We start from the raw sequence: 65,389 nt of genomic DNA, 5'->3' as shown, positions 1-65,389 counted from the left end.
ATAATTATTAAAATAATCATTTCTCCACTTATAATTTTTTTTTTAATTTCTCAACCTAATTATATACTTATAACATTATATAAAAAAAAATCCAGTTGCTTGTTCGAATTAAAAAATTAAATTTCACCAAGTTTGAATCAAATTGAATTGAATCCAAATCAGAGAGTATAATAAAATTTTAAATTTTAATTTAGTTTAGATTAGTCATTAGATATTCGATTATTTGCCTATCCCTACTCATCGGTACTATTTTCGGTGCGTCTTACATATTTCTTAGATAAGTACAATTGCACAAAATATGCAAGACCTTAATGCAACCTAGCATTATATGAGGATATAGTAGTTCTTTTACTTTAATTAAGGAAATTTCATTATGTTTCTGGAATGTAACATTTTTGGTAAATAATTTAAGGATTTTCTATTAAAACTAAATAATATTAGTCTACAGTCTATGAAAAATAATCTTTTTTTTATAATCATAATTTGTCCAATAAAATCAGAATTATTTCAATTTTCTTTTCTTCAGAAGGAGCAGTAGAATATAGTTTAAGAATTTATTTAGCACAACCATATGATGTCGTACGCAGACAGTCACATGAGAACAAAATTAAAATTGTTGATGGAATTAAATATTTTTCCTCCCAAATCCACCTACAAAAAGGGCCTGAACTATGGTCCATGGCCTGATTTCATAGCAGGAAAAGCATTGATGCAAGGAATCTGGTCAAAGACTGATGAATTAGAAAAAAGAAATAATTGAATATACTTTCTGAGAAGAAGAAGATGGTAGTAGTAGTAATTGAGTAGTACAGTTGCAACTTGTGCTTCTTCGATAATGACATCTTGGTACTTAGGTGCACCCAACTGTACTCCATTGGGTTTCTGAGTCTGAAAACTTACACCAGCCCCATTGATTTTTTTTTTTTTTTTGAAAAATCTTTTCTTGAATTGTAGTCAAGGAGTCATAGTACCTTTAATTCAAAAGCTCTAATTTTTCTATTCATGATCACTTTTGTCTTTACCCTCCCTCCTCTTTCTCAAAACTTCTTTGCCCCTCTCTCCTTTCTCTCTCTCTCTCTCTTGGGCATTCTAAATCTAGGGTTTCATTTATTGTCTCCTCTTCATTTATGTTGGTGAGTGCAGTGGGGAATTCTGAGCTGAGTGTTTGAGGAGCTGGTGGGTATGGAATCTCCTCTACATTTTTCACAATGAGCTTCGGCGTGTGTTCATTTGTGTAAAAATTCAGTCTTTTGAGTTCCCTTTTCTTTGTATTGAAGCAATTTTGCAGCTTGGGACTGTAAAGTAGTGTAATTTCTGTTGGTTTGGTTGCTTAGCTTCCGTGATTCATGGAAAACCCATGTTAAAGGCTCGGCCTTTTTTAGGTTTGTGTTACAATTATGAGCTCTACTGTATGTTCTTCATTTTCTGTTAGGATTTTGTGTGATCTCTCTGGCTGCGTTAGTTTCAGATTTGTTGAGTTAGTGTATTAGAAGTAGTGTCTTCACTGCGGAGTTCTTGATATTTTGGATCATTTTAGTTTGAATTTGGCCTATTAAATTAATGGATGGGAGAGATGGGATGGCATTACAAGGGTCAGCATCATACTACCTCCATAGAGGGGGAATTGGTGGATCTGGTGGTTCAGGGCCTGGCCATACTGTTCATGGTGGTGGAGGTGGCGGTGGTGGCTCTGCTTCTGCTCAGCCCAGCTTAATGCATTCTTCCCCTGCTTTCAAGAATCTTGCAAACTCTGGCATTCAGGTGCAGCCTAATGCAGGGGGTGGTGGTGGTGGTCCTGCTGTTGCTGTGAGTGGTTCATCATTCCATGTTGAGAACCCATCGCAGCATTTTTCTCCCGGCAGAGGCATGACGGTTGCATTACCGGGTGGCGAGCTGGTGCAGAAGAAGAAGAGGGGTAGGCCGAGGAAGTATGCCCCCGATGGAGCTAACATGGGCTTAGGATTATCCCCCATGTCTGCACCTAAGCCTTCTTCCGCTTTGGTGGTCAGCTCTGGGGAAAAGGCGAGACGAGGCCGACCTCCCGGGACTGGATGGAAGCAGAAGCTTGCTCCCCTTGGTAATGTTTTGTTCATGTTGATTACTTTATTATTTTATTCTATGGAATGTAGTTCTTTTTCATTACCTTTTTTTGATTGCAACCTGTACAGATATTAATGTTGTGATATAATTAAAAGAGTAAATAGAAGAAGATATTGTGGATTCAAGTTTGTTTGTTCTCCAACTCTTATGTTTTTGTTTTTTGCATTCCACAATATTGTATTGTATGTCTGTTAAATTCAATTTAATGTAGATGTTCGGTCTGCTTCAAATGTAAATATCCAAAGGTTGTATTCCATGATTTGTGTTTTGATGTTACTTTCACTACCCAATATAGATTATTTTCTGTGATTTATAGAAAGTTGCCTTAATAGATGTACCAATCACATGATTATGGTGCCTCATTTTCACTATTTTTGCATTTCCAGAAATGCTATATATTATTGATGATGCATTTATTACCCCCTTCATTTCGACCCTGACCCTAAAATAGCGCTGTTCCATGTGTTACCTGGATATCAATATGAATTCTTGGCTGTACACTTGTACTCAATAGTATTATATCCAGAATTTTACTTATGTTTTATCTTGTATGGTATCTTGCTGAGCTTAAGGTTTCTTCCTTGATTAGGCGAATGGATGAACAGCTCAGCTGGATTAGCCTTTACACCTCATGTGTTGCATGTTGGTGTTGGTGAGGTATGTTTTTATCTCGAGTTTGTCTTGTATTTTCTGTCTGGCCATTGCAAAATACGCTTTGGACTCTGATTAAATAGTTTGGTTCGATACATAGTGATCCACTGTTCACCTTGACTGTGAAATCTCTTTGATATACTTTCCACCTTGGAGCTGTACCCTTCCTTATTTAAAAATGTGGGGTGTTTTGTTTCTGCACCCTGGTCGTACTCGTACAAAAGTACATTTTATGTTTACCATATTACATGCCATGATAAGTATTGGTTGCTCTTCCTAACAGGATGTTGCAGAAAAAATTCTGGCATTTGCTCAACAGAGGCCAAGAGCTCTATGCATTATGTCTGCTAACGGATCAGTTTCTGCAGTTACACTGCGCCAACCTACAGCTTCTAATAGCACCGTTACCTATGAGGTTTGAAGCACCTGTGATCAGTTCATTAGTTACATTCAGTAATCCTGGCTCTGCATCTTAATTGCTTGACTTGTAGTGTTATTGGCTTATTGCTGTTGATGATGAATTACAGATATTATACTAAATTCTTTTTCCTACTAATGCTCTTAAAGTATCATATTTGATAGTAATAGTTAAAAATTTACAGCATTGATATTTCTTTAAGAGCTAACCTTATTCTGAATGTCATTTGACCAAATTGAGTCCAATGGTAGCTGAGAATTTTTCCTTCCGCTCTGCCTGTGAATTTGGATTTTGTAAGTAGACCCATTCTGCTAGTGTATGTGGTAGTCCAAGTTCTCGTTGTTTATTTTGTCAAATCTTGTATATGATTCATAAAAGCTGGTTTTGTATGAGCAATGGATCAATAAACGTGTTCCATGGATCTTGCACTTAAACAAGTTAGGCGTTGAACTCCATACATCCTGCAAAAAATTGTGATAATCTAAGCTATTCTGACAATCAACTCACTGTCTGGCCTGATAGATATGTACCTGAGCACTTTCCGAAATATCTGTGCTTGTCTTTCCCCCAATCATCTTCATGAGCTTTTCTCGAAATCACTGTTATTCCAGCTCATACGATATCTTTGCTTTATGTCTAGAAGGAGCTAATTTAGCTTGTCATTTATTTCAGGGCCGTTTCGAGATACTTTGCTTATCAGGGTCTTACTTGGTTGCTGAAAGCGGTGGCCCTCGCAATCGTACTGGTGGAATAAGCATTTCAGTTTGCAGTCCCGACGGACATATCATTGGGGGTGCGATAGGTGGTAGACTCGTAGCAGCAAACCCAGTACAGGTATAGTCCATACTTCCACCGGCAAATTCCTAACTCTTTTCTGTAATAACCCCTAACTTAAACTTATCACACGCAGGTAGTCGCATGCAGTTTCGTTTATGGTGGAACTAAGCCAAAAGGCAAGGTCGAGTCGGCTGCTGAAGATGACAAACATCTGGTAGAGAAATCTGCAGAGAAGTCCTTGACCCCAATAACTGCTGCTTCTAGTCAAAGCTATACACCTAACACCGGAGCAAGTGCTTGGCCGCCAGTTGCTCGGTCAGAAGTAAAAAATTCCCAGATGGATATTGACCTGATGCGCGGATGAGAGGGATAACAATAAGCACATGTAAGTTTTTTCTGTATATATGTGTTGTTGTAAATGAAGTGCGCGAGGGACGGGCCAGCCAGCTAGTTTCGTGCTAACTAGTGTTTATCTTTAGGGTTTAGTAGGAATATGGATGGAGAAATTGGAAGTAAAAAAAGAAGAAGGATGGATTGACATCTTTATAGGTTGTGTTGTTTTATCTAGTAAAATTGGTGGGATTTGTTTCTTGTTGTGGCCATTGTTGTAGCTATAAACCTAATTGTAGACAGTGATTTAACTTGATTTGTTCAACCTAGGAGTTCATTGCATATCCCAACACTTTACCACTTCTTGTTTAAATTATATTCCCTTAAGTTCCTATTAATTGTATCATACTTTTACTTAATTGGACAGGTTCCAATAAATGTCCCTTTTCATTTTTACTAATCTTACATTCCCCAACTCATCTACTCACAATTATTATACTAAAATTTATATAAAAGTAATACTACATCATTCTATTAACTTTTTCAATCCATTTTCTTTCAAAAAATTAGACAATTTCTTAATACTCATATCAGTTAAATATGAGACATCTATTGGACATCGGAGAGAGTATTTTGTTATGAAGTTATGAATTGAAAAAACATACCATATGGAGGACATTGTTTCTGTAGATGTAACTATTCAAAAAGAAATTGAATTTTAATAAAACATGATTTTTTATAATTTGACAAAAAGTATATCCTAAATGTTTTTCTAGAATGCCCATATGCACAATTTTCATAAGATCATCCTCACATTCAGAAAATCATCCTATAATAAAAAGAAGTAGAGCAAGTCAAAGTACCTTGAGCTTATTCATATAGAACGAGATACATACATAAAATTTGGAAAGCTTACAGACAGAACATCACAGACGAAAATTCAAAGGGTAGAGGTATTCTTAGTCAGTCACATCATTTATTACTAGCTCGTCGAAAAACACATGCGCTGCAACACTATGCTTTCTCCAGGAGCTTCTTGATATCCTTCTGCAAGAAGAACAAGAACAAGTGACTCTTAGCTATCTATCATCATAGCAGAATAGGTTCAACTCACGAACAATTTCTCTTTTAATCGAGGCGTTACTATGTTTACCTCTATGCTTAGAGGACTTGTGGTGGGAGCATAGCGATCAACAACCTGACCATCTTTGTCAACAAGGAACTTGGCGAAATTCCACTTGATACCGTCCCCAAACATGCTGCCTTTGGCTGACTTCAAGAACTTGTATATCGGGGCAGCATTGGAACCGTTCACGTCAACCTTCATCAATAAAAAAAAAGAATGATTTTGTTCCAATGAAAGAACTAGTTGTGTCGACAAAAACAAATACGGAGTATTATCAATAATCACCAGCAAAGAGGCACATAATTTGTATGCTTTTGCAGAAATACAGATAGTATAAAATCATTAATTGATGCTGATACAAAATCGATAGTCATTAGCATTTTCTATAGGAGAAAAAAGCAAGTACCACAACCAATATTCATGTTGCAGGCTAGTCTGAGCAAATGGTTCACTTGAGTTTGTTGTTAAATTTTACCTTGTCAAATACAGGATACTCGGCCTTGAAACGAGTGCAGACGAATTCCTGAATTTCTTCATTAGTACCAGGCTCTTGTGAACCAAACTGGTTGCATGGAAATGCTAGTATCTCCAATCCTGAGCAAGAAATGACTCAATTTTTTAGCTCATAACTATAAACTTTCTGGCTTCAAAAAGAGGAATCATAAACACTTCTACAGTTACCTTATAATGATATGCCTCATTAAAACAAAAAACAAGTGCACTAAACAGGACAGAAATATGTAACCGAATCACACCTTGATCCTTGTATTTCTGATACAACTGTGTCAGCTCAGTGTAATTGGAATTGGTAAGACCACTGCAGCAGGCAAGAAAATAAAATTAGCCACATTTTCCTTCAAAAGAAGGATACAGAACAAAGGTATACAAAACAAAGTTTCCTCCAAAGACTTTTGACATACACTAAAACTTTGTATATTTGGAGTTATACTTTTACACATCCAAAAGACTTACTACATGCACAGCCCCGGACGCGACAAGAAGTCCAATCTTATGAGCTCTTCCCCTTATCCCGAAATGAGTTTTTAAAAATACAGACAACATACAATTTTCAAACTGGAGCTATTCAGTGTCAAATTGGTGTGCTTTATAACCTCAAATCAACAAAAGCAAATCACACTTCATCAATACTAAACAGTAAACAGATAGTATATACCATTGTGATGCAACATTGACAATCAGCAGCACTTTGCCCTTGTATGCACTCAGATTGATATCATCACCCTTAGCATCCTGAAACCAGCAATTTTTTATGAAGATTGTTTAGAATAAGAAATTAAGAGAGGGCTTTGAGAATAAAACCCAAACATGACAATCTCCACCCATTTCCCAAACCAATCCACAACAGTATAACTTAAAAAAAGCAGACGCCGCCGGAAAATGCTTACAACAAAAATTAGGATGATTATAAATCGCGTAAAGGGAACGACACCGATAAACTATGAGAAGAAGTTGAGATAGTACATTAATACCTTAACAGTGAAATCATGGATGGACTGAGGTTGGTTTGATTGAGTAGCCATTGGTGTTGCTTTGAAAACCGAAATTGAAAATTAAGCGAACGAAGCTTGAGGATTAAGCGGTGTAGAGAAACAAGGGTTTGGAATATGGGTATATATAGATATTTTTGGATGGAAAGGAAAAGGACAAAATGAATTTGAGTGAAAGTGAAAGAGAAGTCGCAATACAGGTAATTCTCGCTCAGTCCAACATTACCTCCGATTTCTTCTTCTCAAATAAATTTGAGCTTTCTCCTTCGTTGTCTCTTCACTCAATTTTCACGATGCCCATAACTGTATGTCTTTCTATATATCTCCTATGATTTCATCATATATTTTAATATATTAGTTGATTAGACATTTTGAAAGAATGGAAAATTGAAATTGGGATGGATTATTAAAATAATGATCTACTCAATTAGGGTGTGTTTAATTTTTTGGTTGAGAATAAATAGTAAATTAAGGATAGTAAAATCATAGCAGGTCGGAGTATTTCTTTTGAGTACTATCGCGTGAAGTTGTTTCTGGATAAGAGGGAATAATTGAAAGTGTTTTTCTAAAAAAAAACAAAAGTATGGGAATTGTATCGATTATCATGAGTGTTGAATTGGAATCAATAACACAAACTTCACTCAGTGTTATAGCACATTGCATGGGCATAATCTTGTATGGTATTGGTATAGGTTCTTACGTATTGGGGCATGTAAAGGCTTTTTTGTTGCACCATGGACAATATTAGATCGAATTATGTAGCAATCAGACACATGAAGTCCACCTTCAATGCGAGAAACATGTTTGTTGTCAATGGAAAATACTTTCATAAGTGGTGTGTTGTACACATAATTAACTTAAGATAAGCTAAATCCAAATATGAAGCATGTGCAACATTGTTGGATCCCAGGTAAAAGATGAAGCATGTGCAACATTGTTTGAAAATAGTGTATGGTAATGCACGGAGCTAAAAAAATATTTTTTTATTATTTTTTTGAGTTGTACAAAAGAGAACTGACTCCAATGGCAGATCAGACACAACCGTGAACAGTTGTTAATGAAGATGAAGATGGTGCAGATAATAACTCTGAGTTAACTACTCCTATATAGTATACGAAGAAGCAATACATGATGAATCCCACTGAACTTGAGCAATTTGACATTCTTATGTGATGGAAGAAATACAATGCTCCCTTTCCTATTCTATCAGATATTGCTAGAGATATCCTTGCTATTCATATATCCAGCATTGTTTCTGGGACGACATTTAACATGTGGGGCGTGTGCTTTCAATATTTAGAAATTCTTTGGCACCAAAATGGTAGAAGCTTTGATAGCTGGGGATTCCTTGAGGTCTAGTTCTAGTAGTATCAATCTCGTAGAAGAAGAAGAAAAAGAAACATCCATACTAATTTTGAGAAAACAATACTGTGATGGTGAATAATTCATTGCTAATTAATCATATAGGGTACTTATTTATTTTTCATCTTTACCTCAATTTCTTTGTTTCTTTATTTGTGACAGCGATGGAGGAATATAAGGTTAGCAAAGTGACATGGCCATTAAGCGATGCCAATGCCGATACAAGTATAAAATTGGAAACGAATTCGAGTATTCAAAGTCAAATAAATCGTGCATTTGTTTTGAACTTTGAAAGTTTTATTGATTTCTGGATTACAAGAATAACCGGATGTAATACAACCCAAAAGAAGGAATACAGAATGTAAAACTGAAACTAGATTACAATGGAAATATCGACACAATTAACCGCAAAGTGTAGTTAGCTGAGTCGAGGAGTCCTCTTTCCGCAAGACGAGATACGCCCCGGTAGTGCTCTCGGATTGACGTTTCGTCCCCAAAGATAAAAACGGCTATGTCTCTGGTGAGGTGAAGCTGCACTGCTATCAGCAGAGCTTCGGCGAACTGGATGGAGGAGAGAACAGAGCTTCAACAAAAAGACAATGCAGAGAGGAAGAGAGCTTATGATGCAAATGCTTGTGAATGGTGTGTAGAATGCATAGAATGACTAGCCTATTTATAGGCTCAGTCCGATGCAGGGGTCAATAGCCATGATGGCTGTCATCATTGCGAGGCTGTAACCGCCGACCATTACAAGGCGTTACGAGAGCTGAGAGGTCGACCCTGGATGGACATATCGGGACACGCTGCGCGTCTAGGTTTGTTCACGACGTGGACTTCATCACGTGTTAGCCACGTTCGATTTACCGCGTCATATTGACGAGGTGTCATCCCGCTTGGCTCGTTGACATGGAAAAGGTGGTGGTCTAAAAAGAACTAGACCAGTCTCGGGTCGAACCCAAGCACCGAGCCATACGACTAGGCCCAAAGAACAGTCCAAAGACCAATTGACAAGGACAAGGACACGAGCTCGAGGCGGCAGCGCGCGTATGGGCTCTACAGCCCATTTTTGTCCACTATAATAATTGTTACACGCAATAATTATTCTTATTAAATACTAGTTTAATAAGGTTGTTACTTTCAATGTGGGATAATTAACTCTCTTAATTAATCATATGACTTTTCTCTTAGCTCATTTAATTAGTTTGCTTTTTGCACAACTTTAATCCATTATTTCTCACTTATCGGGAATCGGATTTGAGAAAATGAATATACAACGATCATCTACTTCGAACGTAGATCGACGCTATATCATTTAATTTTACAAAATTAAATATCTCGTTGAAATTATCCTTGGTCAAAATCCGTTGATCGGGCATAAGATTCCAACAAGTTCCTCTACCAAAATAGTACTCCTATTAGAATTGTAACTTTAGTTCAACTTTTGGTATTATTAGTATTGTATATGTTTATTATAAATTTTTTGAGCGATTTGCAACATGTTTTGTGATAAGTACAATATATTCTTAAGTTAAAATAAGATTTTCTATTTTCAGAAGGACGGAGATTATAAAATAACAGCAAGATACTCAGTATTTTATGATGTCGTAACAATGAGTTCAGCCATAATACACCCAACAAAAGAAAGACATGAAAATCAAGCACAGCACAAAAAATCGAGGACAATAAAAAACACATGCAAAATGAACATTGCAACTTTGTTTTGAAATTTGAACAAAACCGATACAACCACTTCATCGAAACCTTATCACACTACCAATTTGAGTAGATCCAATATGAATCAAATCAATTCGATCAAAGCCAGAAGGGATGGTGTGCTCAGAAGAAGATGACAGGGGGCAGAGAGAGATAAGGCAACAATTCAAATCCAAATTTCGATGGTTTATGGAGTATATTTAATAATTTTAATTGAACTTTTGGACAAATTCATTTCACATTCATCTTCATCGAGACACCAAATGATATTAGGATTGAAAAAATTGATTGACCTTAGATTTCATTGAATAATTAAAGCTTTTGATTTATTTTGCAAGGAATATATCTCAATAACTGAATAATTGAGGGTGTCTATTAAATTTAGCTTTAATTGAATAATTATGAATTTCAGTTAATCATAGTATATCCTATTTATTGAATTTTAAAAATATCAATTTATTTAATGGATTTCAAGTATAATTGTCAATTTTATAGTATTTCACTTAAGAATAATATATTTTGCATTGTGTATTTTTAATGCTGAAAAACAATTACATCCAAAAAATTGAATTACTTTTTTATGCACGCATAGTAGGCTATAAGTATTTGCATGTATTATGTTAATAAATAATTTAAATACTACCATTAAATATCGTATAGTTAAAATAAGTGAAACTCAAATTCTCAATACAGTTAATTAGTAATAATAGAATTTTAATACCATATAGATATTTATATTTTAACTTGAAAATTAGTTATATATATTAAACAATTCAAATAACAATATATAAAATAATAAATAAAAGAGAAGAACAAACGAATGGAAATCAATTAGCACTACTTACTACTCTCTCCGTCTACAAAGTTTGTCTCATTTTACCATTATTGTCTGTTCCATAAAATTTGTTCCACTTGGAATCTTACCAAAAATAGATATTAAATACACCCCTTAATATTCTCAATGAGGGACTCTTATTCCACTACAAACTTCTATTTAATATAAAGTTAAACAATTTCTTAAAACATACGTCGAGCCAAACTGAAACACACCTTTAGGGAACGGAGAGAGTATAAAAGAAAGAAAAAAGGTACTTACGTAGAATGATACTACTTTATTACTCCATTTCGTAGTAAAAGAGCGAGAGAGAAAATAAAAAGGGTTATGCATAGATGTCACTTTAATACTAGTATTATAAAAGAACAAAAAGGGTGTTACATTACATACATGCATGGATGTGACTTTAATACTAGTTTTATAGTAAAAGAACAAAAAGGGCGTTACATATTCTATTAAACAATCCTTCTAATATATGCTATTTATGCTTGAGATGCAGTAATTTAAAGTGAATCAGCCCCAAATTCACTATTTTTTTTTATCAATTTCTTATTTGTATAAGTAATCACATTATGACCATTTAATTAATTTAATTAATACTACGTGTATAAAAATACCACTCATGTAGTCATGCTTGGTTTCCAGCATAAAATGCGGAAACTTTATTTTATTTCTTTTTCGGTTTTAATTGTGGTAATAAAAAATTACTACTACGAAATTACGTTTTTATCACTCTTCAACTACGAGCTGTAAACCATACCAAATTATTATTGGTGATGTGAATAAAGATTCAATTATTCAGAAAAAAAGAGAAAATTAACAATTGTGATAATACGTGGGGACAACTGAATTTTAATTCGGTGACATATTAGCCATTCACTTAAGTGAACCAACTGATAATTTATGAGGATTAAATGATATTGAATACTGCATATTACTTATAAATCATTGCGTTAAAATCAAATAGAAAACCACTATAAATTATGTCGGTTTGTCCCACTAATTAAGTTGATGAAAAAGGTGTGAGGTCAGAGGTGTGAAACCGGTTTTGAAAGTTTCATTCTATATACTTCTAACATCAATTTAATTATATACACATAAAATATTTATTTAATAGTATAATATTTTATTCATAACAGTAGTAGTATATTTAAATATTTTATATAAGTGATACATCAATTCACGAATAATAATTTTATTTTTCTCAATCAAAATAAATCATTATTTATTTATACTAAAATTTCGTATTAAATGTGGAGAGTTCCATTTTACTATATCAACATCTAAAATCTTCAATTACCTTTTTTCTTATCTCCTAGATATATAGATGTAAAATTAAATTTTTATATATTTAAACTTTTTACAATGATCTATATCTAAGATGTAAAAATTTGACTTTTATATGGTAGGATATAAATATCTTACAATGATCTTAAAGGCATATTGTTGAGTGGTTAGATTTCGTATTCAAATCACCTAAATTGTAAAACTTTATAATTTTTTATAAAAAATAAGAAATGATTGAGAGAACTGGTTGAAATGCCTGCCACTTCATGACCGAACCAATTTCTCATATTCAAAATAGCTTGATATTCAACTGATTTTACGGTGAAAACTGAATCAGACCTAATATTGATTTGAAGCCAAACCGATTGAACCGTGATAGTTTTGAAAAGGTAGGTGTGAACGAATTAATTCGACTCTAGTATAGTAGGAGTAGATACATAAATTAAACATTATTTGTAGTCAACAATTGAATAGGATAGATATTAATCATTATTTGCAGTGAATAACAATATAGGGCCCCACACCTTCACCACTAAAAACAGCGGCAACTTGCTTACTGACGATGATAAGGTTCAAATTTAAAGATTCTCGATACTCTCAAAGTCAATCAACTCCTCTATATATTCCTCAATCCGCCTGCGTTTGTGTAAAAAAAAAAAGGCGAAGCAAAATGGAGCTCAAAGTATACTGTGATCGGATGTCCCAGCCATCGCGAGCAATTCTCATCTTCTGCAAGTAAGATTTCCCTTATTCTTCACTGTCACACACATTCTCTCTTTATTGTGCTTATGTTGCTTTTCTAGGGCTAATAATGCAGAATTTGAGGAGGTTACTGTTGAGATCGGCAAGGGCCAACACCGCACCCCTGAATTTGCAGGTTGATTCATTACTCCTATTTGTCTCTTATTTTTATAAATAAATATGTCATGATTTTCAGCTGATTTGGTGTTTTTTTGGGGGTTTTGGTATTTTGTTTCACAAATTACAGAAGTGAATCCTATGAAACAAGTTCCAGCTGTCATCCATGGTGATTTCAAGCTTTTTGAGAGGTACCACTTGATCATTAAATGTTCTTCCTGGTTCCATTTTAGTTTAGCTCAGTTAGATGCTAATCTTGTTAATTTGTCTTTGAGGATTTTTTAGTTCATGTTCAAAACTAGAATTGGGTGAAAGTTTTATGCATTTATCTCTCTTTTGTTTACTGCAGTCATGCCATACTTATTTATCTGGCTTCAACAATTCCTGGTGTTGCTGATCACTGGTATCTTCTGCTTCTCTGCTTGTATCCTTTCCCTTTCTCAGAAATTCCCTTTCAGATTCAGCTTATGTTATCTACACTTCATTATCGTTTGTATCGTTGCTTATGTTATATCTACAAAACAATGTATGACATAACTCGCGGTGCAGGTATCCAGCTGATGTGCGTGAGAGAGCAAAGGTTCACTCGGTGCTGGATTGGCACCACACGAATTTGCGCCGTGGCTCAGGTGATGTGTACATCTACATCTAGAGATATTTTTAATCTCATTGGAAGTAGTTTCGTTGGTCAGTGAACACTATGAGGAGTTGCGTAAAAGCAGGAAATGCTTGGTTGTGGTAGTCCTAATATCATTTGTATCACTGTTCAACTGTGTTCCGATCCACCTTATCCTCTTAAATATTTTTACTATAAAGCCATGGATGGTCCTATAGTAGTCCATAAAGCTTAACTTTTGCGTTAATCCTTTCAGTTGGATATCTCTTGAATACCGTCTTCGCGGTAGCGTTTGGCATGCCTGGAGACCCAAAAGCAGCAGCTGAAGGTGAAAAGCTTCTCTCGGCATCTCTTGCAAGAATTGAGTCATTCTGGCTTCAAGGAGGACCATTTTTGCTTGGGAATTCAAAGCCAACAATTGCTGATCTAGCTTTAGCTTGTGAAGTCACACAACTTGAGGTAACTCTATGCCCTGCTTTCAGTTTGATAAGATGATATACTAGTACATTTTATCTGACTTACTTTCCCTAATGCTGATTCAGGTTGCAGATCAGAATGACCATGACCGTATTATGGAACCCCACTCGAAAATCGTGAAGTGGCTCAAGGATGTGAAGAGCGCAACCACCCCTCATTTTGAGGAAATTCATGCAGCAATCCGTGCAGCCAGAGAGCCCCTAAAGAAACTGAAGGCCCAAGCAGCTCAGAAATCGGAGTGAAGCTGAAAGTGGTTGCATTTCCATATGTGTGAGGTAACAATGAATAAGGGCAAGTGTTGAAGAACTCATTAGGTTCAAGTGCCATCACTTGATCTATTTTACATGTGTGATATCAACTTTTATCTTATCTGCTTGCTTATCGTAGCAGAAAAATCTCCTTGAGATTTATGGATGTGATGAACATGTTTCGTTTAATAAATCTTTATTCAAAACATCTCTCTGTGATGTTTATCTATTTGATGCATTGAAACATGATTATATAAAAAACTCTCAGATCTTGTACTTTATTTAACACTTATCTCACAGAGTTCAAGTCAATATTATACTAAATCAGTCATCAATTAGCTAAGATAAACAATAACTTTGGACTGATAAGAGGACAGTTTTTTACGATGGATTATCCAAACTATTTAGGATTTGATTTTTTTTTATGAAAATTGAATGAAAGATTTTCTCTGACTATTGATCCATACAGATCTTACACATTTTAGGGGTTAGTTTTAGCTTGATTTGATTGAATATTGCATTATTTTAGTACTCCATGTTTTTTGTCCATCAATTGGTTGGTATCGTTTTAAATCAATATGAGTCCATCATCTAGCCTTCAGTATAGGAGGAGTGGTTCACACAATTATTAGTATTTACTAAAATAAACCAGAGTAATAATAAAGGCAAACCATGTGTCAAAATAACTTAATTCTTATGAAATTTGAAAGTAAGATTTTATATAATACTACAATTTACAAACATCTCAAAGCATGCTTTTTAAGTTGCTCTATTATTATTGATGATACTGATGTAGAGACTATTCCTTTTCTATTTTTCTTTTGCTTATTTATTCTATTTTTGATAATTTTCATCTTAAAAGTTTAGGAAATAGATTTTATTTAAAATATTGTGAACGTATATTTTGAGTTTTAATATCCTTTAAAATTTATTATTACTCTCTTTTTACTTTGTCATTTTTCAATTTGATGTCATGAGAATTAGTGTATCACAAATTAAGTCATCAAAAATATACTAAATGCTATAGTATTGAAAATATCATTTTGATACATATTGTTAGGAGCAGTACTCAGTATCTATAATCTATAAATATATAGAGCCACAATTTTTTACCATCTCATTTTGGCGCCGACTTTAATGAATTTTTTTCTAATCATATTACAAACCGTTCTGAAACATAGTGCATACATTATGGAGCATATATGTAATGTAGAGTATTCATTGAAAATGAGCTATGGGTCTAATAGGTAAGGATCACCTACGGCAACAACTAATTCATCTCCTAATACATATACATATACATGAGTGATGGATCCTATTATGTACTCCGTGTGTATGTATTAGGAGATAGATTAGGGTTTGCTATAGGTGATCCTCTACAGAGCCTAATAACTAGCTATCTGACACAAGATAATTAACTTTCTGCCACATGAGCCTAATAACTAGCTATCTGACACAAGATAATTAAACATGGAATCAATATGTTTACCATGGGGGCAATGTTGTAATAAATAAACTTCAGTGTAATAAAGTAATTTACATTACTTTATGTAAACATTTGTGTATACGACATTTGATTGACTGATTGATTAAAATTCATATCTATCAATCAAAGAATATAATTCGGTGACATATACGAAGTTATAATACATAAGCTCATTGATTTGGATTTGAAATAAAATAGATTTTCAGCATCTTATAATTGTTCCAAAACTAGATGACAGATTACAACTTTATGTGCAATGACCATAGTATTTAGTAGTGCATGCATAATGGCTTATCAAAGAAGCTTAAGCCCTCTATAAATACGAGTATCAATAAATGGTAGAGAATTGACTGTAATCTCATTTCTATGTCTATCAGTGCTTTCTCTCTGATATTATGAGTTCAGTGATTCATGTTCTTTATTCATGACTTTGATCTTGCTTCATTACTTTAGGTTTCTTTTTTTTTTTTTGCACAGTTAGATTCATGTTCTTTCAAATGGTTTGTGTAATCACACCATATTGATAATTACACGGTTAGATGATTGTGTCTTGGAGGCTCAAGTATTAGGTGGCCACAATATCTATCATAAAGTCTTGAGTGAGTGAATATCTTTAATATCGTATGATCTAATAAGGGTTGGTTGTGTCGTATGCAATGACCATTAACAAAAGTCAAGGTCAATCTCTCTTTCATGTTGGATTTTTTTAAAAAATCAGTCTTCAGTCATGGACAACTGTATGTTATTATATCTATAGTCATATGTTGTGAAGGTCTGAAGATTTTAGTTTGTGGAGATGATGATGATAGTAAAAGTGATTCTAAGATTAATGTTTGAAACTCTGGATATTTTTAAACTGCGTGCACAATAAGGAATGTCAAGCTTCTTGGGTCCAGAGAATCCACTAGATCACAGGGTCTAGGAACTCACGGGACACTGGAAGATCTCGGTCGTCGGACACACAGAATATCTTTTCAAAACCCTCAACCACGTATACTAAAATTAGTATAGGGAAGTAGGGATCGATTCCACGAGGACAGATGCGAAAGTATGCATTTAAAGGGGTTTTGGGTGGTATGGCTGCTGCCACGCAACTTGGGGTTGAGGAATTTATACTAGACTTGGTAATCGAAATTTGCTACGTTAACAACTAGATCTAGGCAGAAACAGGAAACATGCATATAAACTGGAACAAGCGAAACAATCACTAGATCTAAGAAAACTATTCCCTAAATTACCTAGACCTGGGAAAACAACTGAAGGTGGGGACCATTTTCTGAAAAAAAGTAGAGTACGGTTAAAAAGCTGCAAAATAACTAACTAAAGGACTAACTAACAACGACATCATCTTCTCCAACCTTTGGCATGAAACAATCAGTAAAAACAGAGAGAGGACGTAAATCGAAACGAAGCAGACTGAATTAAAAAGCAGTAAAAACGAAGAACAGTTAAAACTAAAACAGATCTACGCTACTAGACGAAGCGACATGAAAACGAAAGCAAAAAATCAAAATCCATGCACAACTCAGTTTCCCCTGTTCAGATCCACACTTCGAATGCTAAATCCACTCCGGATCCAAGCATCCGAAACAACCTCCGTTCAAAATCATCTCCATAACTACAGATTCGCCGATTCACCACAGATCAACAACATATTTCCAGATCAAGTATATAAACATCGAAACAACAGAAATAACCATCAACCTTCGAAATAAACTCCCCAGAACATAAAATCAACGTAGATCAACACAAATCAACACCATCATGACATAAAATAAACTTCATAGAATAACGATAAGTAGCAACGAGCAGGCGACTTCCAAAACGTTGAAGTTCGACGGAAATCAAAACGCAAAAAAACTGAAAAGTAAACGATTGTATCTTCGCCCTCCGTGAGGACGGTGTTGCAACAGAATTTTTCCGAAGATGAAACCTCTAACTACCCCAGAACCCCCATTCTCCCAAGTGTGTGAGTGTGTGTGTGAGCTGAGAGCTAAATCATGTATATCTCGTGTGTTGCATGCTCCTCTTTATATAGGCGTGGAAGTGGGTCCAGCAGGGGCTCTTTTGTGTGAATAGTCTTTTTTGCCATCAGCTTTGGACTTCCTTCGTCTAGCCATTTTCTTCCTTAATTCTGCTCACTTTTCGTCTCTCTCCTTCGCTGGTCCGCTGCCTTCAGTATTTCCTGGACCTAGCGAATTCCTTCACACGCCTGGCTTAAAATTTGTGTTAGACCCAATAAATGATGACTTTTCATCACATAACCGATGCATGAAATTAGTCTTATCAATGTTTTACAAAATTTGTGAACTATTGCTTTGTTGTTGTTTTTCCAGGTACTTTTTTGCACTTATAAATAAGTATAACTTTTGTATTTAGGAATACATTTTACTTTATTAGTATTCCCTCCGTCTTAGATAATTTGTCCCATTTTCCATTTCATTTTTTGCCATTTTAGGTAGTGGACCTCATATTCCACTAACTCATTCCTACTTACATTTTATTATAAAATGAATATATATAAAAGTAGGACTCATATTCCACTAACTTTTTCAACTCACTTTTTATTACATTTTTTAAAATCCGTGCCCGGTCAAAGTGAGACGAATTATCCGGACGGAGGAAGTATTTCTTATTCTATTTAATTCATACATGTCCTTTTTTGTTATTTTTTTATTTTATGTTACTACACTTATAATTGATACTCCATCCACCCACGAAAAATAGGACACATTGCGAATGACACGGTTTTAATGTAGAATTGGTAAAGTAAAAGAAAAAGAAAAAATGTACTAGAAAAGTAGTGTTAGTGGAATGTGAGGTGTATATTATTAGTACAAGAAAAGTGAAAAAAAATTAAGAGAGAAGTAGTGTTAGTGGAATGTGGGGTCCATATTATTAGTAAAAGAGAAGTTGTTGACAACTTTACTTTTTTAAATGTGCTTTATTTTTCGTGGACAACCAAAAATGACAAATGTGCTATATTTTTCGTAGACATGGGGAGTATTAAAATTGTACTATAGTTCAATAGTACGCTAAATACGTAATGTTTCATTAAAGTGGGTTGAGAAAATTACAGATATATGTTGTTGTTGTTTTATAAAATGTTTTTAATTATTTATAATCTTATAAATACTATTTTTAATTAATTTGTATTCTTAAGGAAATATATTTTTATACATTATTTTCTCTATATTATTTATTTTAATCTATTTAGCTGTCAATATATCTTCATTGTTTGAAAATTTTTCATCCCGTGCATAGTACGGGTGGTAACACTAGTTCTTATAAAATTTGAAAGTAAGGTTTTATATAATACTACAAACATCTCAAAGCATGCTTTTCAATAGTAGTACTCCATATACTACTACAACTTGCACACCTGCATTTTGTGGTTTCTCTATCATGATCGAGTGCCAATTTTATCAAATGAATCATGCTCATCTCTCGTAGTCTTATCTATTGATTTATTCATTTCTTTGTTGGTGATTGCCTCAATATAGCTTCTAGGCTGGCTCACTGTAATCCACCTTCTTAGCAGTCAATATGGTATAGACTTTGCCCATAAAAAAAAACAATAAAAAGGTATAGACTAAAATTCAAAATTGTATCTTTATATTAACTCAAAAATACTTTTTAGTCCTACAAATGAAGTCAATAGATTATGATTCCATTTAAATAAAAGTTGGTTAAATCATTTTTATAAAAAATTGCATTCAAATTATAAGTAAATCAGAAAATCCACCTTTTCCAATTCAATTACCTAAATTTTGCAAATTCTCTTTCTATAAGAAATCGCCATGGCTAGCTATCACCAATATCCATAGCTTCCACATTTGGCAAACCAGCCACAGAGGAAGCAGACGAAGATGCAAAATCTGTATCTATGTATTAGCTGCTTATTGCAAAGATCATATAGCCGGCTTCCCACACAAAGTAGGAGAGTATCCTCAATTATGTAGCAAATGCACAAGCCGCATATGACTACGCTCTTTATACACGTATATATCTATGCTGGTTTCTAGCAACGAAGCCAGTAAAGCTGAAAACTAAAGACATGTATACCACCTTCGGAATTCGGATATTGTACTGTATCTACGAGCTTGCACCAACAACTTGAATCCTTCCTTCAAGCGGAATCCCACAATACGCACATGTATCCTTACCTTTCTTTCCATAGTTGTCGTTACAGTTTGCACAGATCACTTGATGAGTGCAAGGAAGCAAAACGACAGAAACTTCATCTTTCATGCAAATCACGCCTGACCTTCTTTTTTGAACAGTCTTGCAGTTTCTCAGCTTCATGCATCAGCCTTCCAATGGCATCTCCTCCCGTGTTTTCTGTCCAAAAATCATTTTCCACCTCTGTTAACTGGGCCGGCTCTTTAAGGCGATCATATTCATGCTCAAGGTGCTGGAGATCATCTTTGCTCAAGGGGCTTTTGTTGAACAAGTTAGCTACCCACATACTATATGATAATTCACCTTACATTGGCAATGCAGAAAGGAATTGTACTTGGTAAAGTTCATGTAAAGAAAATAAGCGTCTGAGAATTCATTCCTCTAACCAAAGGGAAAAAACCAGAGAAACGTTAATCCATTTCCATTTCCATTTCCAATTCATCCTCTATTTGATCACACCAGAATAAATCTTTATCTATTTATAGTTTAATTTCCTATTAAATGTGGTGAGTTCCATTTTATATTAACATCTAAAATCTTCAATTACCTTTTTATCTCTTAGATATATAAATGTAAAAGTTCAATTTTTACGTAGGATATAAATATATTTAAACTTTTACAATAGTCTATATCTAAGATGTAAAAATTTGATTTTTATATAGGATATAAATATCTTACAATGGTCTTAAAGGCATATTGTTGAGTGGTTAGATTTTGTATTCAAATCACCTAAATCGTATATATTTTATAAAAATAAAAAATAATTCAGAGAACTGGTTGAAATGCCTACCACTTCATGGCCGGACCAACTGGTTTCTCAAATTCAAAGTGGCTTGATATTCAATGGTTTTACGGTGCAAACCGAATCGGACCTAATATCGATTTGCAGCCAAACCAATCGAACCGCGAACCAATCGGTTGATGGTTTTTAAAATGTTCACCATTAAATGTTCCATTTTTCCTTTTTCATCCATCCGCCAATAAATAATTCATTTCACTTTTACTATATTTGGTAAATGGACCCTATATTCCACTAACTCATTCCACCTACATTTTATTATAAAATCAATATATAAAATTAGGTCTCACAATCCATTAATTTTTCTATTCACTTTACTTTATAAAGTAAAATAATATCTTAAAACACGTGCCGGTCAAATATGAGACATTTAATGGTGGACGGAAGAGTAGGTGTGAACAAATTAAATCGAGTGTGGCATAGTAGAGAGGTTAGGTACATTATTAAACATTATTTGCAGTCAACAGCACAATAGGATAGATTAGGGGTGGTTATTCGATCGGTTAACCGACCTCAAAATTTCGTCAAAAACTAACCGGAACCGATCTGATTTCAAGTTCGGTTACTTAATTAACCGACTCGGTTAGAACTGGTCGGTTATCGGTTATAACCGAACTAACTGAATTGAAATTAAAATTGTTTATGGTTTTAACTTTTCATCTACTTTTTTATTATTATTATTATTATTATTATTATTATTATTATTATTATAATATTTCTATTTACAAGCAATACATAAATTGTTTTGGGAACTTTAAAAGACTTAAACTTTAAATGATCTAAAATTAAAAAAAAAACTCCAATAATAATGGAAGAGTTATCTTATTTTTAAAATAGTAGTAATGCTTAAGCACTTTATTGACTTTGAGAGATCTTATTTATAACTAATATTTAGAAACTTTATAAACTTTGAGATATTATAAGTATAACCGATAGCGATACAAATTAAAATAGACCTTTTGGACTTTGCAATATGTGACTTTGACAAAATTTGAAAGTAAATTACAATTTCTTCTATTGTGACAAAGTTTAAAAGTAAATTATAATTACTTCTATTATTAATTAAATATATTATTGAAATTAAAATTATTTATAATATTAACTTTTAACTTTTCATCTACTTTTTTTTTTATTATTATTATTATTATTATTATTATTATTATTATACTCTTATTTACAAGTAATACATAAATTGCTAAGACACTTTAAAAGACTTAAACTTTAAATGATCTAAAATTTAAAAACTTTTCTCCAATAATAAGTGAAGAGTTATCCTATCTTTAAAATAGTAGTAATGCTTAAGCAATAAAACTTTTTGAGAGATCTTATTTTTAAAATAATGTTTAGACTTTTGACACTTTATGGACTTTGATATATTATAAGTATAACTGATACATACACAAATTGAAATAGACTTTTTTGACATTGCAATATGAGACTTTGACAAAATTTAGAAGTAAATTACAATTTCCTTTATTTTTACAAAGTTTGAAAGTAAATTATAAATTTTCTAGTATTAATTAAAAATATAATTCAAATTAAAATTGAATAACCAACTTAGAGCAAAATGTCAAATCGAACCGACTCGAACACCGTAAATTTCGATTATTGGTTAACCAATAACCGATTGATTTCGATTCGATTCTCGATTAACTAAAAACCATTTACCCACCCCTGGGATAGATTCATTAATGATTATCTCCTCCGTCATTAAAAACGGCGGCAACTTGCTTAATGACGATGATAAGGTTCAAATTTAAAGATTCTCGATACTCTCAAAGTTAATCAACTCCTGTATATGATCCTCAATCCGTCTGTGTTTGTGAGAAGCAAAATGGAGCTCAAAGTATACTGTGATCGGATGTCCCAGCCATCGCGAGCAATTCTCATCTTCTGCAAGTAAGATTTCCCTTATTCTTCACTGTCACACACATTCTCTCTTTATTGTGCTTATGTTGCTTTTCTAGGGCTAATAATGCAGAATTTGAGGAGGTTACTGTTGAGATCGGCAAGGGCCAACACCGCACCCCTGAATTTGCAGGTTGATTCATTACTCCTATTTGTCTCTTATTTTTATAAATAAATATGTCATGATTTTCAGCTGATTTGGTGTTTTTTTGGGGGTTTTGGTATTTTGTTTCACAAATTACAGAAGTGAATCCTATGAAACAAGTTCCAGCTGTCATCCATGGTGATTTCAAGCTTTTTGAGAGGTACCACTTGATCATTAAATGTTCTTCCTGGTTCCATTTTAGTTTAGCTCAGTTAGATGCTAATCTTGTTAATTTGTCTTTGAGGATTTTTTAGTTCATGTTCAAAACTAGAATTGGGTGAAAGTTTTATGCATTTATCTCTCTTTTGTTTACTGCAGTCATGCCATACTTATTTATCTGGCTTCAACAATTCCTGGTGTTGCTGATCACTGGTATCTTCTGCTTCTCTGCTTCTTTTGTTCACTCTTTCTCAACTATGATAGCATTGCTTTTGCTATGTTATCGTTACTTATGTTATACTTTCTACGAAATAAATGTGTGACATAGCTCTCAACGCTGCGGTGCAGGTATCCAGCTGATGTGCGCGAGAGGGCAAAGGTCCACTCGGTGCTGGATTGGCACCACACGAATCTGCGTCGTGGCTCAGGTGATTTGTACATCTACATCTAGTGGGATTCTTAATATCATTGGAAGTAGCTTTGTTGATCAGTGAACTCTATGATAAGAGTTGCGTTGCGTAAGCAGGAAAGGCCTGGCTATGGTAGTCGAGTCTCATGTGTATCGTTGTTAAAAGTTTTTATTATAAAGCCATGTTCCTACTCCATAAAACTCAACATTTTGTGTTAATCCCTTTTCAGTTGGATATCTCATGAATGCCGTCTTCGCGGAAGCGTTTGGCATGCCTGGGGACCCGAAAGCAGCAGCTGAAGGTGAAAAGCTTCTTTCGGCATCTCTTGCAAGAATTGAGTCATTCTGGCTTCAAGGAGGACCATTTTTGCTTGGGAATTCAAAGCCAACAATTGCTGATCTAGCTTTAGCTTGTGAAGTCACACAACTTGAGGTAACTCTATGCCCTGCTTTCAGTTTGATAGGATGATATAGTAATAGTAGTACATTTTATCTGACTTACTTTCCCCAATGCTGATTCAGGTTGCAGATGACAATGACCATGACCGTATTGTGAAACCCCACACGAAAATCGTGAAGTGGATCAAGGATGTGAAGAGCGCAACCGCCCCTCATTTTGAGGAAATTCATGCAGCAATCCGTTCATTCAAAGAGCCCCTAAAGAAACTGAAGGCCCAAGCAGCTCAGAAATCGGAGTGAAGCTGAAAGTGGTTGCATTTCCATATGTGTGAGGTAACAATGAATAAGGGCAAGTGTTGAAGAACTCATTAGGTTCAATCACTTGATCTATTTTACATGTGTGATATCAACTTTTATCTTATCTGCTTGCTTGTCGTAGCAGAAAAATCTCCTTGAGATTTATGGATGTGATGAACATGTTTCGTACGTATAATAAATTTTTATTCAAAACATCTCTTTGTGATGTTATCTATTTGATACATTGAAACATGATTATATAAAAAAACTCTGAGATCTTGTACTTTATTTAACACTTATCTCACTGAGAGTTCAAGTCAATATTATACTACGTCAGTCCCATCAATTAGCTAAGATAAACAATAACTTTGGACTGATAAGAGTACAATTATAGATTATACAAACTATTTAGGATTTGATTTTCTTTTATGAAAATTGAATGAAAAATTTTCTATGACTATTGATCCACACAGATTTTACACATTTTAGGGGTTAGTTTATCTTAATTTGATTGAATATTGCATTATTTTAGTACTCCATGTTTTTTTGTCTATCAATTGGTTGGTATAATTTTAATATGAGTCCATCATCTGGCCTTCAGGATAGGAGGAGTGGTTCACACAATTATTAGTATATTTGCTAAAATAAACCAGAGTAATAATAAAGGCAAGTAAGATTTTATATAATAGTACCAAAAACATCTCAAAGCATGCTTTTCAATAGTATATACTACTACACCTTGCACACTTGCATTTTGTGGTTTCTCTATCAGAGCATCCGCATCGAGTCTCGATGTGGGCTCTATCTCGTCTCTCCGAGACGGGACCGCATCGAGACAGTGATGCAAGCTCCCGTCTCGTCCCCATCTCATTGCGAGGCTCGCCCGGGAGAGGAAGCTGGCGAGCCAGCTCGCCACGCGCCTTGGCCACGTGGTGAGCTCCCGTTCGTCCATGACGCCCACTCGCCGGCCCGTGAGTGGGCGTCGTTTATATCCGTTAAAAATGTTTTTTTTTGTTTTTTTTAAAATTCAGGAAAAATTTGAAAATTAAAAAAAAAATAAAAAAAATCCCAAAAATATTTTTTTATTTTTTTTAGAATTTTAATTATGTGTTTTTTTTTAGAATTTTAAATTGTAATTTTCTTTTATTTAATGAAGTGTGTTTTTATTAATTGAATTTGTTGGAAATAAAATAAAAAATAAAATTGAATGAATAGTTAAGGGATGAGATGGTTAAGAAATAGAGGGATGCAGGTGCTGTCTCTTAGTTAAGAGATGGGGTGAAAAGTACAGTGGGGCACATAAATAGTTAAGAGATGAAACGATTAAGAGACAGATAGGAGACAGGAATGCGGATGGCCTCGTAATCGATGCCAATTTTATCAAATGAATCATGCTCATCTCTATTAGTCTTAGCTAGTACACTGTAATCCACCTTCTTAGCAGTCAATATGGAATAGACTTTGCTCATCAAATAAAATAAAATAAGGTATAGACTAAAATTCAAAATTGAATCTTTATATTAACTCAAAAATACTTTTTAGTCTTACAAATGAAGTCAATAGATTATGATTCCAAACAATATACATTGGTGAACTGGACCAATGATCGGTCCAGTTTTAACTATTGTAACAAAAATTAATGATTTAAATAAATTTTGGCCAAATTATTTTTATTAAAAAAATGCATATAAATTATAAGTAGATCAGAAAATCCACCTTTTCCAATTCAATTACCTAAATTTTGCAAATCATCTTTCTACAAGAAATCGCCATGGCTATCACCAATATCCATAGCTTCCACATTTAGCAAACCACCCACAGAGGAAGCAGACGAAGATGCAAAATCTATATCTATCAATCTATGTATTAGCTGCTTATTGAAAGATCATATAGCCTGCTTCCCACAGAAAGTAGGAGAGTATCATGTAGAAATGCACAGGCCGCATATGACTACGCTATTTATACACGTGTATCTATGCTGGTTTCTGGCAACGAAACCAGTAAAGCTGAAAACTAAAGACATGTATACACCTTCGGATCTTGTACTGTATCTATGAGCTTGCACCAACAACTTGAATCCTTTGTTCAATCGGAATCCCACAATACGCACATGTATCTTTACCTTTCTTTCCATAGTTGTCGTTACAGTTTGCACAGATCACTTGATGAGTGCAAGGAAGAAAAACGACAGAAACTTCATCTTTCGTGCAAATCACGCATACCCTATCACGTCTGACCTTTTTTGAAGAGTCTTGCAGTTTATCAGCTTCATGCATCAGCCTTCCAATGGCATCTCCTCGGGTATCTTCTGTCCAAAAATCATTATCCACCTCTGTTAACTGTGCCGACTCGTTAAGGCAATCATATTCTTGCTCAAGGCGCTGGAGATCATCTTTGTGGTGCTGGAAATTAATCTTTTTCTTTCGGCACAGATCATCAAGCCTTGTTTTGTTATTAGCCTTAGAAGCTTCTTTAAGGCGCCTCTCATTCTCCAGCTGTGTGAAAACTAGTTCTTTAGCCTGCTGCTCCTGCCTCCACTTTGCCTTTCATATAGATGTTCAAATACACATAATTAGTAAGCCCAAGTTTACTGTTAATGGGGTAATGAGCTACAGCTCTCAAGGGCTTTCGGAACAGGGCTTTCGTTAAACAAGTTAGCTACCCACATACATGATAATTTACCTTACAATGGTAATGCAGAAAGGAACATGTACGCAGTTGTACTTGGTAAAGTTCACGTAAAGAAAATAAGCGTCTGAGGATTCAATCCCCTAAGGAAAGGGAAAAAACCAGAGAAACAGTAAGCATGTGAAAAGCACAAAATTTACTCAATTTATCCGTATACAGTCAATGAAACATCGTCATACTCATACCCAGTCACATGAATTGTGGCCTCTAAACATGTGAATCCAAATTACATTGATACATTGTAGGCTTGAATGTGGTATAGCATAACCGCGACATAGAGCAGATTTGAATTTAGCATAAAATGCAATATAATGTAAGATGCATAACCAACGGTCCTTCTCCCAATGCGTCCAATGCCAAACTACAGTTACATACTACTATGAGCAGATGACATTATGTCTGCACACATTGTCACATGTATGCATGCTTATATGCTACTAATATTTCTCAATGGATATACATGATCAAATCATTAAAGTCGGAAGTTATAAAGCATCATCTATTGTCATGTTGAAGCATGTCGAAGGAAATTGAATGACTGAACAATTTTCCTGTATACGTATATCCAAAATAAAAGATACACCTTTGATAAATAGACCAAAGGAATGCCTTTGTACGTGAAGGCCTTGAAAGCACTCACAGACAACAAGATGATTCCAACCTAATAGTTATGCAAATATTTGTATGAACAGCTATTTTCAGTACACATACCTCAGTTTCCTTTGTGGCTTCCTCAACCTGAGCCAGTTCCTCCTGTAACTCTGAGATCTTCTGTTTCGCTGCGGCAATATCTTCCTGCATCTTAGTTTTCTGCTTCTCCCGCGCCAGAAGCCTCTTAAGGCACCTTTTCTCCCTCTTCTCTACTTCCAAACAGGATGAGACCGATTCAGATGAACTTAGTTTATATGCTTCCATCTCTGCTCTAATTTCTGCAATTTTTGTCTCAAGCTTCTTAACAACACCATTTGCATCATCTACTTGATCACGCACCATCTTTACAGCATTCTCCATCTCAGTGACCTTCTTCAGGGTAGTATCAACAAACGTTTTCCTGCCCTTTTTCAGGCGCCGAGTCCCCTCTCTCTCCATTCTCAACTTCCTCAGTTCAGTGAAATCACGACTGAGCTTTTTTGCAGCTTGGATCGCCTTCTGCTGAGCCCACTCTTTACGTTCCTTCACCTGTTTCTTTAAGCACGTAATCTGATGGACCAAGATAAGGATAATGAAATCTTGTTCATCCAATGATACTTTTCCAGTGTTCAGAAACTTACTCACTACCGAGTTAACCACATCTTGAGTCTTGGCACACTGGGATTCGACACTGTTCCCAACTGGAACTGCAGCTGCCGTACCACACCCACCAGATAAAGAACTGGGGCAGGCTTGTGATTGCCATTGGAACCGCTTCGGAATTCCCCCAAATCCTGCAGCAAACATCATAACATCCCTCTTCAACATGCACTTCATTGACGGACTCAGGTTAAATCTCTTTGGACACTCAATCTCTCTCTGCAAAGCTATTTCCATTGCACTTGCATTACCAACATTGACAACACTCATCAGTATACTCCACAAAGCATCATCCTTGGTCAGATGGGGCTTTTCTAGTTGCAAGAAAGAAACCGATCCCATAAGCGAATACTCCCGCAGCTGCCTCAAGTCTGCAAACAAGGGCACCGGATCCCCCGAAATCCAATTACTTCGGCCACTATGCAGATAAGCCAAAGAATTACTCAAAATGTTATTCAAAACATCCATCTCACCACAACAATGCCCGTTCTCTAAAATGGCATTGAGTGCCTCTTCCTCGCCATAACCAAATTCAACAAGCTTATTTATCGCCACAGTATACAAAATCTCCAAATTCGTGAGCAGCAACTCCTCTAACTCTTCCTCTGTAAGGTGCCAGTGCCACCAACCCTTATCCTCAAACACAGAACTCGACATTGGTGCATTCAAATTACAGATATGTTTGTCTCTAAAAATCGATCAAATTAACAAGAATGAACAATTAACCAGCTATACAGATACAAGTAAAGAGACAAGGGCATAAGAAACAAAGATGAGGGAAAATCGGAAGGTTACCGACAAATTGATGATACCGGCGATCAATTAGCTTGTTTGAGATTTCTTGATTGGCGATAAGCTTTAGGAGAATTATCTGACAGAAAGATAGTGATAAAATGATGATTCCGGCGATCAACATTGGAGTGTGTGGGATTTGTTGAATGGCGGTAATGCAGTAAGCTTTAGGAGAATGTGAAATGTAGCAGCTGCCAAAATGGGTGGGCTTTTTCCGGATACGGGTTGAAATCCGAGCTCGGAATGGGTTGAAAACTGATACAGACCAAATAGGAGAACTTATCCCAAAAGACTAGCCTGTTAGGAGAGAGCCCATTTAGTCTATATACCCCACACCAGTTGTTCTCACAACCGATGTAGGAATTGAGTCCGTAACAAAAACCGTCGAATTACCACCGTGATGGCTCCGGCACACTTAGGCAAAATCTATGTGACAATTCACAAAAATGCCACTCCTAAAGTTTTTGGCGGGTAACACTATTTTTTATTTTTCTGCAACAGTTTTAACATAAGGATTTAATATCAATTATTGATTGTAAACTATATTGAGTAATGCACAACATAAATACCTTATTTTACAAAATTTTAAACTTGGAATCTATAATCCTTAATCTGGAATTGATCTTTTATGGAGTAATATTTCTTACAAAAATGATTAATGTAAAGTAGTTGAACTTTAACACACCTGTAAAAAATTATGTACAGTAATTGTTAGAATGGAAAGTAATTTAATCTATTAAAATTACTAAGATTAAATGTAATTTTAGTAGTCAGATTCCAAAACTAATTAATGAATTTTTTTAAGTTCATGTATCGATTTTTGTATTACTTAATTGGAAAACAATGATAGTATTTGAAAATCCCATGTGTGTTAATTATTTTTGTTATCTTTTGTTTGTTCTTCTTACTTCCTATTACAATTTTCTTCGAGTTGCAGAGCTCCTCACGCATGCATCACACTTGTGCACCCTTTTGTAATGATTGCATATATATCTGCCCTGTAACTTATGTTTCTATCTCATTTAACTTATGTTTCTATCTCATTTTCTTTTATAACGTGTTGACATTTTATGTTGCTATTATTTTGTTATCTATTAACATTTTCGAACGATCCAGATCACAATTTAGAGTTTGTACAATATTTAGAGTTTGTGTTTGATCACATTCCTACATTAATAACTATACATCTTCATAAAAATAACAATAAAATTTATTATAAATGATAAAAAAAAAATTAATAATGAATTAAATTTTAATACAACTAAATCTTAAAAAGTTTTACAATAACTTTATATATTTATACATTTAATATTATCAATTTCAAATAAATTTTGAGATAAGTTAATTAATAAAGTAAAAAATATTTTTTTTTTTGGATAATTGCGGTAGAAAAATCGAAAAAAGAAAAATAATAAAAATTACTTAAAGATGTGAAAGAATGATTATTTGGCTGGGAGGAATCAAACCCTGAGGCTAGGAATTTGGAGAACTACTGATTGACCAACTGAGTTGAAAGCATAATTGGTAGTAAAACATATGAATACAAGTTATGTGAAGTTGTGCCATGCAAAACATATAAGTATTGAGCTATGAAGTGGGAGCCGTTGGAGATTAAAGTGAAGGATCAAGAAGTGAGCTCAAATTGGTGAGCTGAAACTAAGCTGTTGGTGAACGGCCCGAAAATAGTTATATTTATAAAATGTAAAATTATGATAAATTTAAGATATATACTTAAACTCAAACATAAATATAATTAAATACTAATATTTGAGATTTGTGCAAGATAAAATATAAACATATTTCAAAAAATTTTAAAAACATGTATTAGAGCATTCACAATGGAAATGCCGTCTCCAGAGGGCCCTTCCATTCCACGTCAGCATTTTACCCAAAGACCTATCTCCCTGTAATGGAAGGACCCTTCCAAAGGGGTCAATCCCACTTTCATTTCATTTTCATATCATCACTATTTTGTTTTAATTTTTTTGCACTTCGGTATTTAATATGTTATCTAATTAAATAAATTTATGTTATCTAATTAAATAAATTTAAATGCAAAAATATTAAATCGCAAAAATCTTCGTTGTATTACAATATTGAAAAGAAGAATACAACGAGATGCAAATTTAAAATAAAACTAGAGAGAAAAAAATTATAGAAAAATGAGAGAGGAAAAAGATGATGGTGTGAGAAATGGAAGGAAGGAGATGGAGTATTTATATTAGAAAATATGTAATTAAGAAAAAAATGGGATCGGCCTAGGCCGCTCCAACGGCTATAGGGAAGGGCCTTTGATAGGCTTTAGAGCATCCGCAATGGTTAATAGGCCAGCCATTCTCTCCTCTGCCACGTTAGCATCACTAAAAAAACCACCTGCCACGTCAGATTTAGGCCATCCATAGGCCAGCCGCAATAAAAACAATTCAAAATATACTACATTTACGGAATTAAAATTGCGATATACGGAATTAAATTTACGACACATATACGGGAAAAATAATCCATTCCATTAAAAAAAAGTACAAAGATTTTAAAAAAAAAGTACATGATTTTTTTTTTAAAAAAAGGGGCTTCAACACCCGAGCCCCGCCACTCTCTACTCCCCATCGCCGTCGCCGTCGCCCTCCTCGTCGCCGCCGCCGTCGCCGCCGCCGCTGCCGCCGCTGCCGCCGCCGCTGCCGCCAGCCCCGTGGTATCTGAGCCCACGTCGGAACCCCCCAGCCGTGACCTCGCGATCTCTAAATCAGCACGCATGCTCTCGAGCATCTCGAAAAGAATCCTCTTCTCCGTGGGGTCAGTGGCGTTCTTCCACTCTCGGAAGACCTGTAACATCTGAGCCCGCGTTTGGTTACGCGAATGGAGAGTGTACTCGAGTGGGGCGGCTGGGAGGGCGGAGGACTGGACCTCGCGGGGCGATAGGGGGGATCCGCCCCTCGCAGCCCGCTGCGCCCGCTTCTGTCCAACCGGGCGGGGACGACCAGTAAATGAAGGAGGGGATGGAAACTCCTCAGCATCCGGGGGGAGGTCGTGGGATCCGCCGCTGCTGCCGCTGTAGTCGCCGCTATAGTTAAGTCGCTGCTTCTTCGGCCACCCAGCGTCGCACCCCGCCCGGAACTTCTTCGAGTCCTTCAGCAACAAGAAGCACTCCCAGAAGGTGAACTCCTTATACTTCCCCTCCAAGGGGAACTGACTCGCGGCTATCCTCCGGGCGTCGTCCTCAGTCTGCCCACTTTTGAGCTGACGGAGGGCGTTGGCGTACAAATTCGCAAAACGGCCCACTGCGGCCCTGGTGCGCTCCCACCCCTTCCGGACCTCCTCGTTGCTGAAGTCCTTCCCGTGCGGGCAGTGGTTCTTATAGGCAGCCCTGATCTTCGCCCACATGTTGATGACCCGCTGGTTGTTCGCAACCAGTGGATCGTCGCACACCTCCAACCACCCCTTGGCCACCGCGGCGTACTCATCCTCCGTCCACTTCCTCCGACCGGTGGCAGTGGGCTGCGATAACTCGCCGACCGCCTTCCCCTTCCCCTTCCCCCTCGTCTTCTTCCTCGGCGCGGCCGGCGTCGCTCGAACGGGAGTATCATCGTCCCCGAGATCGATCCCCATATCATGCAATGACAGAAGGTCATCGCCAGAGAACTGCGTCTCCACCGGGGTCGACGTGTGAGACGAAGCCGTCAAAAAATCAAGCGAGGGCCGATATACCGCGTCCCCTCCCGGTGACCCCTGCACCCCCCCCCCCCCCCGTCATCCCGGGATACATGTCGTGCAGCATCCCCCCCTGCCACATCATCCCCATCATCTGCTGCAGCATCATCTGCTGCTGCATCTGGGGCATACCCCCCACCCGGGCGCTGACTGCCCGCCGCTCCCCTGCCCGCCGCCCGGCATCCCCCACGGCATACCCCCCGGCATACCCCCCTGGTTCCCCCCCATCGCCCCCCCGGCGCACCAGCCATCATCCCCATCATCTGATTCCAAGGGATGTTAAATCCCGGGCCCATCTGCCCCCATCCAGATCCCACGGGTACTGTGGGAGTCTGAGAGCCGCTCGTCGCCGGACTGGACTCGTTGTTGGGATCCATCACTCGATGATGCTCTTGAACAGAAAGTTAGAGAGAGAGAAAACTCGTTAAAACAAGTGGTGCAAATGAAAATGAAACGAAAATCGCGTTTATATATGATTTAAAAAAAAAAAAAAAAATCGAAAATCGGCGCTGGCCGATCGCTGGCCGATCGGGCCTCCACAATGGCGGCTAGCCGATCGGCTAGCGTTTCGGCCAGCGACGAGCGATCGGCGAGCCCACGCCGATCCGCTCGCCGATTTTGCGCTGGCCGATTGCAATGGTTCGGCTAGCCGATCGGCCAGCGCGACGAATCGGCTAGCCGGTCGCTAGCCGACCATTGCGGATGCTCTTATTCTTGCAATGGTTGGTAGATGGGGCAGATGGGGAAGGCCTCTCTATCGATCAACCATTACTAATGCTCTTAGAAATTTAAATATGTTTTTAGTGAATTTGAAGTTTCTAATTTGTTTATCTATTACTCCACTATAACATATTAATAAAAATTTAATATATATTTGTATATTTAATATAAAATTGAAAGTTAATTATTTCTAGTTATCTATATTAAAAAAATAATTAATGAAGTGTCGAATTAAGAGTCAAATAAATTATTTTAATATTTATTTCAACCCTAATTCTAAAAAATTGGTGAACTATTTGGGTCATTCCACGGATTGCGAGCTGCATTGACATCCTTACATGTATCCCCCAAGACTCCACGTACGTCCGCCCTAAGTCCATTGGTCCGGAGCATCGTCCGCCTACCTAGCAACAAACGTGGCGAATGAACGATACGGGCGGACGATGCATGGACTGTGAATGGAATGGGCTCGAGCTCAAAATCTGTTGGCTCGAACATTATTTAGTCTATAGAATATACACGCATAAAGGGAAACAAGTGTCCAACACTAGCTGTAGTCAAAACTTCTCGATTTTTACACACTTTCTTCACAGATTTTGCAATCAATTGCTTCAATTCTGTTAATTTTCCGGCGAATCATCAATTCCCCATGCGGGTTCCACCGCCATGAGCCGCCGCCTCACCGCCCTAACCTCCTTAATTGTCATCCTGCTTTCCTACCATGCCTACCGTTTCCCCAATCGCACCCCAATTTCCACTCCCTCACTCACCCCACCGCCAAATTCAACCGCCACCAATCACATCATCCGATTTCTCCAATACAACAACGCTCACGAACTTAGGGCTTATCTCGAGCGCCATGTCAAATGCAGCGGCTGGAAATGGGTGGAGCGCCCCAACCCGGCGGCGAGCTTCCCCACGGATTTTGCCCTCGTCGCCATCGAGGATCGCCGCCGGGAATTTTTGATTGGGGAATTTGGGAAATTGGAGCTGGTGAAGGATGTTTCCTTCGATTTGAGCTACCAAAGGGTGGTTCTCAGTGCTCATGAGGAAAGTGGCGCTGGCGCCTTTGTGGATGGGAAGAAGAAGAGGCCCGGTAAGATTTTCACTTCCATGTCGTTTACCGAGCGGGAGAATTCCGCCCCGGCAAATGCTAGCTGGAGGAGGAGTCTGATGATGCAGGTCACCCTTGCCTTTTCTTGTTTTTTTTTGTTGTTAGTTGTGATTTGAAATGAATAATTAGGTTTTCTGGGGTTTTGAAATTTCAATTTAGGACTACCTTAGATTAGGGGTTTGGTTTAACTGGAAGAACATTACGAATCAATTATATTTACATACTTGTAATCAAAATTATATGTTAAGGTACAATCCACCCTGTCATCCTGCTATAGATCCTGAAAGTGAAATTCCAGAATACATTCAACCGGTAAAATTGAAGAAAGGAAGAAAGATCATTAAAACTAACAACATCTTAAACGCTTACAGCTCTGTAGAGTTCTTTTTCTGTAACTGAGATCATGGCCCGTACAGCTCAGCAGCAGTATTGAAAATTGTTTCTGCTCTGTTGGACTAACATGCATGATGCATGACAGGCTTTCACTGTGAGCTTATTTTCCATCATAGTTTTCCTCTCTTGTTGCAGAAATCTCAGGTTACCTCCTTGTTTGGAGCAGATGCTCTCTGGAAGAAAGGTTATACTGGAGCTAAAGTGAAGATGGCTATTTTTGATACTGGGATTCGTGCAAATCATCCACATTTTCGTAATATCAAGGTGAATTTTATGGCTGATTGGAATATCTTTGTCAGGGTTCTGTTCTTTTTTGCCTTTGTCTTCTGGTAAATTTTTCTATTATCAGGAGCGCACAAATTGGACCAATGAAGATACACTAAATGACAATCTTGGGCATGGTACATTTGTGGCTGGCGTTATTGCTGGTCAGGATGAAGAGTGTCTTGGTTTTGCCCCAGACACTGAGATCTATGCTTTTAGGGTGTTTACTGATGCACAGGTAAAACTTATTGTTGTATATATATATATATATATATATATATCATGGAGTAATATAATTCTTATAGTGCATACTACTTCGTAGTTGAGGCCAATAGTACTAGGAGTAATTGATAAGCCCAACCAGAGTAAATGTTCTATTGGCTTGGCTATAATTTCTTGTATACATAACAGTGAGTACTCTTAGTGCACAAATGGTTATTTTGTGAATATATCATCGGTATTTAATATTTATGCAATGATTACATGCTAATTGCTAAAGCAGGCTAATGTGAGTCCTAATGTGCAACATTAAGTCAACGATCCATATCAAGGCTGTTCAGTGTTTAAAAAAAGCATATATATTGGCCAATGTAGATCATGTGATAAGGCAGTGGCAATCTCCTACTCATATTGCTTGTCTGATTTAGTAAGTTTATGAGAAACTTCTTCTCAGCTTATTGCAGGTTTCTTACACATCATGGTTCCTTGATGCATTCAATTATGCTATTGCAACCAAGATGGATGTTTTGAATTTGAGCATTGGTGGACCTGATTATCTGGACCTCCCATTTGTTGAGAAGGTATACGGATTGTTTCATTACTTCATTTGACCATAATTAACTTTAAACATGTTGCCTTTCCATTTTATTGTTTCCCCTTCCTTTGGCTTTATAATTATTGAGCTACTAAATTGTGCCCTATTTCCCCTACATCTTGCAGACAATGCCTCTTTACTTATAGTTCTAGCCAAGAAACTGCACCCCTTTTTAAAATTAAGGCTATTACTTCTAAGGAAGGGAACTCAAGATACTCCTCACTTATAAATCTCTGACTGGAGGTAGATTGCATTAGGTATTCAACCCAAAATGTTGATTGAAGGTTTGTTAGTCAGCATCAAGTCATCAACGAGTAAACATGTGTGGAGAAACATCAGTTGAGATTCTGAGTTTTCACTGTATTAGTTGCTCGACATTTTATTTGTATTAGTGTAATATTCAAAACATATAGGGTTAGACTGCATGATCTAAAATTCTAGTAACCTTATCAAGTGTAGGAGTTAATTTGTGCTCTATGGTGTCAAATAATTTTGGATTTGCTGAGGCATTGCGCGAAACTCCAATTTTCTCTTTCCATGCAAATATGTTTCATGTTAAGGAAATCCATTTGATTTCTCAACTCAATCTTATCATGATTACAGTTTATCACAAACTTGGACCCTAAAAATGCAACTTTCTTCTATGCACCCATTTTTGCTAGGTCTGGGAAATTACAGCAAACAATATTATTATGGTATCAGCGATTGGAAATGACGGACCACTTTATGGAACTCTGAACAATCCTGCAGATCAAAGTGATGTTATTGGTGTTGGCGGCATTGATTACAGTGATCACATAGCATCTTTTTCATCACGTGGCATGAGCACTTGGGAGATTCCTCATGGGTACTGTGAACTATAACTAATAATTATCTGTATATGCCGATCTTTGCTTCTTCTGTTTATTTTCCCTTGGGTGCAAGACAGTTAGCTGACATGTTATGAATTTCAGAATGCTGTTATTTTTCATTATTGATGGAGCTGTAGCTTCACTTTAAAACTGAGCTTAGGTTATTGTTTATGGAGTAGTTGGGGGATTAATTTTAACATGACAGTCGTTTCAAACTGCTTCATCCCACTATTTTTGTATCTTTTGTGAAGGACGATATTCTTTATGAAAGTCTAGGCTAGATTACCGTTTCAGATTGGCTCTTGAGTTGTCAGTTCTCTACTTATGCTAGTGGTGATGTGGTGAAATCCTAATGACTAATAGGTTGAGAGAGAAATGTGTGAAACTTAATCCATTAGTACCAATAGATACCAAGATGAAAAGAATTACACAAATCCTTACACATAATTTTATACTCTTATTTCTGAATTGTCTGATGACTGATGAGAGAGTACCTTGGATCTTAGCAAAGAGTCTGCTATTTGCATAGTGATAGTGGACCTGCTTACTTCAAGTGAGTTTATTTTTGCTGGGTACCATAATTGTTTCTCTTACAGGTATGGTCGTGTGAAGCCTGATGTTGTTGCCTATGGACGTGAGATTATGGGTTCCAAGATTAGTACAGGTTGTAAAAGCTTGTCAGGCACCAGTGTGGCAAGTCCTGTGGTTGCTGGAATCGTTTGCCTTCTTGTTAGTATTATTCCTGAAAGCAAGAGAAAAGAGATCCTAAATCCAGGCAGTATGAAACAAGCACTTGTTGAAGGTGCTTCAAAGCTCTCTGGTCCAAATATGTATGAGCAAGGAGCAGGCAGGGTTGATCTGTGAGTACTCTTGAGTTATTCCCTGTAAGGTGCACTTTAATAACAGTTACTGATTCTTGTATTGGATTATGTCAGATTGGAATCTTATGAAATTTTGAAAAGCTATAGACCTCGAGCAAGCATATTTCCCAGTGTCCTCGACTATATGGATTGCCCCTACTCGTGGCCTTTTTGCCGTCAACCATTGTATGCAGGGGCGATGCCTGTCATCTTTAATGTCACTATCTTGAATGGAATGGGTGTGATTGGTTATGTTGATGGTCCACCAATGTGGCTTCCTGATAGTGAGGCAGGTAATCTTCTCAGCATTCAGTTTACCTATTCAGATGTTATTTGGCCATGGACTGGTTATCTGGCACTTCACATGCAAATCAAAGAGGAAGGGGTGCATTTTTCTGGTGAAATAGAAGGTAATGTAACTGTAAATGTTTACAGCCCCCCAGGCCAAGGTGATAATGCTCCTCGAAAAAGTACCTGCATCCTTCGTCTGAAACTAAAGGTTGTTCCCACACCTCAAAGATCGCAGAGAGTTTTATGGGACCAATTTCATAGTATCAAATACCCACCTGGTTATATTCCAAGAGATTCCTTGGATGTTAGAAATGATATCCTCGATTGGCATGGAGACCACTTGCATACAAACTTCCACATTATGTTTAACATGTTAAGGGATGCTGGATATTTTGTTGAAACTCTTGGTTCTCCTTTTACTTGTTTTGATGCTAAGCGATATGGGACACTTCTGTTGGTGGATCTTGAAGACGAGTACTTTGCTGAAGAAATTAAAAAACTGAAAGATGATATCATGATTAATGGTCTAGGTCTCGTAGTTTTTGCTGATTGGTACAATGTGGACTCTATGATGAAAATGAAGTTTTTTGATGATAATACGAGAAGCTGGTGGACTCCTGTCACCGGAGGTGCCAATGTTCCTGCTCTGAATGATCTTTTGTCTCCATTTGGAATAGCTTTTGGAGACAAGATCCTAAACGGTGATTTTGTCATTAATGGGGAGCAGAGTCGATATGCATCCGGAACCGATGTTGTGAAATTCCCAAAAGGTGGTTACTTGCATCGTTTCCCTTTCTTGGATAGCTCAGAAAGTGGTGCTACTCAAAATGTCCTATTATCCGGTATGAGCAAGGTGAGTTCTGTTGTACTACAAACTACAATATTACCTGTTGTCCTAAATAAAAATAATTAACAAAATTAGGTAAGGGGAATTATATGGTTTTGAGTATTGTCTTTTCTCCATGTGCTTTCTTTATGTGCACAAATATTTGTATTGCTAATTTTCTAGCAATCATGAGTTATTATAAAATCTGAGCTTCTCAAATACTGTTTGTTTTCTTCGGATTGGTTCCTTGGGTTTTCTATGACTTGATCTATTATCATGGATATGAGTTTGGATGACTCGTCCCTTGTCTGTGGTGTCTCAATCTTTGCTCAGATATTTTACTTTCCCATAGAAAGTCCGCTATAACTTTGGCTATTTTGCTGTAAATGATTTATGTGTAAATTCGTAATACTATATTGCTATGATACTTTAACTATGATTCCAATCAATGCAGGCCGATTCCCCTATTCTTGGTCTTGTAGAGGTTGGTGAAGAAGGACGAATCGCAGTCTATGGAGATTCCAACTGTTTGGACAGCAGCCACATGGTTACAAATTGTTATTGGCTTCTGAAGAAAATATTAGATTTTACTGCAAGTAATATTAGAGATCCAGTGCTTTTCTCAGATTCAAGTAGACAAGATAAGGCATTGCACCTGGATGATAATCAACTACCTTCCCGAAGAACAGATGTAAATTTCTCTACCTACTCTCAAGTTGCCGATAAGGAGTTGATCTGCAGGAGTGACTCGAGGTTTGAAGTTTGGGCAACGAAGGGTTATGATTTACATGTGAGGGGCAGAAACCACAGATTGCCTGGCTATGCAGCAGTTGATTTGGGTCAAGGTTCGAACTCTACTCCAGAGGTTCCATTTAAGAAAATCAAATCAGTACACAAAGATAGCAACTCCTTGGGGAACTCTTACCTCGGCTACTTGTATGGAGATGACGTAAGAATGAGATTGTTTGATCATAGCTGCCTTTCATATTAGCACTTATTTGTATCTTCAAGGGCTAACGTTATTATCTAATTCCATTACAGCAGCTCGATTTTCCAGAATTAGTTGCCAGTCACTGGCTTTTACCTGCTATTGTTGCAGGTTCTGGTAAGAAACCATACTGACTAAGTTTATTGATATCTTGCATAGTTTATATATCGAACCATTGCTGTTTTCAGGCTTTCTCGTGCTCTGGAGTTTCTGGAGAATTAGGCAGAAGCGCCGGAGGAGAAGAAAAGGATCTGGGTCTTTTAACCGTTCTGCTAACCCTTAATTTTCTTTTGTTTGCTAATCTTACGAAGCTAATGTACTGCTGGTTAAATTTTCTCAATAGTCTAATGGTGCACCTCAAAATTTTGGAGTCTTAAATACCATGGTGAATTCTTATTGAATTGGAACGTCATAGTTTACATTTTGAATTAATATCATAGTAGATTACATATTGAATTCCTATTTGAGTGATTGATGAATTTATCTAGCTTGTCATATAGCATATCACATTCACTTACTACACGTCTTTTACCATTCTCTCAATTTTACCCTAGTTCATGGTAATACTCCCTATGTCCCATAAATATAAATAAAAATAGGGAGTCACGATAGTTGGCAATTTGTTAGAAGATGCCTGATTATGCTCTATATAAAGCGGAATGGTATTGCAGTGCAGATTTGAATTTGTAATCTTTGATATGTATCAATTTACCCAATTCATTTCACTTACGCTTTAAATGTGCACCAACCTAGTGTGATATACCAAATTGGATTGACACCTTGGTATTCCTTGATTAAGGAATTTTTCTCCTCCCAAGAAGGACGTCTCTTCACCTTTCAAAAACCTTTTCGCCGCAATGACGGATCCAAGTGTGTCGACCAACCCCACCATTGACAACTGAGAATTTGTTTTGATGAAGAAGCTGATTGTGACCCCACAGCGCGGCGAAGCGGCCGTGATGCTTAGAATACAAATGAATCCATGATAGAGAGGAGTTGGCAACATGGGTCTCACACATTTCTTTTCTTTTTATCACCCTATTTAAGGACATACCTTTAAAATTTTATAATTTCATTGGCTGTACATTTTGTCTACATAGCGTATAATACGAATTTCTTATCAAACTAACTATGTCTTTACAAATTTTAGTTTAAATAATTTAATAATTTAATGAAAATTAGTCAGCTATATTAAAATTTGTTATCTAATTTGAATAAAGTTTTTATAATTAGATTTAAAACATATGGCCAAAAAAAATAATTTTATAATTAAATTCTACTCTTTCCTTCCACCATTAAATGTCCAATTTTTTTTTTCATATGCCTGTCAATAAATGTTCCATTTCATTTTTGCTACTTTTCTTCAAGGGACTAACATTCCACTAACTCACTTCACTTACATTTTATTGTAAAATCAATATATAAAAGTATGATACACATTCCTTTTATCTTTTCTATCATTTTCTTTTATAAAGTCAAACAATTTCTTAAAACTCAAGCCGGTAAAAAATGGAACATATATTGGCGAACAGAGGTAGTATAGTTTTTAATATGAATATACATGTTTTTTTGTCACTTTTTATTCACTAGATTTTATAAACACTAGAGTTCTTTAGCTCATTAATGGGATCGGCTATACCGCCATGCTTCTAGCTTGGGCGGTTTCATCACCTCAAACACAAAATTTCGAAACTTTGATTTGTTTTTATTTGCCTTATTCTTCAATTTCAAATTTAATAAACTAGAATTCATATTTTTAATATTGCTAAAAGAAAGTGTTAATAGTTTTATTTGAGTTTGTAAAAGATTAATGATAGTCCTAAAATAGCAAATATATTAATTCTAGTCACACAAAAAGAGTTTTTTGTTTAAATCCAACAACACTGGAACACGTCTTACCACCATCTTTCTTGGCAAATGCAGCCATAATGCGACTTAATGTAAGTTGAATATTAGTTACATTTTTTTTTTCTTTCATTTTTCTCCTTTGACCTTTTTCGGTTTTTGGGATGAGAGATATGCACGATCTGATGATCATATATATGCATTCTCCTAACCACATGGAAGTACAAGTAAATAGACCACCATTCCCTCCCATGCACAATGTACAAAACACACATTGTAAAACTTGCAATCTAGACTACCCCCCTTTGGACATAAAATATAGTAAAACAATCTGGACTAGAAATAATACTATGCAATCCCTCGTATTTTCTGTTAATACTTTTTGTCTTAATTCTTAAAAGAATAGCTTCGCCAGAGCACCAGCACCGATTTTTCACGTTAGGTGTAAGCACTTGTCATCAGGTCCCCGGCATCGTACTACTTGTACTTGACAAGATGATGAAGGCACAAACCACGGAAAGTGAAAAGACAGACACCCAAGTGTTCTCGGTATACATCTCCATGGCATCAGTGAATGAGAAACGAGTTCGACTCTCAGCCCAGTTACGGAGCCTATCTGCCTCAGCAGCATAGAGTGCCCGTCCCTGATATGTCCATGGTTATCAAGAGTTAATGGACCTCGGTTACCAAATTACAAAATCCACACAGAAATAGACCCCATATAACAAGTGCATGCAGTATGACAACCAAAGACACATTATGGTACATCCTCTAGACTAAAAACAATTACTATTCCAAAGTCTTAATATGGCGTGCTAACTGCTAAACAAAGATGGAATTTTCAGATGTCAAATAAAGGAATATCTGATATGTATGCAAGTAATATTTCCTCTTTCCACCCAAAAGGGAATCTTATACTCCAGACGTATAATGTGAATTGTGTAAGTTACCTGGTCATCAAACCAGCGAGCACGTCTTAGCCATGCAGTGACTAGAGCGAGTAAAATTCTTGGCGGTGTCAAATAGTTGATGGCTTTCCCATTTCCCTTGACAACCCTCATTCGTGGAACCAAGGTTCTAGCAACTGTCTCTGGAAGCTCGCAGATAATGTTGAACATTTGCTTGTTTTTCACACTTGCACCACTGACATGAACCGGTGAAAATTATTTTAGCAAACAAAGAAAATTACAGGTGCACCGACTTATCATCACTTTAAGACATCCTCAGTGTAAAGAGTAAGGTCTATGGTTCATCCACATCCCTTACAATTTCTCACATTAAAAAATAAACTAAAAGGTAAAGAAATAGGTAAGAATACCAACTTATCAGAAAGACATGATGATAATTAAAGTACACAACTTGTCTTAGGACAAGCAAATTTATGTCAACTTGGTTATGTAACCAGAGGAAGTTTTATTATATATCTCGTTCGGTAAAGTTTGATAATTAATCCCACATCAGCCATTTGGTTAAACCAAAGAAATAAACCGCAGATAGACAAATTCATCAGCTTATATCACATTTGTATGACTATCTCCCTACAAATGAGCCCCCATGGAATGAGACCAGTCAATTGAAGAGAGTATTTAAATAGTTGAATACCTTAATAGCAGGTCAGTAAGTACCATGCCTGGTGAAGCTGTGTGGACGCCGACTTTTGATTTTTTGCTCTCCTTCAAGAGTGACGATTGAAGCTGCCTAAGACCACATTTTGTCGATCCATATCTGTATTTTCAAAGAACATGAGACGTTAACTTTCTTGGATAGAGCATAACATGATTAAACTTCCATATTTAGAAGGAAAATGGTTAATAATTAGAGCTTACACGGCTGTTAGCGGGGTGCTGGATCCCCCAGATCCTGCTCCATCCATGTTGAAAATATGACCTCCATTTCTCTGGCTGCCCATGATTCTTAATGCTTCACGAGTGCAAAGTATTGAGCCAACCAAATTTGTAGACACAATCTGTCCATTGTTCAGATAATAGGCTCTTTAAAAACACATAAACTTACATTTTGTGAATCATATACATTTTTAAATGCCAGCTAGACTTTCTTACAATTTCATGGGACAGGAAAATAGGAGACTTCATATGCAAACCAGTTGCAGAAAATTTAATCAGTCTGAATCCTTAAGAGAGAGGCAAACCTGTTGTATGTCTTCATCACTAAACTGAAGCAAGGGCCTGAACCCCTTGTTTGTCCCCGCATTGTTTACCTGTATAAGGGGCAAGCAGAGAAGTTATATCTAACTGCTAAGATTGAATGTCGAAAAAGACATTATTTAACATGTTACAGTGACATTCCACAATGCATCACCTTTTATCATGCAAATATAAATCTACTTTTTTCACATCAAGAAACTATATGTACAGAACAGGAGCCCTAATGATTGATGGTTGTTATGTTGATCTATCAATGCTCAAGCTCAAATTGATATTTCAATCATACTAGTGATAACTACATGTTCAAAAGAGTCAAAAGTCTAGTCAGCAGAGGATATAAGAGAAAATTTGGAGAGAGAGAAAGGGCAGTTTGCCTACCCAGATATCAACAGAGCCAAGTTCATTCACAGCGAAATTTGCTAATTTGCTAACATCTTCGGGATTAGAGACATCACATGGAATTCCCACAACTTTTGCATGTCTTAAATGTTTTCTAGATGATCCACCTGTAACAACTATAACCTGCTTCAGATTCTCTGACAGTTCTTTGACGGTCTTGTCCACAGATTCAGCGCTGTGTCCGAAAGAGCCATAAATTAATACAGGCATCAAAGCTAGGAGGAAAGATGCATAATTACAAACTTGAGTGACATAAATTATGAAATTACCTCCGAGAAGTTACAATGACTCTGTCACCTGAAAGTATGAATTCACGAGCTAGAGCTTTTCCAAGTCCTCGAGTACTGTATCAAGAACCAAGTTCAATACCGCAAAATAATCGATTCTCAAAATGCAAAGATGATTTTTCTAACTACTAACGGCCTAGCGAGTAAAGACTTGGAAATACAATTCTGGAACCTAAACGATCTTTACTCTTCATTCTAACAGAAACTAAAGCATACTGCAACCAGTTAAATGAGACTCAGAAGCATGTCTCTTATTCCTTGCGAATGAAAGTGTTCAAATAAGTTTTGATCTGCAGTCTGATGGATTTTAGAAGAAGCTTTACTGTACCTTCCAGTTATAACGACATTGCGAGGGCCTGATCGACTGACTTCCTCCAAGACCATATTGGAACCAATCATTGTTCCAATAATGATCCCCCCAAGCCAGCTATACCAAACTAAAGCATTCATTTGATCATCCCCACCTACAAAATTACTGATATATTCAGACCTCAAAATTAACTACTGAATGCAAAAATTGAGATTTACTACTGACAATTTAGAAAGAAACAGAGAACAGTAGCTAACCTGACAACTGAAACCCAATTAGCAGTATAACTCCAGTACTCAACATTGTGACAATATATCTTCCAATGTGCATAGACCACTGCCCACAGAGAAGTGTCCGTTATATACAATGCATGGAATAGTTAAGAAAATTAACATCAAACACCACCAAAATTCAATTAGTGAAGACACTTAAAATTGGAGAAACATAAAATACTAGAAACAATAAAGAGCAAACAGGAATGACTACTTGTGCTAGAGTTAGAGCTGGTAGAATAAAAGTCACTCTAACTGTATTGTCTTATTGAGCACACATGAATCAGAATATTAACGGATTCCATCAGCTAAGCAGTAAGATGCAGGTATTAAAACCTCCAAGTCCAAGAACAATGACATACCCTTGTTGCACCGGAAGATACATAAATGCTACCCGCACACATTGAACAATATCATATGTGAGTTTTTTATACACCTAGTATTATTTATAACTGATTTCAACAATATTGTCCTATTTACACATTCTCCCTTATCCTCTCCGCACCGGAAGATTTTACACTGACGCTGGCGCCTCCATTGCTCGAACAATATCATCTAAGTTGCTTTTATTTGAAATGAACAACATGACCCTATTTAAACTATAACACAGAAAATATTTGCAAATTTATTGACAAACATTAATCAAGTAAGAGTAAGAAACAGGATCAAGAAAAGCTACCATATATTAACCTTATATAAAATTAAACAAGCATAAAAGTATTCCAATTTTCACCTAAATCATCAAATTCGAGCTGAAATTTGAAATGCACTTACAGAAAACAAAGTTTCTTCCAACTTCTCCATAGCTTCCGATCGCAAACTCGGCTTCGACATTCTCCAAACCGCATCTCTAATCCCCTCTACAAATTTATTGACGATTTTCTCCTCTCTACTCTGCATCACTTGCTTCTCTCTCTCTCTAAGTCCAGAACCCTCCTGATCGGACTTGAACGACCTGCATGGCCGAATCCAAATTCTCCTGCGCGCCTTCACAGCCAACGCATCCCGGAGAATTATCCGGGACGGCGGCGGTTGGAGGGAGTGGTTGTGGCAATCGAGCGGCGGAAGGGGCAGCTTCGCCACCGTGGTCATTGTGGAGAAGTGATTGGTGAATCAATGCAGCTGAATTTGAGTTTTAGGGAGAAAGGAAGTGGGAAGTGGGAATTGGGAGGGTTGATTCGTTAATGAAGGTAGATGCATGTGTTTTGGTGTGCCAATATTTATGGAATTGGATAGTGCTGCTGCTTATCGGTAAAGTTGAATGGCAAGAAATATCTAGGCAGTGATGGAGACGTGAGAAAAGAGAGAGAGAGAGAGGGAAAAAGGGGGATGAGTTGGGTCGAAGAGTGTGACGACCACACGTTACACTAATATCTAATCCCTACGCTTCGTCTCTTACGTGGCATCGTTGGCTTCTCTTGAACATGTTTTTCTCATCTACTACTCTACTACTAGTATTTTTTTTTACAAATATCATGCTACAAAAATTACAAATTATACAAAAGCTTGATATTTTGGATGATCCTTAATTTGTCTTCATTCCAAGATTTATTTTCTTGACACCAAAAAGTGTCAACTACTAAACAAGGATCTATGCAACAAACGATGAAAAACAATAACTCTCTCTCCGTCGTGGTTAGAGCACTCCCAATGGTCCGGCTAAAAACTCCCTTATTTCTCCCTAACTCCTGCCACATCAGCACCAAAATTTATCCCCAGTTTTTAGCCAACTTTTAGCCAACTGCTCCAGTGGTTTCTCCCTTATTTCTCCCTAACTCAACATTTCATTTTTACATCATCATTTTTAATATTGTTTAATTTTCCCTACAAATGTGTTTAATAAATAGATTTATAATGAACAATTCATCGTTGTATTAATCATTGGAAAATATAATACAACGAGAAAAAAAAAACTACAAATAAAAACCATAAAAAACAAAGATTTAAAAAAACAAAGATTTAAAAAAAACTACAAATAAAAATCATAAAAAATAAAGATTTTAAAAACAAAGATTTAAAAAAAACTACAAATAAAAACCATAAAAACAAAGATTTAAAAAACAAAGATTTAAAAAAAAAAAAAAAAAATTATCGCCGATTTATCGCCGAATCGCGCCCACAGTGGGCGGCGATGATTCGGCGATAAATCGGCGATAATAAGGGAGTTGGCGATAATAAGGGAGTTTTATCGCCGAATTATCGCCGAAATCCTCCCAATGGCCGGCGATAAGTCGGCGATATCTGGCGAAAAATCGCCGAATTTTCGCCGTCGCCATTGGGAGTGCTCTTAAGGCACAAAGCCAAGTATCTTGTGTTTGAGTCTTGTGTATCAATAATAAAGAACCAACACTTCCCAAGCTTAATTATTTATTTTCTATAAATCGATTTCTTGTGGGGGCGATATAGTAAATTATTCCATATGATGTGTGTATTAACCAGTGACTGTTATGCCAAAAAGAAGAATGAAGTAAAGAAAATGCAAATAAGTGATGGAAACCATGATAGTGTTAAGGTAAAAGAGAGAATTAGAAGAGAGTGCATGGTATATTAAAGATAAGAAATGTATCAATTGCATCATGCTCCTATTATGGAGGGCAAAATATAATTACTTCTTCCGCATGCTAAAAGTAATTTTATCTGTGGAAGACAATAGATTTTAATATTTCTTTCGTTCCATGTTATTCACATGGTTTATTTTCAATTTAATTTATTATTAGACTAAATTAAATTGAAAATAAATGAAGAATGAGAGAAATGAACAAGGATTGAATAAATAATCAGAAAATAATAAAGAGAATAAAGAAACAGAGATAGAATGGACAAGAGAGAAATATTAAACATAAAGACCTACCTATATTACGAGTGAAGAATTAACACTTTTTTATATTTATAAATTGTACTAGTATAATTTATTTGAGAAAATAAATTTATGTAAATATATTTGTCCCATAATAATATGCATTTTTTCTCTTTTAGTCCGTTCCATAAGAGTATGCAATTTTCAATTTTGAATTTTTTATCTCCCTATTGAAGTAAGACTCATTTTTCACTAATAATACTTTAATTAATTTTCTTTCTATCTCGATTACTTAATCAATTAGACAATTATGTTTTGATATTTATGTCCAACTAAAAGTGCATACTCTTAAGACTATCCTCATCAGTGAGACAGTGACCCTTACCCAACCCAACCCCAATCAACATTTTAATAAAATATTTATTTCTCTTTTATCCATATTTACAACCCCCAACTTATTAGAACTTTTACTTCCATCAATGACCCCAACTCAACCCCAATACGTATTTTTCTTTTCTTATACTTTTCATCAATATAAATTTTATAAATTTTGTGAACTTGGATATTCTGATGATTGTTAATAATTTTGAGAATTTTGATAGGTTGGGAAACACGGGCGATAATTTGGATGATTTGGATCCATAAAACAAAATTTATCAAAACAAGAATGAAAGAAAATTTTGTTTGATAAATTTGGTTTGCTTGTGATGAGTTCTACTACATGTTAAGTGGGATATATATAGAAAAATGAAGCACAATATAGTAGCAAATAATAATAATAAAATAATAAAAAATATAGATTAAACATAAATAAAAAAAATGAAGTAGTTCACGTCATTTTTTGGAAGAGTGGTCCACATGATTTTTTTGAAAGAATAATTCACATGATTTTTTTGAAAGAATAAGAATAATAATCATTGAATAAAACAAATTAATAGTTAGAATTAATAAAACATTTAATGTTCAACCAATAAAACTGTGTCATTTGGACTTGACCCTCACTTTTTGTATCGGTCGACTGACCAACATCAAAGGAGGAAGGGGTTGAGGTAATTGATTTTAGAATTATTTTTATTTGTTGCTATTTTATCTTTTTATGGTTGACAAGGTCACCTATAGAAGTAATATAGTGGAGAATGAGTTTCACTTCAATTCAACAATAAAAAAGATATTTTAAAATTAAAAAATGCATACTCTTATGAGATTAAATAAAAAGGAAAGTAAATACTGTTGTGGAACGGAGAGAATATTTGGTTACACTGTGTATTACTACCACCGTCCACCAAAATTTGTCCAATTTTTCCATTTCCGTCATTCCTCTAAAATTTGTCCAATTTCACTTTTATCATTTTTGGTAGTGGACCTCATATTCTACTAACTCATTCCTACTCACATTTTATTAAGTACAAAACTAATATATAAAAGTAGGACTCACAATCTACTAATTTTTCAACTCACTTTCTATTGCATTTATTAAAACTCGTGCCGGGTCAAAGTAGGACAAATTTTGGTGGATGGAGGTAGTAAAATTTTAAAATATTCTAAAAGAACTTACTACTCCTAGTACTTAAAAGAATAAATAGTTGTATAGTAGTACTAGTACTTGTATTCAATAGAGAGTGTTTAAACAAAAGGAGAAGAGCCACTTGACCGCCCGCCCAAAAATTCAAACAGTGGAATGGCTATGGCGCAGGCTGCGAGGTTGAACCTGCGAATGCAAAAGGAATTCAAGCTCCTACTTACTGATCCACCTCCAGGCGCCTCTTTCCCCACTCTTTCCGGCGGTGATTCCTCTCTCACCTCCATCGATGCGCGTAACTCTCTCTCTCTCTCTGCTCACACATTTAATCGAATAACAATACCGTCTCCAGACGCTGAATTTTCATTTTGCAGTGCTTCAAGGACCCGAGGGAACCGTATACTCTAATGGCGTTTTCAAAATTAAGATCCAAATACCTGAAAGGTATACACTCTTTTCAATTTATGTTATCGGCCATCGATTCATTTATTTTTGTCGGCTAAATGAATTTTCCTTTTTGTAAAATAGCTGTAATTGTAATTATTCGTCGGATTTAAATTGCGGTGATTTGCTATTTCTGAAGGTATCCGTTTCAGCCTCCGATTGTGACTTTTGCAACGCCGATATACCATCCTAATATAGATAATGGTGGGCGTATTTGCTTGGATATCCTAAATCTACCGCCCAAGGTATGTTGCATATCCACTGTTTTAATTGTTTTACAAATTATTTGATAAGTTGATCTTTTGTTGAACTTAGTTTGTAATTGTGGAATATTTCATTCACCAATACTGCCTGATATTTGGACAAGTGATGGATGCTTTATCTCTGAAGTTACAGCCTTGTTATACTAAGTCAGCAGTGATTCCATTTCCAACTGCTGCTGCTCCATTCCATTGGGGTAATTTGTTTATGTGATGGTGGGAATGGTTAGAAGACATTTTGGGTAAACTTGTATTTCAGGGATGTTTTTTATGTTATGCTCTCTTCCCACCATCACAGGATGCTGCAGAATTTCCCTATTCTATCGTTCTTATTGGATTGATCCAAAAAGTGTGAGAGGAGTGATATCTTGTTTGTTAATATCGTTATGATAATGAATGTGCATACAATTTAGTAGGCATGGTCCCTTATGTTCATTCTTTTGCATGCTTTGCTCAAAAGCAATCCTAATTGTCAAGAACCTATAAAAGAGTAGGATTTTCCTCTGTTTAGCAGAACGGATAGTCATCTAACTTTTAGAGTTGTGTCTTCATACATTGGTTTGTAATGGTTGTATAACACTAATTCATTTCTCTAGCTCTGTATATGGATCTACATGCACATGCACTGTTTTAGATCTCTACATTACTACTCTTTTAATAATTAATATACAAAGAAGTAGTACTGTGTTTATGATTCAATTTGTTTAGCTGTAGTGTAGTTTGCAGATCCATATTGTCCATACTCCATAGGAGACTGTGGAACTTGCAAACTACTATAGTTTAACATATTAGCATAATCTATGATGTTGGTTCCATATGTTGTCTTTGATAACATATCTGTGTTCTCAAAGTTTATTGTTTCTTCCATTAAATATCTATAGGATATATGGAAGGATTATATGATTGTTTTTCGCAAACTGACAAATTTCATTTGCTACTTTGACTTAGATCATAACTTGTGTACAGAGTTATGGCCGAGGATAGCTAATTGATAGCAATTCTGATTTCTGAGCTTCCATAGCTAATTTAAAATCCAATTGATGCAGGGCATGTGGCAGCCATCTCTTAACATTTCAACTGTTTTGACAAGCATCGGACTCTTACTAAGTGAACCTAATCCTGATGACGGCCTTATGCATGAAGCAGTGAGTAACTCTTGTCCTTGAGAGAAATTATTCAAACATAGATACATACTTCATCTTGATATTTGTCCAATGTCCTGCAGAGCAGAGACTACAAATATAACAGACAAGCTTTTGATCGCGATGCAAAATCCATGACTGAAAAATATGCTCAACCTGGAGTGACTGATATTGCTAGGGACGAAGATGGGTTCCAGACTCATACAAGTAGAAGCACGTCACAAGTAAGTCTGTTATACAGTGTGTGTCTATACTCCATTCCACTTATGCTTTTACTAACTCCACTGCTGTAGACCAAAATGGAAGGATCAGTTGCTCCCATATGCATTCCCGAGCACAGGAAGCTGTCACTAGAGTCTCAAGGATGCAGTAGGGACAGTGGTGTGGAGCTGTCTAAAATGCCAATTCATAATTCCTCAGAGAACCATACTGGAACTGCACCGCTGAAAGAAGCTATCAAGGATTCATTTAAATACACTGGGACTTCTAGAAAATTACAAACCGGAAGATATAAACTGTCACCAAAAGTTCCAGTTGCTTCCCATAGTAGAAACGAAAAAAGTGGAAATAGCAGCATGTCAAATCAGAGTCCATTGTTGGAAATCCAAACTGCTTCAGATTCTCCAGAGTCCTCGTCGGTTCAGGCTGGGAACTTAGCATCCATGAAAGATAAAGGTCATGTAGAAAAAAGCCACAGCATGAGTGTTGGTAAAGGACTGCAGTCATTACACCTTGTTAAAACAAACCTGTGTAGGGACTCCGACGAAAAATCACAATGCACTCCCCAGGTGACTGTTTCCCATCTTGGTTTAGCCAGGCTACAAAAAGGCTTGTTGTCGTCCCATAATAGCAACCATGGTAAAGCCAATCCTCCTATAGATGCTATTGCCAGAAAAGGACATTGCTCCACAAGTATGAGTCTTAAGAAAAGAAGCTTGGTTGGGGTTATGCCATCTGCAGAACCTCCGAGAGTCCCTCAAAATCATTTACTAGATGGTAAAGAGAACATGGCTCCATATCGATGTTTGTCGCCTCAACTAACTGAGCAAGCTGCTGCATCAGCCATGAAATCAGCTTTTATACCAGTAGCTTCGTCTCCTAAACTATCTAAAGCAGCTGCAAAGCTTCCAGTAGAGCCTTTGAATCAACTAGGAGGCAGCAACGAGAATGTGATCATGCATCCTGAGAACCTATCACGTCCTCATTTGAAATGTCTGCACCCAGCAAGTGATGTCAGGTCAGGTAAGAAGCAGCCTACTGTTGAGGTTTGTGATGGAGAGAGTGCCGTCACATTAAAAGAACTGGGTGAGGGGGTGCCAATACCTGATGATGTAATCGTCTTGGATAGTGAAGATAGTGATGATGAAAATATCCCTGTGAGGCGCAAGTTGTCGCTAACCAGAAGATGCTTGTCTAGGAAGCGGAAATCGGCCTTCTGATCGCCTCTCCCTGCTTTTTTCGTGGCAGGAAGCTGTTCAAGTTCTTTCTTCCTCAATATAGGCATTCAGTTGCAGCAATTAGAGTTAAAAAATTGGATTCCATACTTTTCTGGAATGAAAAACGGATATGAATTGCAATGTATTGCTGGATGTATCTGTTTTATTGCAATTCTATTTTAGTAATTGTATTTGTCACGCTTCCCTTTTTGTTTTCATTTTATCTTTATTGCCTTTGAATCGGTAGTTGGAGTCGCGGCTTATGTGAGATCCTTGGGGAAGAGGATCAAGTAGTTGATTGCGAACAAATTGGTGCACTATCTCCCCATTCAACCATTTGAGCGAAATGTAGCAAAAGAAAATGAAGGAAAATCCATGGATCGACCCCATCACTTCATCCAACAAAAATTACGAAAACACCCAAGGGTGCCTTTGCCCCATACTCCTGCCATCCTAGTGCCTAAGGAATTTTTGTTTCACACCGTTCTTTTCGTACTATATCTTTCCGAAGCTTTTCTCATTGAAAAAGGGTTCTTTTCGTACATCTTTCCGAAGCTTTTCTCATTGAAAAAAGGAAAACGAAAAGAATGGTTTATTCCGAAGTTTTGCTAACTATTTACAGTATTCGAAATGTGCAGGCTCCTGTAGAGTGAACTTTGGTTCTTCAAATTATTAGAGCATTTGGATTTGAATGATTTGGTTTGAGTTGATATATAGAGACTATAGGTTATCCACAATAGTAGAATATTAAAAAAGTGGAACATTTTGTTTTATTCAATCAAAGCTTGACTGCATTTGACCTCGTCTAAAGGGGGGGTATGCAATCGAGGTGATTTTTGTCTTGTTTTAGCAGACGATCAATGTAGCTTTTGTGACCGGGTGACCCTACATATTTAAACTTTCTAAGGCATTTTGTGTGTTGTGTATGGGTGTGTGGTGTATGTGTGAGTGTGTATATGCGTGCCATATGTGTGTGTTAGTTTGCATCGTATGAATATGTGCGAATGTGCCTAATTTTGCAACTATCTAAAATTACATTAATTTATTTTGTATATTAAATTTAAATTATACTATTAGAATTGAACTACAATAGCATGCAAACCAAAATATTTTTTGGTACTGAATATATATTAAATTAAATTTCAATTTCATTTTCTTAAATTAATGTATTAGTACTTGATTCCTTATCAAATTATAAATCTGGCCACAATATAAACACTTATAGATTTGTTTATAAAGTAAAAAGCTAGCAGCAGTGTGGGCAGGGCAGATAGTTGTGGTTTATTTTCCCGCCAAAAAGAAAGAGAGAGAGATGAAAGGGAAGACAGCAGTGATGATGGGAGCAACAATAGCAATGGTGGCGGCAGTGGCAATGCTGGTGTTTCTTCTGTTGGCCGAGCTCTACTGCACCCTCTTACTCCGCACCCGCCGCCGCAGCAATAACACCTCTCCTACTTCCATTGACGGCCGCCGTGAGGGCTCTCCCTCCTCCCTCTGCACCTTCTACGCCCAAGGCGTCATCCGCACTCCAAGAAGCTTCCTCTTCCCAGCGCCGGAAATTCCAAACTCAGGGAAGCAACTCTTCCGCAGCAGCAATCGAGAAGCAGCTTCTTCTCCAGACTCGGAGCTCATATACATCTGCAATCCAATGTACAACGGAGACGGAGGAGTCGTAATCGGCAATAGAGATAATACGCCATTTGAAACCCCTGCCTCGTCACCCAATATTGAGACCGGGAGCAGCGGAGACGAAAAGTGTCACGTGGAGGAGGAGGGCGCCTCGGTCTCACTCGGCCTTTCCATTTCCTCATCGTCCTCACCTTCTTCGCCGTGGTGAACAATTCCTATTTTTACTTATTTATTTTCTTTTGTATATATATTCCCTATGTCTCATTAGAAATTAAACGTTTTCCTTTTTAGTTTCTCGTTTCTAAAAATGGAAACATCTCTATATCTACCTTTTCATATCTCTTACTTTACTTTCTCTTCATTTCTTCATAAAACAAGACTACATAAAAACTCGTGTCGATTCCCAAATATTGCATATTTAATGGCATAGAGAGAGTAATTTTTTTTCCAATTAACGATAGATCGATTCGATTATACATGGTGTCGCCCTTTCATATCCTCATACGTGTGTAATATTTTTTTTTTCAAAATCACCGAATGTACATTTTTAAATAAAGGCATTGGACGAACTTTTAAAATGATTTAAAATATCACAAATTTATACTATATTTTGTGTGTTATAAATGATAAAAGTGCTCATAAAACTCCAAGGTACTAGTGTAATTCTCAGAGTTGTAGTGGATAAAACCGACTCCCAAAGGCAATTGGCTCAGCCTTTTGTTTGGTGCTTTGTTGGCGTGGGCATGGCTCCTTAATCTAGGTCATTGTTTTCATTATCATACGTGCATCAGTTTCCCTTTGTCTCATCCCCAACCATTTTGTAAATCGATTAAATTTCTACTTTATGGCACTCCTATAAATATTAGTATTACTAATACTAGTCTTGGTTATATTTTTATATTTTACTATACTAATATTCTCTCTATATTTATTTCTGTTTTGTTTCACAAGTACTCCCTACGTTCCATAAAAATATGTGTATACATCCCACATTTAAAATGTGTATTCTATTTTCGCAAAGTTATACTATCAATTTAATAATATAAGTCTCATTATCCACTAACATTATTTTAATTACTATTTTCTTAGCTCATCTCTCTTACATTACCGTATCATTCTTCTCCTCTCGTAGGGAGTAGTATAAAACAATGCACAAAAAGTTTTTGGAGGCAAGTAAAGAGTTTAAAGAGACCACACCATGAATTCGAACTGTCATCTTTGATACCCACAACAAATAATTAATACTCCATCCCTCCTTCATTAATTGACACCAACCTTTTATTTTGTTCATCTCCAATTAATTGATATCATTATTTTTACTACTTTTAGTAATGAACTCTACCTTCCACTAACTTATATTAATCATATTTTATTATAAAATTAATATAAAAGTGTAGTTTTCAATTCCACTAACTCTTATCATCCACTTTCCACTATATTTTAAAAACACATATCCAGTTAAACAATTCCAATTAATGGAAACCAAGGGAGTAATAGTAATATTAACTTGATTTGGTAAAAAATAAAATCTGCCAGTTTAAACCAAAAGCGACAAAATTGGCATTAGTTAAATATTGTATTGAACCATACTCCCATGAATTTGTCGAAGAACAATGTCACCCTTTGACCTGTGGTTAATCCTGAAATCTCTGTTAGTGCTAACAATTACCTTCCGACAATGGGACATAATGCTATTGTGATGGTAGATACTATTCCCTGTCCAAAAAAATTAATTCTATTTGTAGACGATATGAATTTTAATGAAAAATTAATAAATTAAAAAGAAAATAAGAAAAAGTGATAAAATAAGATATAGATGAGATAAAAAAAATAAAGTATATAAGGAAAAAACTATTCATTTTAAAAAATGAGACCATATTATAAAAATATTTCAAAATTGTAAAATAAGATTATTTTTTATGAACCGAGAAATATATAATTATGTGGGTTATGATTTGTATAATGCAAATTTTGCAGGGTGGGTAAATAAGTAAGCATTGGGTTTACCCATATTAAGTGATTTATAGATCAGATACAGAATTGAATGATAGAATTTGTTGGGTATCGGGTGTACCTAATTTTTTGGATAATTAGCTTAATATTAAGAAATACTCCCTCCGTCCGCCAATAGAAGTCCTATTTATGGGCGGCACGAGTTTTAAGAAATATTAAGAAAAGTGAGTGTAAAAGTTAGTGGAATAGGGGTCCCACTTGTACATATTAGTTTTAAATGAAATGTGAGTGGAATGAGTTAGTGGAAGGTGAGACTCTATTATCATTTATGGTAAAAGTGAACCGGGACTCTTATTCACGGACGGACTAAAATGAAAAAATGGGACTCCTAATCGCGGACGGAGAGAGTACATAGAGTCATATTTGGTCACAACCGACATAATTGATAATTGATAATTGATGATGAATAATTGGATGTCGGAATGATGAATTTTGGATTTTACTTGACAACATTTTGAATTACTACTATTATTTATTTAGTTCTTTATTTTAATTAGATGAGTAATGAGTTTTACATTTTGCATAGTCAGTTCTCATAAAGTCAATCGTGTGGTTTGAAAATAAATATGACACTTACTTTTATAGTTTTGCATAACATAAATATAACATTAAATATATTAGTCAATTTGAATATTGGACTTATTCAAATGTACGATAAAGATGAACTAAGTGAAATAAGGAGTACTAATTTTATTGGAGAATTTAGTATTAGTAGAGTATCGCAACTGAAACGAGATATGGTCATATGGATTGGAGACAATCACAATATATATACAGTCGGAAATTTGGGTACTCGATTTATCAGGTATAACGAATGTCCATGTAGAGTATTAATTCAGGTATTGAAAAAATGTTTCAAGTCGGGTACCCACAGACCATAGTTACCCGTTTGCTCGCCCCTACCTATTGCAACGTATGCTTTATAGTTGTTTTGTATTGTAAATTTTTATTTTTATTTCATCTAGCATAACATTACACAAAACTCGCAAAAAAATACGGCGCTAAAATAGTTAATCCGCGAATTTTCCCCACGAAAATCTTTTTGCTGCTTAAAATATTAGCGGCGGGTTAACATTAGAAAATTTCCGTTGTAAAATTTGCCATAGGGACATCTGCAACAGGAATTTTACATGTGATTCTTGTCCACCATGATTTTTTTATTAATTTTTATATTATTTATTTTGGAATATTTTAAAATTTTTACATACCTAATTATTACAACTGAATATTTTTTTTCAATAAACTAATACTACTATTTATGCATTCGATCCTTTAAAGTATTTTCTCTATAAAAAGATAGGACTCGTTATCTAATAACAATATTTCAATTACTTTTTCTTTTTATTTCTTTTTATTTTATCAATTACATATTAAAATTTGTATTGCAAATTAAGAGTGCTTACTCATACTCTTGTAATATAATGGATGGAGTATCATTTAATGTCATTAACTTAGTTTTTTGAAGCTAATGATGAAATTATACACACATAAATAGAAATCATGAATTTAAGCTAATAAGACAAAATAGACCCACTACAACTTTAAAAAGAAATCAAAGTCCAAATTGTCATCAATTTCTAAACAATATTTGACAAATGGAAACTACTAAAAATAATTTGACTATTTTACTTTTTATCTCTCTTTGCTTTAGAAACTTTCTATTAAAATATTCATTATTAAAATTATTTTTCTACACGGCGTATATATTTTCTGGTAAAGCAATTATATAGAGAATAAATGTTAGCATTTGCATGCTAACCAATTAGTTTACGCTAACCATATCCATTTTCTCTTCAATTTGGTTTTTAGAAAATTGAAAGAAGTAGCGTTGCCCTCGCTTGTATATAGACAGGGACGGAGATACCGGCGGCCAAGCCACCGCTCCAGCGGGGGCTTGGCCGGAACCGGACCCCTACCCCCCCCTATGCAGCCGCGCCCCGTCGGATTTCCGCCCCGGCTTCGGATAGCCTGAATTTTTATGTATACTGCGTCTGTGAGTTTCTGGAAGAGGCGAAGAGGTTGAGAGACCCCCAATTTGAAGAAGACGACACATGGTGAAATTGGGCTTCTAAATTGGGTCATTAATTATATTGGATTGGAGTATTAGACTTGGGCCTTTAATATATAATGATAATAATAATAATAATAGATAAACTAAAATAGCCTTTATTGAATATAGAAGCCCAAATTTATACTACAAGTAACGTTTCTTCTTCTCCAATTAAAATCATATCGGAGGCGCACGCAAATTACAGCAGCCGCAAAATCATATCAGAAATCAGAGGTCAAGGGTCTCCTATACTTGTAGAAAAATTAAAAGGTTTGATTCTAATTGTGATTTTAACTTTTTACTTTGATTTAATGGCATGAAACCTAAAATTATTTATTATGATTTTAATTCTGTTGCTTGAATAGGAAAAACATAATTAACCTTTGAGAATTGTGATAATACAAGTTTTTGAATCATTACAATTTGATATATAAAAATATGCAGTTGTGGCATGAATTTAACATAAATGTTTTTCTAATGCATTATCTTACTTTCTTATTAGTAGATTACACGTTGCAATAATTTAAAATGTACGAATGCAAATTATCTAATTAATCTTGTTTATTCTTGGCTACAGTTATGCATCGATATTTTAAAAAATCAAGGAATGATTCAACTTCTAGTTCGAGTATTGCAACCCCGAATTCGACTGTGAACCAGGATGGAATCAATGTTGCAAGTTTTGAAGCTAATTCTGAAAACATAGTTAGTGACCCGAATGCGATTTTGAATCAAGAAAGAATCAATATTGAAGTTAATCCGGAAAACATAGTTAGTGACCCGGGGCTACGGAGTCCTATTGCTAGTTATGATGTTCAAATAAGGGATCGCATTCGAAGAGAATATGTCTCTAAGGGGCCTTGTCAACCGAAAGGTCATGTCTTTAGGAAAACTTCGTATGGTAAAGAGAAAAGGAGCTTCCAAGCTAAATGGTTTGAAAAACATATATGGTTGGAATATAGTGTTGAAAAAGAAGCGGCATTTTGTTTTTGGTGTTATCTTTTCAAGCCTATTAATGCCAATCGTTTTGGAGATGATGTATTCGTGAGTACGGGCTTTAAAAATTGGAAAAAGGCGCTTGCTATTTTTAGAGAACATGAAGGTTCAGCAAATAGCACACATGATCAGGCCAGAATACTTTTTGAAGGGTTTAAAAATCAAAGACAAAGTGTTGATTACAATTTGAGGAAATATGATAAGGAAGACGAAGTCAACTACCGCATTCGCTTGACTGCTTCTTTAGATGTGATTCGATTATTGTTAAGACAGGGATTGCCATTTCGTGGGAATGATGAATCATTTGCGTCTACAAACAAGGGAAACTTTCTAGAGATACTTAAATGGTATTGTGAGCATAAAGAAGAGGTAGCTGCAGTTACATTGGAGAACGCTCCACGTAATAATCAGATGACTAGTCCTTTGATTCAAAAGGAATTATCAAATTGTTGTGCTGTTGAGACTACGAAAGTTATTTTGGAAGATATTGAAAATCGCAAATTCTCTCTATTGGTTGATGAAGCGCGAGATTCATCGATAAAAGAGCAAATGGCTTTGGTTATTAGATACGTGAACAATAATGGAGAGATTATAGAAAGATTCTTAGCCTTGGTACATGTCACTGATACTACAGCAAAGTCATTGAAGGAAGGGATTGACTCAGTGTTTGCTAAGCATGCTTTATCTTTATCACGGTTAAGAGGTCAAGGCTATGATGGTGCATCAAATATGCGGGGTGAGTACAATGGTCTAAAAACCCTTATACTGAATGAAAATAGATCTGCGAAGTACATCCATTGTTTTGCTCATCAGCTCCAACTAGTCGTGGTAAATGTTACAAAACAACATGGTGCTATAAGTGATTTTTTCACCATTGTCACTATGATTGTAAATACATGTGGAACATCTTGTAAAAGGAGAGACAAACTACGACAAGCTGAGCATGAGAAAATTGTCAAATCTCTAGAAAGGGAAGAGATTAAAAGTGGAAGAGGTTTAAATCAAGAGATGAGTTTAAGGCGGCCGGGTGACACTCGATGGGGATCACACTTCACTACTTTGCTTCGTCTAAAAGGTATGTGGTCATCGGTAATTGAAGTACTTGAAAATGTGTATGAAGATGGTACTAATCCAGATAATAAAGGTATATCAAAAACATTGAGTATGAGGCTTGGAAGCTATGACTTTATTTTTATTTTACACTTGATGATTGAGTTGCTTGGGTCAACAAATGATTTGTCAAAAGTTTTGCAACTTCGGGATCAAAATATAGTTCAAGCTATATCTTTGATTGATACAACTAAAAGGACTTTGCAAGACTTTCGGGAGAATGGATGGAACCAATTCGTGAGACAGGTTGAAGAGTTTTGTGTGACTAATTCCATTGATGTCATCAATATGGATGATGCCGTCAAGTTTGGTGTGCGAATGAAACGAGGGGAACGCGTTACAAATTATCATCATTACAAGGTGGAGGTTTACTGTCAGGTACGATTTCTATTTTATTTCTTAGTTATGATTATTATTAAATATTTCTTTGTATTCTAATTTCATACTACTTATAATTATTAGGTTCTTGATTTAGTTATTCAAGAGATGGAAAATCGTTTTCCAGAAACAAATACGGAATTGCTTATTTGCATGAATTGCCTTAGTCCAAGAAACTCCTTTGCTAGCTTCAATATCGACAAGTTGGTCCGTCTCGCAGAACTTTATCCGGATGACTTCTCGTGCACTGAATGTATGGCTCTCCAATATCAACTTAAAACTTATATCAGTGATATAGTTGATAAAGTCGAGTTCTCCAATATTGAAGATTTGGGAAATCTTGCAAAGATTTTGGTCGCTACCACAAGAGATAAGGCTTTTCCCTTGGTATACCGTTTGATTGAATTGACTCTGATCCTTCCTGTTGCGACCGCCTCTGTTGAGAGAGTATTTTCTTCGATGAAATTTATCAAGACTGATTTGCGAAACAGAATGGGAGACGGTTGGATGAATGATATCTTAGTTGTATACATTGAGAAGGATATTTTTAACAAAATTGAAAATGAGGCCATTCTTCGACGATTTCAAGAAATGGCGACACGTCGGAAACAATTATCATCTAGAGCCTCGTAAAAATTGTAAAGACGTTATATTTGAATTGAAATTTTTGGTATTATTGTTATTATTATTATATTATTATTGTTATTATTATTTTTAAGGATTTCAGCACCGGCTTATTTGAAAGTCTAGTTCCGTCCCTGTATATAGAGATAATGTTTAGCTAACGCAACTTGCTTACACCTTCAATTTCTGAATTAAAATAGCAACGTCAAAAATATAGTTCAAGAAAACAAATCATACTATCATTTTCAAAGATATGTATCCATTCGTTCACTCATACTTATCCAACCAAGTTATCTATTTTCAGACGAAAGCATTGAAATGCGGAACTAATTGCAATTTCCCACGCAAATGCAACCACAAGCGCATGTCACATTTTTTTCCCCATTTTAATTCCTTGTCGTTATACATTTAGATTTTTATATCTTATTTCATTAAATATTTAATTAGTACATAAAACTAATATACGTAGAATTCACATTCTCTAACTCTTTATATTTATATTCTTTCATGAGTATTTCTTAAAATTTATACAAAATAGAACATATAGTTATATGCATATTCAAAATATCACAGGAACTAATTCTTCTCCGAGTTTGAATTATTCTGAAAAAACTAACGTGAACTCATACACCAATTAAAGAAAACATGATGAGAAGATAATAAAGAGTTGCTATGCAGAAAATCAAGCACAAACTTTGATTGCAAATGACATATTATATATATGTCTACATATATTACAAGTTGTTGAAGTATTGAAATAAAACAAAGTGTTTAAAGCGTGGGTGATTTTGGTGAAACCTCGTGTGCAGCGGCGGATTGAGGCATGGATTTAGATCGGGTAAAGGATTGATTTTTGAAGGAATCATTGCGATGAAACCTGCATCGAAACGAGCCTTGATGCGTGGTTGGTGAGCACAAGCACTGCTGCCCTCTTGGTGATAACATGCACCCATCTTTAGCTATACCATTACTACCAATGCTATCCTGCTCTTGGGAGGCCATCTCTCTCTCTCTCTCTGATATTACTAAAGGGTTTTCTTATATTTGCATAATAAGTATGGGGCTTATTTGGACGGCCAAGTGGAGATAATGGAGGGCTGCTTTTGGCATTTTGTGAACGACCATATGTTTTCCTTCCTCATCCTTTTCTCATCGAATAATATCAGCTTCACTAAACTCCAACTCCAACACATACATGAATGGAATCACAAAAATCTTCTTTATCATGTTCTTACAAATTATATCATTTATCTACGCCATTGGTCTTGATTCTTCATCCATGGATATAAATAATTTAATATGCCTTTTACACATAAAATAATTTACAATAATACACCCTAGCTAAAATCCAAGTAATTTGCTTATGTATACATCAATATGATGAGTAGGATTAAATTATAATCCTTATTACTAGGTTGCTGTACACATTAAATAATAAGTGGAGTATGTTACTCCACAATAATACACTCTAGCTAAAATCCAAATAATTTTCTTATGTATATATGCATCAACAGAGTAGGATTAAATTACAATCCTTAACATATAGCCATATTCCTTAACTAGTTCGTCACACGTTAATTATTGACCATTAAATTAACTAATTATAGGATCAAGATTTAAACTGTATTTCTGGATTTAGATGCATTCTTAAACCACAACATTTTAAGGTTCCATTTGATAGCATATTTCACTAGAATATTCCCTAACTAGTTCGTCACACGTTAATTATTGACCATTAGATTAACTAATTATAGGATCAAGATTTAAATTGCATTTCTGGATTTAAATGCATTCTTAAACCACGACATTTTAAGGTTCCATTTGATAGCATATTTTATGTATCATGGCTATACATGTTGTTTAGTTGTAAGAGAAAAATAACACTGGATTTGTGTTATTTCCTCAGCCCGGACAGGCCAGGCTGAAGGTGTTTTCCATATCTTGCTGATCTAATTTAACTTAGCATACATGAATTTTTATTTAACTACATTAAAATTGAACCTAGATAGTAACAATAAACTACGTATAAACCTTCCACTCAGACTTCAGTCCAACCCATATGAATCTCTTGTCTAACCTAATAACATGACTTTATAAATATTCCCTCCGTCCCACTCTAAGTGAACCATTTTCCCTTTTAGGATGTCTCATTCTAAACGATACATTTCTAAAAATAGAAACATCAGTGTCTCTATTTTTTTCCTCATCTTACATTATTCTCTCCACTTAACTCACAAAACAACACTATATAAAATCCTGTATTAGAAAAGAAATGTTCCACTTAGAGTGGAACGGAGGGAACATAAGACTAGATGAGGGATTGAATCATAGCCTCTAAGTGTAAATTTTTTTTCCCCTCTCTCCCACAAAAAATTTCTAATTCTCTTCATCTCAGGTACACTTAGATTGTGTCTCTTTCACTTGTTCTAAGTCATATTGCTACAAGCCTACAACTAAATTTTGCCATACAATCCCCTGTCCCATAAAAATATGGGCATATATCACTACCAAAAAAAAACACTTGATTGCAAGCACAAATTTTCAAGCTGTTATGACAAATAGGGCAATTGTGAATCGAGAAACAAAAGAACGTAAATAGACACAGAATTTACGTGGTTCACCAACGTTGTGTTGACTACGTCCACGGGCAAAAACGGAGAACAAATTGTATTATGACTACGGTTTTCAGATACAGATTGGATCTGTCAGATCTCAGATCACAGAATTATGTGCTCTACTCCCATATATATAGACACACATTAGACGGACTGGGCCTAGGAAACATAATCCTATCCCTATTAGGAAACCTAATCCTATACAAATTCAAGGCATACTAACAAATCTCCACCTTGACTTGAATTTTCCCTTGCAGACGCATCATCATAACACCAGACGAACAAACTTCTCCATTCTTGCCTCAGATTTGCCCTCCACGGGCAACTAACAGCTCATGACATTAAGCAAGTCCAAACAATGTTGGAACTTGCTCTGCGGGACCGACTTGGTGAACATATCAGCAGGATTATCAGCAGTACCTACTTTCTTCACCTCAATTCTCTTCTCATCTCTTAGAAAATGATACCTCACATCAATATGCTTAGTCCTTTCATGATGGACTTGATCCTTGGCTAAACAAATAGCGCTCTGACTGTCACAGAACACAACAGCTTGATCTTGATGTAAACCAAGATCACCAACTAGCCCTTGCAACCATATTCCCTCTTTAGCAGCTTCTGTCAATGCCATATACTCTGCTTCAGTAGTAGACAAAGTAACTGCAGCCTGCAAAGTTGCTTTCCAACTAACAACAGAACCACTAAGAGTGAAAACATAACCGGTCATAGATCTTCTACTATCGACATCTCCAGCGTAGTCAGAATCAGAATAACCAGTCACTAAACAGTGAGTATCACCTTCATAAATGAGACCAACATCAGACGTACCTCTCAAGTAACGAAAAATCCTCTTCACAGCCTGCCAGTGCTCCTTTCCAGGTTTTCCCATGAACCTGCTAACAACGCTGACAGCATGCGCTATATCTGGCCTAGTACAGACCATGGCGTACATCAAACTCCCTACTGCATTAGAGTACGGGACTCGAGACATGTACTCTTCCTCAACTTCGGATTTCGGTGCAAGATCAGATGACAAATGAATGTTTGTGGCACTTGGAGTATCAATAGCCTTAGATGCAGACATGCCAAATCTTGACAAAATCTTCTCAATGTAGCTCTTTTGTGACAGAGAAAGCTTTTTCTTTTCTCTATCTCTAGAAATCTCCATGCCCAGAATTTTTTTCGCAACACCCAAATCCTTCATATCAAACTCAACACTAAGCTGAGCTTTCAACTTCTGTACTTCAGACTTTGACTTCGCAGCTATGAGCATATCATCCACATATAGAACAAGATAGACCATAGAACCATCGTCAGCTTTGTTGTGATAGACACAACAATCATACGGACTCCTGCTGAATCCCAGCTTGATCATGTAACTATCAAACCTCTTATACCACTGCCTCGGA

At 35.9% G+C, this 65,389-nt stretch overlaps 10 protein-coding genes across 12 annotated transcripts; 7 read left to right on the top strand and 3 right to left on the bottom strand.

Annotated features, from left to right (window-relative positions):
• The first annotated feature begins 941 nt into the window (after positions 1–941).
• LOC125210755 (AT-hook motif nuclear-localized protein 11-like) lies at positions 942–4,620 on the top strand. 2 transcript variants are annotated; one of them, XM_048110338.2, is made up of 6 exons: positions 942–2,077; positions 2,690–2,757; positions 3,035–3,166; positions 3,842–4,003; positions 4,080–4,331; positions 4,426–4,620. In XM_048110338.2, the coding sequence occupies exons 1-5, from the start codon at positions 1,561–1,563 to the stop codon at positions 4,308–4,310; spliced, it is 1,110 nt and encodes a 369-aa protein (XP_047966295.1). In that variant the 5' UTR covers positions 942–1,560; the 3' UTR covers positions 4,311–4,331; positions 4,426–4,620. The 2 variants fall into 2 exon arrangements, with proteins under 2 accessions (XP_047966295.1, XP_088923763.1); XM_089067637.1 differs by having other exon boundaries at positions 943–2,077; positions 4,080–4,620.
• A 501-nt stretch (positions 4,621–5,121) lies between these two features.
• Positions 5,122–7,192, bottom strand: LOC125211367 (putative phospholipid hydroperoxide glutathione peroxidase). Its single transcript, XM_048111112.2, has 6 exons — positions 6,893–7,192; positions 6,577–6,653; positions 6,158–6,219; positions 5,878–5,996; positions 5,430–5,597; positions 5,122–5,323 (listed from the first exon to the last, which is right to left on the bottom strand). Exons 1-6 carry the CDS (start codon positions 6,941–6,943, stop codon positions 5,291–5,293), a joined length of 510 nt encoding a protein of 169 aa, XP_047967069.1. The 5' UTR covers positions 6,944–7,192; the 3' UTR covers positions 5,122–5,290.
• Positions 7,193–12,684: 5,492 nt separating this feature from the next.
• LOC125211366 (glutathione S-transferase T1-like) lies at positions 12,685–14,514 on the top strand. Its single transcript, XM_048111110.2, has 7 exons — positions 12,685–12,842; positions 12,911–12,984; positions 13,096–13,156; positions 13,315–13,368; positions 13,515–13,594; positions 13,838–14,040; positions 14,124–14,514. The coding sequence occupies exons 1-7, from the start codon at positions 12,778–12,780 to the stop codon at positions 14,298–14,300; spliced, it is 714 nt and encodes a 237-aa protein (XP_047967067.1). The 5' UTR covers positions 12,685–12,777; the 3' UTR covers positions 14,301–14,514.
• An 8,000-nt stretch (positions 14,515–22,514) lies between these two features.
• Positions 22,515–24,378, top strand: LOC125212073 (glutathione S-transferase T1-like). Its single transcript, XM_048112111.2, has 7 exons — positions 22,515–22,672; positions 22,741–22,814; positions 22,926–22,986; positions 23,145–23,198; positions 23,334–23,413; positions 23,625–23,827; positions 23,917–24,378. Exons 1-7 carry the CDS (start codon positions 22,572–22,574, stop codon positions 24,091–24,093), a joined length of 750 nt encoding a protein of 249 aa, XP_047968068.1. The 5' UTR covers positions 22,515–22,571; the 3' UTR covers positions 24,094–24,378.
• A 1,411-nt stretch (positions 24,379–25,789) lies between these two features.
• On the bottom strand, positions 25,790–29,063 carry LOC125212660 (MND1-interacting protein 1-like). Of its 2 annotated transcripts, XM_048112888.2 has the most exons (4): positions 28,864–29,063; positions 28,542–28,756; positions 27,490–28,439; positions 25,790–26,633 (listed from the first exon to the last, which is right to left on the bottom strand). In XM_048112888.2, the coding sequence occupies exons 2-4, from the start codon at positions 28,723–28,725 to the stop codon at positions 26,142–26,144; spliced, it is 1,626 nt and encodes a 541-aa protein (XP_047968845.1). In that variant the 5' UTR covers positions 28,726–28,756; positions 28,864–29,063; the 3' UTR covers positions 25,790–26,141. The 2 variants fall into 2 exon arrangements, with proteins under 2 accessions (XP_047968845.1, XP_047968844.1); XM_048112887.2 differs by having other exon boundaries at positions 27,490–28,756; positions 28,864–29,062.
• Positions 29,064–33,814: 4,751 nt separating this feature from the next.
• On the top strand, positions 33,815–40,090 carry S1P (SITE-1 protease). Its single transcript, XM_048114816.2, has 10 exons — positions 33,815–34,470; positions 34,931–35,059; positions 35,145–35,297; positions 35,743–35,859; positions 36,536–36,720; positions 37,321–37,584; positions 37,660–38,728; positions 39,156–39,650; positions 39,743–39,806; positions 39,878–40,090. The coding sequence occupies exons 1-10, from the start codon at positions 33,955–33,957 to the stop codon at positions 39,970–39,972; spliced, it is 3,087 nt and encodes a 1,028-aa protein (XP_047970773.1). The 5' UTR covers positions 33,815–33,954; the 3' UTR covers positions 39,973–40,090.
• A 1,481-nt stretch (positions 40,091–41,571) lies between these two features.
• Positions 41,572–46,233, bottom strand: NYC1 (NAD(P)-binding Rossmann-fold superfamily protein). Its single transcript, XM_048118480.2, has 10 exons — positions 45,742–46,233; positions 44,953–45,031; positions 44,714–44,849; positions 44,368–44,442; positions 44,078–44,273; positions 43,684–43,752; positions 43,361–43,500; positions 43,137–43,259; positions 42,485–42,677; positions 41,572–42,178 (listed from the first exon to the last, which is right to left on the bottom strand). The coding sequence occupies exons 1-10, from the start codon at positions 46,057–46,059 to the stop codon at positions 41,993–41,995; spliced, it is 1,515 nt and encodes a 504-aa protein (XP_047974437.1). The 5' UTR covers positions 46,060–46,233; the 3' UTR covers positions 41,572–41,992.
• A 3,158-nt stretch (positions 46,234–49,391) lies between these two features.
• LOC125212826 (uncharacterized) lies at positions 49,392–52,751 on the top strand. Its single transcript, XM_048113092.2, has 6 exons — positions 49,392–49,578; positions 49,658–49,727; positions 49,867–49,972; positions 51,034–51,132; positions 51,213–51,353; positions 51,423–52,751. The coding sequence occupies exons 1-6, from the start codon at positions 49,443–49,445 to the stop codon at positions 52,566–52,568; spliced, it is 1,698 nt and encodes a 565-aa protein (XP_047969049.2). The 5' UTR covers positions 49,392–49,442; the 3' UTR covers positions 52,569–52,751.
• A 6,085-nt stretch (positions 52,752–58,836) lies between these two features.
• Positions 58,837–60,833, top strand: LOC148930991 (uncharacterized). Its single transcript, XM_089066677.1, has 2 exons — positions 58,837–60,736; positions 60,826–60,833. The coding sequence occupies exons 1-2, from the start codon at positions 58,837–58,839 to the stop codon at positions 60,831–60,833; spliced, it is 1,908 nt and encodes a 635-aa protein (XP_088922803.1).
• LOC148930990 (uncharacterized) lies at positions 60,694–61,374 on the top strand. Its single transcript, XM_089067775.1, has one exon. The coding sequence runs from the start codon at positions 60,850–60,852 to the stop codon at positions 61,372–61,374; it is 525 nt and encodes a 174-aa protein (XP_088923901.1). The 5' UTR covers positions 60,694–60,849.
• Positions 61,375–65,389: the final 4,015 nt, after the last annotated feature.

This window comes from Salvia hispanica, chromosome 3 (assembly GCF_029641045.1).
Source record: "Salvia hispanica isolate PSC_SH4W2 chromosome 3, Shi_PSC_v1, whole genome shotgun sequence".
Classification (NCBI taxonomy): domain Eukaryota; kingdom Viridiplantae; phylum Streptophyta; class Magnoliopsida; order Lamiales; family Lamiaceae; genus Salvia; species Salvia hispanica.
Note: the sequence above shows the minus strand (reverse complement) of the source record. Positions and strands in the feature narration are given on the sequence as shown.

Excerpts from the sequence above, each read along its gene's own strand:
- LOC125210755 (XM_048110338.2), top strand. The coding sequence starts at position 1,561 with ATGGATGGGAGAGATGGGATGGCATTACAAGGGTCAGCATCATACTAC. Across the intron at positions 2,078-2,689 it reads GCAGAAGCTTGCTCCCCTTG|GCGAATGGATGAACAGCTCA; the intron begins GTAATGTTTTGT and ends TTCCTTGATTAG. Across the intron at positions 2,758-3,034 it reads TGCATGTTGGTGTTGGTGAG|GATGTTGCAGAAAAAATTCT; the intron begins GTATGTTTTTAT and ends TCTTCCTAACAG.
- LOC125211367 (XM_048111112.2), bottom strand. The coding sequence starts at position 6,943 with ATGGCTACTCAATCAAACCAACCTCAGTCCATCCATGATTTCACTGTT. Across the intron at positions 5,598-5,877 it reads AGTATCCTGTATTTGACAAG|GTTGACGTGAACGGTTCCAA; the intron begins GTAAAATTTAAC and ends TTATTGATGAAG. Across the intron at positions 5,324-5,429 it reads CAAGTCCTCTAAGCATAGAG|AAGGATATCAAGAAGCTCCT; the intron begins GTAAACATAGTA and ends TTCTTCTTGCAG.
- LOC125211366 (XM_048111110.2), top strand. The coding sequence starts at position 12,778 with ATGGAGCTCAAAGTATACTGTGATCGGATGTCCCAGCCATCGCGAGCA. Across the intron at positions 13,157-13,314 it reads GATTTCAAGCTTTTTGAGAG|TCATGCCATACTTATTTATC; the intron begins GTACCACTTGAT and ends TGTTTACTGCAG. Across the intron at positions 13,595-13,837 it reads GAATTTGCGCCGTGGCTCAG|TTGGATATCTCTTGAATACC; the intron begins GTGATGTGTACA and ends TAATCCTTTCAG.
- LOC125212073 (XM_048112111.2), top strand. The coding sequence starts at position 22,572 with ATGATCCTCAATCCGTCTGTGTTTGTGAGAAGCAAAATGGAGCTCAAA. Across the intron at positions 23,414-23,624 it reads GAATCTGCGTCGTGGCTCAG|TTGGATATCTCATGAATGCC; the intron begins GTGATTTGTACA and ends ATCCCTTTTCAG. Across the intron at positions 23,828-23,916 it reads GTGAAGTCACACAACTTGAG|GTTGCAGATGACAATGACCA; the intron begins GTAACTCTATGC and ends ATGCTGATTCAG.
- LOC125212660 (XM_048112887.2), bottom strand. The coding sequence starts at position 28,725 with ATGTCGAGTTCTGTGTTTGAGGATAAGGGTTGGTGGCACTGGCACCTT. Across the intron at positions 26,634-27,489 it reads AAGCCACAAAGGAAACTGAG|GCAAAGTGGAGGCAGGAGCA; the intron begins GTATGTGTACTG and ends TCTATATGAAAG.
- S1P (XM_048114816.2), top strand. The coding sequence starts at position 33,955 with ATGAGCCGCCGCCTCACCGCCCTAACCTCCTTAATTGTCATCCTGCTT. Across the intron at positions 35,298-35,742 it reads GGGTGTTTACTGATGCACAG|GTTTCTTACACATCATGGTT; the intron begins GTAAAACTTATT and ends AGCTTATTGCAG. Across the intron at positions 36,721-37,320 it reads ACTTGGGAGATTCCTCATGG|GTATGGTCGTGTGAAGCCTG; the intron begins GTACTGTGAACT and ends TTTCTCTTACAG.
- NYC1 (XM_048118480.2), bottom strand. The coding sequence starts at position 46,059 with ATGACCACGGTGGCGAAGCTGCCCCTTCCGCCGCTCGATTGCCACAAC. Across the intron at positions 44,274-44,367 it reads GTCATTGTAACTTCTCGGAG|CGCTGAATCTGTGGACAAGA; the intron begins GTAATTTCATAA and ends TTTCGGACACAG. Across the intron at positions 43,260-43,360 it reads AGCACCCCGCTAACAGCCGT|ATATGGATCGACAAAATGTG; the intron begins GTAAGCTCTAAT and ends TTGAAAATACAG.
- LOC125212826 (XM_048113092.2), top strand. The coding sequence starts at position 49,443 with ATGGCTATGGCGCAGGCTGCGAGGTTGAACCTGCGAATGCAAAAGGAA. Across the intron at positions 49,973-51,033 it reads TCCTAAATCTACCGCCCAAG|GGCATGTGGCAGCCATCTCT; the intron begins GTATGTTGCATA and ends CAATTGATGCAG. Across the intron at positions 51,354-51,422 it reads CAAGTAGAAGCACGTCACAA|ACCAAAATGGAAGGATCAGT; the intron begins GTAAGTCTGTTA and ends CCACTGCTGTAG.
- LOC148930991 (XM_089066677.1), top strand. The coding sequence starts at position 58,837 with ATGCATCGATATTTTAAAAAATCAAGGAATGATTCAACTTCTAGTTCG.
- LOC148930990 (XM_089067775.1), top strand. The coding sequence starts at position 60,850 with ATGGAAAATCGTTTTCCAGAAACAAATACGGAATTGCTTATTTGCATG.